This window comes from Cajanus cajan, chromosome 8 (assembly GCF_000230855.2).
Source record: "Cajanus cajan strain Asha chromosome 8, NIPB_CcT2T_4, whole genome shotgun sequence".
Lineage (NCBI taxonomy): Eukaryota > Viridiplantae > Streptophyta > Magnoliopsida > Fabales > Fabaceae > Cajanus > Cajanus cajan.
In genome coordinates, this window is record NC_138524.1 from 1,916,548 (window position 1) to 1,975,799 (window position 59,252).

Here is a 59,252-nt window from a genome sequence, read left to right on the forward strand (position 1 = left end):
TAAGTATTTAATATATACGAGACAGATTGTATGTTTCATCTGATTTACATCATCTCATAGACGATATGTATCTTAAACTTTGTTTGATAAATATTTTCAAAGACATTTATTGAAGAGGTTTTTGAAGACATTTTATATTATAAAAATATGTTATTTGTTAGCATTAAAACTCTAAACTCAAGGGATGCAATATCGCATTTTGACTTAACAATTTATCTCCTTTAACAAATTCAAATGTTACACTTTAACAACTTATCTTTTAATGCAAAAAAAAAAAAAGAGTTAATTTACATATTTAATTATTATTTTTTAAAATATTATGAATTTTATAAAATGATTTATATTTAAATAAATATTTTAATTATTAAAATAAACTCAAATTTATCAAAACCAAAATAATATTTATATATAATAAAATCAAACACATCCATTAAAATAGTATTTAATTGATGCAGTTGATATTATATTTTTTTAAAATATTTAAATAATTTAATATTTAAATATATAAATATTATATATATATATATATATAATTAAGATGATGGGTAAATTTTAAGATATTATTTAATTGATGTTATTAATAAAATAATTTAAGAAATATCTAAATGAACCGGTATTTTTTAACAAAATACTAATTAATAAATATAATAATAAATGTCTATATTAAACAATTTTTAATGAATATATTTATATTACAAATTTATTATTAAATAAAATACAACTATTACAAAATTTAATGCTTTAATACTTTAATATATATATATATATATATATATATCAATTTTATTGTACATATATAAAAGTTTATATATATAATTCATTTTGTAAATTTTATTTTATTTATTATTTTAATAATTTATTTTAAATTTAATTATATATTTTATAATGAACTAAAAAAATTTCACATATATTTCAATCAAAAGTATATTTTGAAATCTTATAATTAATTTTTTTCGGATGTTAAGTTTTTTTTAAAACTCAACCAACTTAACTCATTTTATTGATAATATTATAAACTATACAATGTAGAATGTATCTAAAATCATGAAGACTAACAAAAAACTCATAAACTGGATGTTAAGTTAAATGTTATAAATTATATATTTTGATATACTAGGAGGGTTATGATATAATACTTATCTCAAAGGTTTAAGAGTGTAATTTATTTTATATTTTAACAAAACTAATAATTTATTATAATACTTTAATATTTTAAAAGAGGGAGAGTAATTTACTTTATTTACATTAAATTAAATGAACTAAATTGTATATTTTAATATAAAAGGTGAAAACAATGTAATATATTTATCTTTGAAGATGACAAATATATCTATATCTATGGATAATGATAAATATACTCAATTTATTAAACTAGATATAAGGATGAGATAGATATATACTTATTCGCTCATATCCACTCCCGTCCTTGTTTATAATTTATTTGAGATTTATATAATTTTTACTATGTTATAAAATTATGTTAGATGAAACTTAATTAATATAATCTTATAATTATTACTCTATATTTTTTATTATAACTATTATAATTTATATTTTTCATTCAAAGAAATTACAATGATAATAATAGAATTCAAATACTTTTAACTCTAACCTGCTTTTAGTGTTCCTATTAATATATATATATATATATATATATATATATATATATATTAATATTATTGATGTTGTGCATAAAACATATTTATTTATTACAATTATAAAGTTAAAAAAAATTATATCTTTTTTCAATTACATTCATATCTTCTCTCTTCTTTTTCATTTCATGTTAAATCACGACTTCCAAATGTATGATAAATCATTTTGCTCAGGTCATACGTCATAAATCATAGTTAGTAAAACTGAATCACATTAATTTCACAGATAACCATAAGAAAAATAAATAGAAACCGAAAAGAATAAAACTCAAGGAAAATGAAAAAGATTATTTAAAAAATATATTTATAATTAGCATAGGTTGCATTTGTTGAGATGACGTGAATAACATCCATCCACTAAAATTTTGATAAAAATTAAAGGATTAGTAAATTACAAAAGAGTAATTTAATTTTACGACAATGCGTCAAATTAACAAAACATAGTTCAGATTTATAAATTACAAAAACATTAGTTCAACAAGTATGGTGCAATAAATTATTTATGATAATAATTTAGTTTTATAAAACTAAACTAGAATATAATTTAGTTTAGTCTTTAAAATAGTTGAATTTAATTAATTATTAATTTAGTTTAATATAATTATTTGAAATACCTTTACTTTTAAATAAATGGTTAAAAACATATTTTGGTCTCTTATAATAATTGTTTGTTTTAATTTAGTCTCACTTTTATTTTTTGTCTCAATTTGGTCCCTCAGAAGTTAATTGGTTTAAATTTGGGACTTCTGTCCAAATTATTTAAACGGAGTTAACTGTTGGCCACGCCACGTAGATGCATACGTGGCCAAATTTTGTGAAAACACCTGGAACCAGAACGGCCCGTTCTGAAACCAAAACGGGTCGTTCTGGATGCACTCTTGGTGTGTTAATTTTGCATCTGAAACGGGTCATTTTAGATGCAAAATAAACACACCACCAGTACACCAGAACGGTCCGTTCTGAAACCAGAACGGGCCGTTCTGGTTGTAGCACGGGTCATTCTAGTTGCAGAACGGACCGTTCTGGATTCATAACGGCCCGTTCCAAGACTGAGAATAGAATATTCTTTATTAATTTTATTAAAAAATATAATAATTTTGAAAAATATTTTTTATGGTTAAAATTTTAAAATTATTTATTTTTATAAAATACAATTGTCTTATAAATAGAGTAAATACTTTTTCTTTTTCTCTTTCTGTCTAAAAAAATATTTAAGTGTCACTTTATAATTTTTTGCAACTTATTTAAAATTAGAGGAATAAAATGATAAAAATTAATAGGATAAATATAATAAAATTATTAATTTATTTTCTTTTAGTGTCCTCTAAATTTTTACATTCATTTAAAACAAAAATATTTTATATGTTAATTTGAATTAATTTAACAAAGTATTATATGATTTTTAATTTTTAAATTTTTTTATAAATTTGACCTATACATGAAAAACTTTTTAATTTAACAATTAAATTCTTAAAAATTTGATATAGAACATTAATTATTAAATAGAATAAATCTATCAAGACTTACTCTTGAAGTAAGTAAATTTTTTCTTCATTAAAAATGAAGATAATTTTACCACAAAATAAAAAAAAATTAAACAATAAAATAAAATATAAAAAATATTAATATATTTATTATATTAGATATAACAACATAATTAAAATATAATTAATAATATATATTTTATAAAATTATTAATATTTTATATATAAAAAAATAATGAAAAAAAATTAGTGGGGGCAAGTGCCCTCACTATGATTAACTTAGATCTGTCCCAGCATATGGTTATGGAGAAATGTTAGTCTTGTGTATCCTCTTCATTTACTTCAGGTTCTACCTCTTTAAAAACAGGTTGTTGTTGTTGGAGTACATCGTTAATAACTTCAAGAAAAAATACTATATCATTTCATCCTTTACTGTATAGTGTTAATTTGGTAGTAAGTGGTTCACTTCAGTTTCAAATGAAATAAAATCTGTTACTATTGTCTTTAGTGATACATTGCATTGTCCTTAATAATACACGGTATAGTCTAACTGTTTAGCAATTGAAGTTATCAATTTCTATTGAAAATATTACCAAATTCAGTGTTTAAAATGCTTTGTACCTTAGTCTTTTTCCTTCAATGATTCACAACCATGAACTATAATTATTGATCGTTTATGCTTAGTTGTCCGGAACCAGAACGGCCCGTTCTGATTGCACTTTTAGTGTGTAAATTTTACACCTAGAACGGGCCGTTCCGGATGCAAAATTAATACACCAAAAGTGTAATCAGAACGGCCCGTTATGGTTTCAGAACGGGCCGTTCTGGTTCCAGGTGTTTTCAAAAAACTTGGCATCCACGTGGCATCCACCTATGCATCTACGTGGCATCCACGTGGCCGCACAGTTAACTCCGTTTAAATAATTTAGACGGAAGTCCCAAATTAAAACCAATTAATTTATTAGGGACCAAATTGAGACCAATTAATTTATTAGGTATCATATTGAGACAAAAATAAAAATAAGACTAAATTGAAACAAACAATTATTATAAGAGACCAAAATAGGTTTTTAGCTTAAATAAATTTATTTAATGGTGCCCTAAATATATGATTGGATGATGGTCGGGATGAATCAGGTGATCGTGTTTTGAAGAGCAGAGAAGAGAATCAGAGGCGATTCAAAACGCACGACACAACCTGTTTGTTTTATGCGTAACAGGTAACTAACGATAATCAACAACTCGATGTGCGGTTATTATACTTTTCCCTCTCTTCATTGGTTAATTGTAGTTTCAGTATCAATACTTGGTGACGGAAGATGAAGAATTGGTCGAAGGAGGGTTGGAGGTGGCTGTCAAAGATTGCTGTTGATTTTTCCGGAAACAATGAATGTAATCCCGTGATCGTAACTCGTGGATTCGGAAGTGCGGTTAGCGTCGATCCTCATTATCAGTTGACGAGGGATTTCCTCGCAAAGCTTTGGGTTGATGATAAAAAAATGAGAAACCTCAGAGGGAGGAAATTAGGTAAACACGGTGACCCGAGGTGGTTTTCCGCTTCGTCTGGTGTCGCCAGGAGCGGTAAACGACGTGCCGTTTTGAAGCAACCCCCTATCAGTCAATCTGTCACTGACTTTTTCGATCCACACTCTCCCCAAGAGGTACTTCTTCCAATCACTGTATCATAAAATTTTCAAACTTTTCAATTGTTTTGAAATTTATATAAGTCTTTTTGTTTACTGAATTGTTGTCTACTTTCCCTTTCTTAATCAGGCCAAGGTAGCACCGCTGCTTGCCAGGTCCAACTTGCTAATTACCAGAGATATCGAGTGGGCAAATCTTGTATTAGGATTTGAACAGGTGATCATCTTTAAGTGTGGTTTCTTTACCTATATTTAACCAGCTTTAGCTTCTTAAACAGTCACTGTCCATTTCACTTTATCCTTCTTATGTTATGTATAATGGAGACTTTGTATGTTGAGGCTGTGGCACATTATTACTCTTGCATCTTCTAAGAATTTTTTTGTTGCCTTTTTGCCCCTTTTATGTCTGATTTTGTGATTTTGTTTGGTTGGATTAAAGGAAAATCGTTATGCCATTGTAGATGCGTGCTACCCTCAGTCGGTCAGTGACAAATATTATCTCCTTTTTATTTCTCAGTTATCCCATCCGCATGTATTTTCGTTACATAGCTCATCATAATGATGGTTGAACTTTTTTGTTACTTGCTGCCATGATGCAGCCTGTAGGTTTTATTCGTGAACAGAGCAACGTCATTACCAGACAGGTATTCAATTTAACCATTTGATTTTGACTTCCCTTGATTGTTTTATTCTTCAGTGTTTCATGTATCATCCACAATACAGGGCGACAAGTCTAGTTTAATCATCATCATGAAGGGAAAAAAATGACATCAACGAGGATATAATTTTTTTTTTTTTGCCACATCTCCAGAGTCAGTCATTTCCTTCAAAACCTTAGTAGTGTGTCATATGGATTCCCAAAATACAATAGATATCCCAAAACATTCCCAAGGGAAATGGGCATTCCGTAAATCTATCTGAATGACTTGCCAAATTCACCTCCCAGTCTAGATCTCATTAAAAAATCTTCATTCCTAAATCAGATTTAACAACCATGGACTATTTATGAGGAAAGACACACCATATGTAAATATCAGTACACCAAATATCTTATTACTACTGATTGTTGTTAGCACTTATTCCATATTGTAACATGAATAGTTTGAATCATATCTTACAATTATTTAGAATGAAATATCCTTTTAACTTGTCTAATCTAGGTTTTGGATTATGAAAGGGCCATCTTATTTGCTAACTTTTACATGGGTGTCATTGACATGGTGTCTATTATTAAGTTATTTGTCTGTCTAAATAGGGGAATACATCTAAAATTGAGTAGTAGTTCAGATTTGGGCACGTTGTGCATTAGTCAAGGCCTGAAATGTGTAATTCATTGATTAATTCTACAAGGGATGCATATGTGACTTATGCTATGTTTCTTGATTTGATTTTTCAGCATTGTCTGTGCTTTTGATATATGTATTATGATTTAAAAAAAATATATTTAAATTTTGTTTGTGCTATGAATTTTGTTCAACCTTTCTTGTGGCAGTTACTCCGTCTAAGGCGGCCTTTTGTTGCATACATAACTGATGCCTTGGGGAATGAGCTCTTTAGGGTAAGGAAAATATATTTTCTGTTGGTTTTTTTTTTTATGCATGTTAAAATGTGATTTCTATTCAGCTTAGTGAAATAAATCCAATATCTATAATTGTTAGGTTCGCAGACCCTTTTGGTGGATAACAAGCTCAATTTTTGCAGAAATTGATGGTAAGGTATGCCATTTTGGATAAATTTTGTAGATTGTTTTACATTATTAAGCTGTTTATCATCACTTTGTTTGTTAATTGTGTCAAGTTCTCTCTTCAGGAAGTTGGAGTAGTTCACAGGCGATGGCATCTCTGGAGGAGAATCTACGATTTGTACCTGGGGTAATATCAATATACTATGTTTTGAGTTTATTTGTTATAACTAATTGTAAAAATCATAACATCCTTTGCTCTCTTCTGTTATCTTTTCACATCTGAATATTTCATTTGAAAAAAAAAATGTGTTTTTAGCCAAAATGTGTGTGCATTATTCAATTCTTTTATAAGCTGGAGTCTTATAATATAACATATTTTCCTAAATAATGAAATCATAGGCAAATAACAGAAGCATCCAACGGTGGGAGAGTTAATGTATACAATATCTGTGTGAATTAGTTGTTTATTGTATCAACTTCTTTCGAGTTTCGATCAATAAACTCCTTTACCACCAAAGTTTGACTTTTATTATCATTGTGTGTTACTTATATGCTCATTGGATTCAATAAGGAATTTCTGGCCAAGAAAAATGATAAGTTATTTAACTGTTGATAGAGGAAGTAATACATATGAGCTGTATTATTATTTAATTTATGTAGTTTTGATTTTTTTTTTTCTGTAGCAGCTTTCCATTGTATTTGATATGCTTTTTGACTTTTCTGTGGGTATTCAGGATGAATTTATATTCCAGTTTCTTCCAAGAGAACTTAATTTTTTGGTGCCAAAATGTACACTTACATAACTAATTATCTGTTATCTGTTTGTAATTTATTCACTTAAGTGAAGACAATAATCATGTTGTCTATTTGCCAATATTTTTGCAAATAGTTGGTCATTTGTTGTCCTTTTTATTTTCGGAAGGGGAAAAATAATTTCATTATAACAGAGTGCATGATAGGAATTGATTTGAAACAGTGGAAATACTAGAATAAAAAATGGAAGAAAATAAAGTTTGGGTGGAGAGAGCTCTCCAATCCCATTGGATGAACACCCCCTACCCCCCACAGAAGGAATCCATATTCCATATATAATCACATATAATCCACAAGGAAGTTTAAAAGATGATTCTATTCCAGAAAAGATGCAATAGTAATAATCTATGGTTGAATCCTGCCATTATGTATCCATCTTACCATCTCAATAACTAGAGAAATGCTAACAATACACTTTTTTTTAACACATTATTTATTATTGATCGAAATTTATTAGATATCACAAATTTTTATTCGTTCAACTTCTCATTGAATGAGTCTCCTGATTTTGTAGTTTTAAATAAATTTTAACTAATGGTAGAATGTGTGTCCCTAGCACTCCTCCTATTACTATAGTTAATTTCTCTGACACATAACCTGTCCAATGGTGTAGAAACTTTTAGCCATGGGGGCTGCATACTTAGAGTTTTCACTGGTCATATGGGTGCTTTTTCCATACGTCTTCTAATTAAGCAGGGGCAAGTGGGCAACCTTATAGCATTTTATTCTAGATCTAGTTGGTTTTTTTGCTCTTCATCCTCATCTAAGCCTTTTCTTTTTTGCTTTCATTTTACCCTTTGTTGCATCTATTTAATAAAGACAGAACACGTCTTTAGATTTGAGTTCATGCATCATCAAGTAATTATTATTATTTTTTTCTCTTTGGTTACATGGTCTAAGTTTCTCCCTGATACAAGTTTGATTCATTCTGCATCTTTATTGATGTGTGCAATGGGTTCATCAATAATAATGCTGTATATAAACATTTATTTGAACATGTGTTCATGTATTCTGCTGGCCTATTTTATTGGTTTTCATTGAATTCACTTTTGGTCAGAAGCTCAAATTTGAAAATGCATAGCATTTGTCTTTTGTACAAAATGCAAGTCTAAGAATAAGATTTGCAGGAATAAGCAATTTGCTGTGGTAGAGAATCCTGGCTTATGGAATTGGACATTCACATTGAAAGATATTAATGGTGAGGTGCTTGCTCAAATAGATCGTGATTGGAGGGGTTTTGGCTTTGAGGTTGGTGTTTGGCATTTACCTTTTTCTTTTTGTTACCTTTGTTAAACGTGCTAATAATTTATTGCTATTTTTCTCTTTTATCATTTCTTAGCCTGTTATTTTTAAACATTCTAAGTAAATTTTTCTTTTTCAAATATCTATTGCAAGGTTAGGATATTTATCGTAGTCAACCACATTGCTAAGTTATCTATGTCTATTTGCACTAGGCAACTGACAAATAATGATATCAAGCACATGTTTAAAGTTTCAATTGAAAGTTGAAACAATAGAATGATCAAAATTATATTTATTTATCTATATTATAATTAAGGGTTCTCCCTCCAATTTTTAACCAGTTGACCGGCCCTTTATTGACTGTGTACAGTTGTCCTTGCCTCTTGTTTTGTCTTCCTGACTCAAGTGCTAAGATTGAAACTTATGCCTCCTATCGAACGTCAAGTTGTCTAACTGTTATTATGGAGTCATTTATCAGAATTGAACCGAGGAATATCATTTTTAGTTCTTTAGATATTTTGGGCGTTGTTTTGGAATTCAAACCTGAACTGAATTATTCATTTACTGAAATGTGCAGATTTTGACTGATGCTGGTCAGTATGTGATTCGATTTGGGTGTTCTGATCCCAGCTCCAAGATTGGCCTTGCTTCTGCAGTAAAGTTCCCCTCGCCCCCCCTTTTCTCTAGAAACTTCACTCTTCTCCTCTTCTTTTTTGATATGATGTTCTTTCTGCAGATTGAAGACCTGGAAGTCAATCGCTCACTGACACTTGCGGAGAGAGCTGTAACCGTAGCTCTTGCTATATCACTAGATAACGACTACTTCTCAAGAGTCAAGACACGGAGGCTGGTAAGCTGTTTGGACTGTATTTTATGTAAATAAAGTTTTTAGAAAAGGATCACCTTATGAGTTATGACCTAGGAATATATGCACCTTCTTCCTTGCAATTTATTGTTAGTCCATTTCTCTTGTTCTGACTTGCCAAACAGTCAGAAAATTGTAATTGCCATTGATTTTTTTTTTTTTTTTTTTAATTTGGAATGTTAGGGGACTACCCTTCCTTGTTGCCGAAGAGTAAAATTGATTTGATCTGGTTATCTACTGCCAGCGTAGTCCCTGAAGGCATTCTCTACCAAGTAATTTTTAAAATTGAAGGTGTTCTAAGCTAATACCAATGTTGACTCCGTTCCCATACTCTTGATAGCTGGTAGTGGATCCATTTATTCATGTAATAATTAAAATTTTAACTGTTGATTCCTTTTTATCCTATGTTATTGCTTTTTTTATTTTTTTTATTTTTTTATGCTCTATGTTATTGCTTTATTGGGTAAAAGTAGATTAAGATGCTTTTTTAGTTCTTGCACTCTTTTCTTAGTGTGTGTTTGGAAAAACCTTGGATTCAAGTAGCTCACGTTTTTTTTTTAAATTCATAGGTAGTTACTCTGTCATTGGAACATTGGAATGGAATGTGTAAACACCCGTTTTGAAATATCTAAAAATGAAACCAATCATGCTCTTAGTTTTATTTTGAACTGGTTTGAATGCTGGTGAAGTGGTTAATGCCGTTGTTCACCAAGAAATGAACAATCATTATGAAAGTATTAATTGATGTCTTATTCACCATTGTGATGTGATGACGTGACAAATTGATTGACAGAGCTGTTACCATTTTCTCGCAAATAATGTTTTCAAGCAAGTAATCTGAGTTTAGGAGCTATCCAATGAAGAACTTTTCGTGATGCTGAAATTTCAGTTAACTCCGCCTCTATAAGAATAAACTTATAAAAGCATTAATGAATAGTTGTAACTAGTATTTTAACGTGTAGAAGATTTTTTTTATTATCTAATTAATATGTATAAAAATTAAGTATTTTTAAATATATGAATTATATTTTAGATTTATAATGAATAATTTATAGTGGTGTAAAATTATTTTTTTATTATTGATATTTTTTAAATTATTAAAATCTAATTTACAAATAAAAGTAAAAATAATAGATCAAAAGATATAAAATGTTAATAAAAAATTTAAAAACATTTTTATTAGAGAAAAATAGCCAAAATCATTATAGTTGAATAATGACCCCAAAAACAAAAACACTAGTTTAAGATAGTTATTTTAGTTTATATATAGAAGATTCTTACTTGGTACATAAATTCCGTCACAAAGAACTAGCTTTTTCACATTTGAAAACTGACTCGACATCCACATTCACTTATCTTGAGCTACTTGTTTTGTACTAATTTAGTTTTATAAGAAATACATACATAATTCATCAATGTGAACAAAAAATAGTTAATTTTAATTAATAATGTTATAATTTGAAGTTTTATTTACAAAATACTTATAGAATTAAATAGTGGTACTTATTTTTTTAACTCTATTATTGCTATGAATATCTATTAATCTTGTTGATGATTAATTTCTGTTGAAAAACTTAGGTAGTCTATCTTTAGTGAGATCTTTTTTTAAAATCATTTTTTTTTTCATACACTATACTTGAATTCGAGAGATCTAACTTAAGGAGTACCACACGTACCAATGACTTGTTGGTAGTGGTAATTATATTTGATGATACTTTTTATAAATCAAAAAGTATTTTTTTTTTTCAACTAATAAGTATGACTTATGTTATTAATAGTCTAATGAATTCCTTTGTTTAATTTTTTATTTTTAAAAAGTGTTTTTTAATAAAAATAAGAAATATTTTACTTTTTGATGTGTTTGTCTAAATTATTTCTTTATTATAATTTTTTTTATTTTAAAAAATATTATTTGTTTCTTAAAGAATTATTTTTATAAATGCACTTTTTTAGAAATGTATATATTTTTTTGATTCTAAACAAATTGATTTTATAATATATCCACTTTCATGAGAAATGAGTAGATGACTCATTAATAAACTTATAATAAATTGAGTATAAAAATATTAACTATTATATTTAAGTGACTGATGTATCTTATAATTGGAACTAAAATAATACTCTAACTTGTTTTTTATACACAAAATTAGAGGTAGTATATTAAATGTGTTATATTGATTTTGTAAGCCATTAATATTATTTATTCCCTCCTTTCTCTTTTTTAACTTGTCTGTCTTTTAATAAAATTTTGTTTCTATTTATGTCATTTTGAAAGTTCAAGACTATATCAATTATTATTTTTAATTATATATTTATATTTCACTTAATTTTTAATTAATTTAAATATTAACAACTAATATGTATTAAGTATAGAGAAAAATGGAAGAGTGTAATAAGAAACATCAAAATCATTGTATGAAAAATAAATAAAAAAAATTATTACAATTTTTTTATTTGTGTATATCAACCTTAAATGACTATTAAATAAACAAAGAATAGCATTTTAATCTTTGCACTGTACCTATCTCCAACCGCCCTTTAAGAATGATTCTACCAGCACAAAATACAATGAGATGGTGTTAAAATAATGTCTTTGAGGATGTCAATCGAGTTGGTCAAATTTTACGTTTGACAAATTTTACTAAATTTCCCTAATGTAAATTTGAATGGTTATAGTGGTTAAATATTACAATTATCTATAACGAGACACTTTGTACCTCTTAACTATTTTTAAAAAAATAAAAATTTAAAAAAGAAATAATTAAGTGAATAGTTAGTAATTATGAATCAGTGTGAAGAAGTTAATAATTTGTTGAAATTTTTAAAAAATGAAACAAGAGAAGAAATGGTGAAGTGGATAGTTATCGAAAATAATTGTGTGAAAAAACACATTAAAAACTCTTAATTTTATAATTTTTTCTAAACAATTGAAGAGATTTAATGATCAAATTAAAAGTATAAAAAAAAGTTATAAAAAGAAATATTCTATTTATATATTAGTATACATAAATGGTGTCTTTATTTTACCGCTGCACCATAAAACATGACCCATTGTTTATCTTTATGTTGACTTGTACCATGTGAACTCAGAACATTGATATGCTTTTCTAATCAAAATTTCTTAGTCTATCATTTAGTATTTGCATACCTTTGAAATACTTTTAGATAATATCCAAATCTAACTCCACATGCATCTTCTACCAGAGTCTAACATCTTAATATTCTATTGTCTGGAACAACCCAATTATAAACAAGGCAAAAGCCATAACTACCTCATAAAAAGTGACGCATATGCACAAACAAACACTGCTTCCTAAGAGTAAAATTCAAAACCAATCATGTGAATTGTCGCCTCATGTATGTGTCTTCATGCACAAAGACAGGTTCTTGACCAGACTCCGATGATGGTGGAATTTGTGGTTGTGCCATGGCTATGACCCCTTGATTAGGATATGGGTATTGGCCACCATTCTTTCCTTTGGTTAAGGAAATGTAATAAACAATTCCAAATGCAACACTTGCAATGGATAAAATTGCACCCCCTGCAAAAACTCCAGGTTTCACAACATAGCAGTAGTAGTAGCCGAAGTACACACTCTCTTCACCACGTTGATCATTCAGCGCAGCGCCGGTTAACAACAGCAGAAAAGCGATTACAAATGTGAACCTGTTTGAACAGAGATTCCAAACACATAAACAAGGAGTATAATTTTCAATCCAAGAACCGGTATTCAAGGTTTCCAATCCTAGTAAACATGAAAGCACATCCTTAAATATTTATATTACAAAAGCGTGTGGTTTTTACCTCAAGTGTACACGAGATCATTATCTCACTGTTCTGAAATAAACATAGAAGTACTCTATGATGCATCAGACACAAGTTAAGTTTCAAAGACTCAAATTTATTTCGTTTCACTTTAATATCCTCACTTGTAACATTCATTATTTAGACATCTTTTTTTTACTCACGAAATTAAAAATCTCTACCATATCAATACAAAATAGACACTGTTAAAAAAATTACAATAGGGACTAAAAAAGATTTTAAAAAAATGCAAGTACAAAGACTAAAATGATCTATCTAAAACTATAAGAATTAAAAAGGATCGAAAAAAATAAATATGAGAACTAAAAATAACTATTTTAAACTATAGGACTAAAAGGTAAAATAAATGAAACTATAAAGACTAAAAGTATTTTAACCATAAAATAATAACATGAACAATATAATGTTCCCATAACCAATATACATTCAAAGAATAATTTTTATTATCTTGTACCTCAAAATTCACTAATTTACTTGGCCTGATTACACCTTTTACTACTCATTTTACAATTTTATGAATTTTGTTACCTAATTTTTGAATTTGTACATTTTGTTACAACTTTCATAATTTCACACATTTTATTACTCCTTTAGATGACCATTTGACATTGTTAATTAACTATTGACATGATAGAATAATTGTTAATGTGACACATTATTTTATGTCATTATTCATATGACACATCATTGATTTATGTTAAACATGTCACATCGATAAATGTGTCACATTAACAATCAATTAATGACGTCAAACAATTAATTAATGAGATGAGAAAATATGTAAAATTTTCAAAATTAGGTGACAATGTGTAAATTAAAAAGTTTAGTGGCAAAATTCGCTGACAAAAAAAGTGCAATTAAACCAATTTACTTATGTTTTACTAGAATTATGTGATAGTTAGACCTTACTAATATCAACACTCACTCTACTAACTTGGTAGTTGGTTTTTATTCACAATTAAGTAACATATATTCATTACACCTCTTCTTGAAAGAAGAGATCTCAAAGTTCAAGTTGCTTCTCATCCAGTCCAATCTTTGATATCAAAACGTGTTATCCCACTCCCATGTGCCTTCCATAGTACATTGCAAATAAAATAAAATAAATGTCAAATCACAAAGGAATACAAGCAATAATGCATAAGAAATGCCAATGGCATGTACTCCACAATTTACTTCAAATATACTACCCTCCAAAATGAATAATCCAGATCCTTTTTTGCTGCCTATAAATTCAGGTCTGCTTTGTTTAAAGCCAATTCCTCTTTAGAAGAATGGCAGCACCAGTAATCTACAAGCTGATACCAGTTTTCAAGTCCACCCCATTAGGATAACTATCTGATTCTGATAGGCTACACTAGCATAGTCAAACAGAAATACGACAAACAAAAGCACAAAGCCAAAAATTACCAGGACAAAACAAAGCAGACCAGTGCCACCTTCCAATTGGAATCTGGAATTTGAGAACTTTTTCTGCAACAAACACACCCAGTTGCAACATTTATGACTATTTGAGATAGCATAAGAGCCAGTGCTGCAGTTAAACCAAGAGATAGAGCTGGACTTCGAGGATACGTGCACTGATTCGGTGTAACAAAATGAACTTGAGAACCCTGCACAAGTTATAGAGTGATACTTATCACAACAGCTTTAGGGGAACTAGTATTGTTGCATGTGAAAGCACACAAAAAATATTTGCTTTATATAACTAAAAGTCTAAAACTTATATAATAAACAAACACTTCTGAATATATAAATTATATTACGTGAATGAAATTGTTATTCATTTTCCTAGCCTGAATCTGACTTCATGTCCATTTTGCAGAACCTATCTGCTCCAAATTGGTAGAAAGAAATCAAAGGATTTCGGACTATCACGATAGACAACAAGTAAAAGGGAAAGGTTGATGAACATAAAGGATGGTAAAGCAAAATCTTGAAGACGAACAGTGGAATCATGAAAGAAAAAAGTAGGGGATCGATGTAATTTCTCAAACGTATATCATAAACGCTTAACCATGAGAAAAATTGAACACTTTTCATAGAATAAAGAGTACCCTCAACCATGCGAACCACAAGTACTAGACCCTATAAACATTAAACGATAAACAGAGCAAAAGATTGATCCTTTCGTTGGTGGGTATTCGAGGAAAGCAAAAAAAAAAAAAAAAAAAAAAAACAGAAACCTTAATCCTTGTGGCTTCAGCAGCGAAGCTAGTTGCAGCCGCCAACAGGCCCAAGAATGCAACAAGGCAACAGACGAGAAGCGTCTTTCTCTCCATTTTTGGTTTCTCTCTCTACGAACGTATGCGTGTTTTAGAGTGTGACTGTCTCTTTCAGTGTCAAAGTGAAAAGTTGGTAAGCAGTGGCCTGGAAACGTGATTCTGCTTCGAATAAATGCCAAGACCACCAAATTCCCCCAAATTAAATCATAATCAAAGAGTGGTTGATGCATAATTATACTCATTTAACCAAAATGGAAATTTCTTACTCCTTCCGTTTTTTTTTCATAGTCGTTTAAGGTTTTGTACGAGAATTAAGGAAATCATTGATATTTTAGTTTTTAAAAATATTTATTACTTACTTTCCTATTTTACCTTTCTTTTTTTTTTACATTTTTTAGACTGTTGAACTACTCCATTAAATAGTTGTCACTTTTTTTGTTTTTTTATAGTATTTTGTTGGGAACATATTGCTCTTATAAATGCACATTAACTTTATATGAGTAGTTAGAGAAAAATTAGGTAGATATTAAAAATAAATACACACATTTTTCAGGAAACATGTATTAATTATCAAGGGTAAAAATGGAAGAAGAAAATTAATAACTTATTAATTTTAGTAATATGACAATGAAAAAAAAAATAACAAACTCTGACAAAACGACTATGAAAAAAAAACGGAGGGAGTAAGTACTTCTTCTAAACTCCTGTATAACAAAAAACAATATTTTTTTTTTCAATTTAACTCTATTTAATGTTATCATTCAAAAAATAATACCTTTAAATTACATATAATAATTATTTTTAATAAACATTTTTAAAAGTAATTTAAAAATTAAACTTTAATTTTCACATAAAATCATAAAAATAAATAAACTTAATTAATTTTTTTAATATATGCAATTTGAAATATTTTTACTTATATATATATATATATATATATATATATATATATCGAGGAGGGTTCAAACGACACCGGTGTAACTTTTACTAAGTGTTACACCGCTCAATAACTTTATATTAATTGTGAATTTTGTAAATCCAACCGTTAGATTGAAAGTTCATATCTCTTAGATCATATATGTCAAATTTTATATTAATCTAAGATGATTTGATACTTCATTCTCATAAAACAAAATTGACGTAATATATATATTTCAAAATATACTAAAATATGAACACTTTGATTACCTTCAAGTTATTGTTCAATTTTAACAAAATTTGACATATATGATCTAAAAGATATGAACTTTCAATCTAACGGTTGGATTAATTAATATAAAATTATTGAACGGTGTAACACTTAGTAAAAGTTATACCGGTGTCGTTTGAACCTTCCTAGTATATATTCACAGAGAGAGAGAGAGAGTTCTTGCTAATTAATTATTTCAGTAACCCCAAAACGTTTTTCTATAAAAGCTTCTTTTTTTTTTATGATATATTGATAAATATAAAAAAATAATGACGCGGTCGTCTTGAATTCCAAGATGAGTCAAGATGTTGAAAGAAAAAAAAAAAAAACAAATGTGCTCATCATACTTTCGGTCAGAGTCCCTTTTTAATGTTTTTTTTTTAATTATATACTTTGAGCTACCTCAATTTCTTTAAACTAAATTACGAAAACAAAACACTTAATTCATACTCACTTTATTTACTCTATATTTTTTGGTCAATTATACTCTAATTTCATACCTAATTTTTATTTAACTTACACATTTAAAGTTAATATACATTTATTATCGAGAAAAAAGAAAAGAAAATAAAAGAAAAGAAAAGAAAAGAGGTATAATAGAAAGTTTGAAAACTATTTCATAGAAAATAAAAAAAAAATCATTGCATTTTTTTGTTTGAGTGTAAGAACTTTAAATGATTATTAAAAATGAACAGTTATAATTCAACAAAAGAAAAACAGTTATAAAATCCACAAATTTGATGTCAATCAGTAAAAAATAAATAAATAAAAATTTGTTATAAAACCTTCATAAATGTAATATTTTTACAATTACACTAAATGTTTTAAATATAAATATTTATAAGTTTTAAGAAATTCGCACTTTTTTAATTAAATATTTATTTTATATATCCTAATATAACTTTTTTATAACAAGAATTCTGGTGAGACAAGTTCATAACTCAACTTAAGACAAAAAAAAAAAATCTCTAAATTCAAAAAACTTGTAAAAAACATATTTATTTTATCTATACTATTAACAAAGATGATATACCTTATTGCACTTTTTATTAACCTTCTTATTCTTATAATTTTCCAAGCATTTTTTTATTTAATTTTTATTACACTTTTTCATTAATCACATAAAATCATTCGTACTTATTACTAAGGTTTTTATATTTAACTTCAATTATTTTAAAATGAGATTTACAGAAATATGCTTCTTGTACACTTAGCCTTAGTAAGATAAAAAAAGAACTCAAACTTATAATCTATCAAATTTGAAATTTTGTGTTTCACATTAGAAATTTAACTTGACATATCCTCTCATTATTAAATAGCATGATATGGTTATGTTGAATAATTATTTTATCATATATAATTAACAATTCTTATGACTAATTATGATGTTCCCTTGATTAAAAAGGTCTCTCTCTTTTGAATATATCCATAACATGTTATTCAATAATTTGAAAGGGGTCCAATTTTTTTATACCATGTTTCTATATCGATGCATTATTGCTATCATACGGGGAATATGAGTGGTCTTGGACCACCAATTGTCCGCCAATAATGACCATTAGGTGTGATATTATAGAATTTTAAAAACATTAAACAAATATCAAAATAAATATTTTAGTAACCAATAAAAATAAATGGATTCTGGGTTGTCTAACGCTCTACCTCTAGTATATCCCCCCTTATAACCCTTTCAGAATATGTAATAATTATTTGTGATTACCACATGTTTGCAAACATAAATAGGTAGATGGCACTGGCAGTGCTCGAGAGATTGAAGAGAGTTAAGATACAGATGTTAGTACGTCTAACCTTCAGCGAGAAATATAAAACTCAAGTGTATTTGTTTAAGGTATTTTTGGGGTTATTTTTTAATTAAAATAAACTTTTATTGTGATTAACCGTCTTAAAAAAGATTGAAATTTAGAGTGAATACTGATTACCGAAATTGAAGTTCAATTTTGATTTAAAAGTAACACTTAACACTCCCAAGAAATTGTACACAAATTTTATCCAAAGATAAAATGCGAACATCTTTCCACATCTAACCATTGAAACATTCTATCAGCGAATTGGACTACTTGCTGATATAGAAGACCTGCATTGAATACATGGCAGCTCCATAGACTTCTCTCTAGAGAAGATTTTGCAAGAAACTACCAATTGAAGATAAGTTGGCCATAAAGAGAAATATAAACAATGCCTCGAGACATTATCCAAATTTTTGAAAGGCATTTTAAAAATCTTGAGAAAATGAAGGTATGGGTCTAGATGAGAGTTAGTTATTGTGGAATGTTAGATGACTAATTAGTGCGCGAAGAGAAGCATGCTTGGCAGATTGCAAGCTCAGCCTGGAGGTTATCATATATGAGGTTTTAAAACCGAGGTATGAATTGGTGTAATGGACAGGAACCGTGGAAGTAGTTGCTTATGTTGAACTAAAACGTATTAACGTATAGACTTGAGATACAATGCTAACTTTGTTCTCTATTTTTGGATTTGTAGCTTGGTCTTTTAGAACTAACCCCTAATGATGCGGGAAATTTGCACAAAATGAGCAGAGATCCGATGCAAGAAAACTACAAGGATATAGCAATCTACATTAGGCATGTATCACTGTCTAACTTGAGACTTCGTACTTGCATACAGAGTGACATATATATCATATTCGTCAACCATACCATGCAAACTAAATTAACTGCCTTCATATCGATTACTGATTATTGAAAGGGGCGAACATAACAATCGTAGACAGTATCGTAGAGTTAAAAATAATGGGAGATTTGCTACGCGTGACAACAGATGCTCACCTCAAATATGCATCATGCATAAATTCTGCTGTTTATATGGACCATAACATTTCTAGCATCCGAAGCATACGAAAACACAAGTTCACAATTAAATATGCAAGTTCCTTGGACTCTTTCTTTTTAATGAAAAACAATAAGCTTCGTACTGTATTTTGGTACTAAAATAACAATCAAATTTAATTATATAATACTTGGGTACACTGGTCCCTTAGATAGACCAAGGCGAACTTCCATCCCATGATGCATATCCAATGGCCGGAATGTCTCTGATTCACGGGGGTCTGCAAACAACATCAATGGCATTGAGATAGATAAAAAGTACGAACAAAAATGTGCCATAATGCCAATCAACCACAAAAATAAGTAATAGCTAAGATTGCATTCCTCAATTATCATGGATACCAAATTCACTATCATAACATCACTTCAATAGAAGAAAGCTTTAACAAGAAACACAAGTTTGAGTAGGCTATGTCTATTTTGCTGATTAAAATCATAAAATGATGTGGCTTATAATATTATAACTAGTGGATAGAAACTACACATCTATCTTCCAGTACCTATGTTTCAAGTATTACGCTCATCAAATCTTAAAACATGGCTCAGATTAAGCAGCAGATTCTCAACAAGTCTGAATCAGCTTTGAAAAATTAAGTATAGATTACTCCTGTCACCCTTGAACCATGAATGATGGTTCAATGTCTGATTAAAGTATAAATCTTAACACATACCACAAAGTTTCAATGACAACACAGATTCTCAATATGTCTGAATAAGCTTCGAAGATTTTTATAGTATATATTCCTCTTCAGATCCCCAAACCATGCAAGTCTCAGAAACAGTTATAATCATCTCAAAACAAAAGGAATACAGGTACCCATTAATCAATATCATAACAAAAGCTTTTCACATTGATCTACAAGGCTACAATCAACACTAAACGGAAAAAGGTACTAGATTGTATATGCCACCCCAAAACAACTTATTCAGTTATAGTGATGGATAAACAGTTGAACATATCATTTCAAGGTGTGGAACACAAGTTCATTTCATATCCTAGAGAAAAGAAAAGGTCCAAGATGTCTAAAAGTTTACTTGATTGGAAAAACAATTGAAAACATAGACAGAATCCAGTCATACCATTTCATGGATTTCTTTCCCAATGTTAATGTAGCATAGTTATAATATTTCATTTCAATTCAGAAATTGAAGCATAAAAACTGTAAAACTTAACAATAATAATTTTAAGATTCAATGTTAATGAAGATCAATTTCAATATATCATGCAGGAACCACTACTTAAGCAGAAACCAAATGTTTCAATAAACACTTCCAAAAGCACAATAAAGAAAGGCAAATCATATTACCATTCAGACAATCCTCAAAACCGAAGTGATCAAGACTTCCCGTGACAGTCTCCAAACCCAGCATCGAAGATGGAATTGGCCCAGGAGGCCGCTGGAATCTACAAGAAACAGTGGCATTACATCAAATTCAAATGCCTTTCACCCTTCCTAAAAAAAACATATTTAAACAATTTCTTTTTCATTTTTATATTAAAAAAAAAAAAAGGATCTGCCATCAGTTCCAAGTTCTGCCCACCTAACCATAGGGACTAATCAACATGGCAATGTTAATTAATCACTAATCAAAATGTCATTCACATTTTCATAGTTGTTTTTAATATTCATGGAACATACAATTTTATAGATCATATTCCTGGGTCATTTTCTCATGCCCCGTATAAGTGGTGAATAGGATTTGAGCCTTCAAATCCAGCTATAGAGAATTAAATTTAACAACTAACACAGACAAAGTCTAATGTCATTTTATCACCAAAATAGATTTAGCTTCCGAAACACATAAAGAAAGTAGAGTACAATAGATAATTGGAATCCAAATTCTCGTACCGTGACAATATTTGCCTGTCAAGTTCCTCCTTGAGAGGAAAAGCAGTTCCATACAAGTTGACTTTGCATTGCCTCTTCATCGCTTCTTCCATTCTCCTTGTCTACACATGAGAAACACAAGAAAAACAAATGCAGAGTATAATTAAATAGACCGAAGCTATAAACCTGCTAGAGTGGATAAGAATTTAAATTATTTTCATTTAGAGGGTTTTCTTTTCAAAATGAACCCTAATTTAAAAGGGGAAATGGTGACGGGTGAATGGGATAAAGCGGTTCCAGAAGCAAAGAGTAGTAAAAAAAAACGCAGAGAAGATTAAAAGCGAGAGATAGGGTTTAGAGAGATTACAGATTGGAGGGAAGATTGGAGAGGGTGAGAACCAACGATGTCGCTCTTGACTCCATGGAGACCGAATCGAAGCGCGTCGTTTTGGACACCTCCGATTTGGTGCGGGATGAACTTCGAAGCCGATGCATCCTCCATCTTCTTCTTCTTCTTCTTCTTCTTCTTCGATCTTCTCTTCTCTTCTCTTCTCTCTTTCTTTACCAACAAGACAATGCACAACCCACTCAGTTGCTTTATATAAGGGATTTCTTCACCTAGTACTATTTCGCAATTTATACCTCTAATTTTTTATTTTTATTTTTATTTTTATAGTATATAAATTATATTATAAGAAATAAGATAAGATGATAAGAATAAATTAAAATAGATAAGAAATTAAAAAATATATTTAAAAATAATAAGAATTAAAGAGATCTGATTATCAAACTCAAAGGCCCATTTTGTGATATTCGATGTTCCTTGCATAGGTCTAAAACTAAAATAAACAAACTATGCAAGGCCTAATTGTGAAAATCAAGAAAAGTCTAGACGATGTTGCATCAAAGGACAAAAGTGGATGGAAATTTGAGTCCAACTTAAAGGACAAAAAGATAAGGCCCAAATTCATATAATCAAAGACAAATATTGGATTGAGTTTAATTAGCTTTTTGGGCTTAAATGTTAACAAAGCCCATTTTATCATTTTAAATGTAATTTTTGCATTTATTTTTATTTAAACAAGATTCGGTGTCTTTTTCATTTTTTTAAAGTAAAATTTTAGTATTTTTAAGCTTTCAAAACCGTTGTGATGAATAGTGAAGTATTTTTTAGTTGAGTGTTAATGCTAGGGGAAATTTAATGTTTAGTGTAAATGTTAGTGAGAATTCATATATACTGAGGGATTGCATCTTGGCGTATAAATAAAAAACTTTTTATAAACAAATAAGCACAATTGACAACATAATAATAAGTTAATTGTTTTTTCATCGTAGAAGTTCCCTCTTTTTCTTGAACAAAAGAACTAAATGTGACTTTGCCGATGTACAAAATTAGGAACGAATTACATTTATAATGACTAAATTAAAATTGTTTAAGGAAATTAACGAACTACATATGATGTATGATGATAAGACCAAATTAATAGTAATTGTAAGTATAAGAACCAAATTATTTAACCAAATTAAGAATTAATGCTACATAGTTATTATATGTTTTAATTTTAATTTAATTATGGTCAACAAACAGAAAGAATTAAATATTAATTACATAACACTTAATATTTATTATATAATTAAATATTGATTATATGACACTTATAAACATTTAAAAAAAAACACCAACACTTATTACTCTAAACAACAACACTAATGTTTTATTTGGAGAAAGGAGAAAGATAGAAGAAAATGAGAGAGGATAAATGAGAATTGATTTAATAAAAAAATAGTTGAGAAATATAGTGAAATAGAATAGAATCTATGATTGTTTGATAGAGTACAATTATATGTGAAATAAAGTGAAATTGATATTTATAAATACTATTTAACCTTTTTTTTATAATGTACTTTGAATTATTATTTTTTAAATTATTATAATTTTACATGTTTTATAAATTACACAAGAATCCCTTCGGTGGTGGGAGTATTAAAAATAGTGTGAAACTCATTTTTAATTTTTCATAATTTTTCTAAATATCATTTCATCAAATACAATTTTTTTTTCAAATTCACTTTATTCCATTTCCCTTCTTATTAAATCATCTCCACGCTAACAATATTATTTATAATTATGCATTTGAGTTTATTGAGTAAATAAAAGAAAATTAAGTGACACTTTAACATATATTATATTTTTTATCTATAGTGTTAGTAGTTGTATTTTAAATTTGAATTTCATATAAAAAAATGTTGGATTTCCACATTTTATCACAATACATATAAGGTAAAAATGGTATTTCAGTAACAAAGTTTAACTCCTTATGGGCCTTATCACTTGCAAAGTTTATCAGTAATAAGAAGTTAAACATATTAAAGGAAGGGGAAAAAAAAGTCTCGTGTGAATTTTATTTTATTTTGTCCGTCATGTACATAATTGAGATGATATTTCAATGTAAATCCTTTTAATTTTATTGTAAAACAATTTTTAATTGCAAAAGGTTGTGATTTTAATATATAAAAATAGTAAATATTGTTTTCTTATGAAACAGAAATGTGAAGTTACCTATTTTCAGGGAAAAAAATATTACTAGAACCCTGTGTGACAAAAGAAAAGTCATCTATCTGTATACTTTTTCAAACACCTTAATGAAATATTTTAACGAAACTTTAGGGAACTTATTTATAACGAACATTTTATGGTTTTTATAAATATTTTAAAATATATTTTAATAGATTTTATCATGAAATTCATGACATATTTTTTTACATAATAAAAAATATTAAAAAAAACTATTTAATTAACTTATTTTTAAAAATACAACATTAATCTCACAAAACATAATTTGGGGAAGATCATATTTTCATTTTTAGTCTGCATCTTTCGTATTTATTATTACTATTAATGATAATTTAATTAGGAGTATAACTCGTAATCTAATTCAGCTTCTTTAAGAATAAAGTGAGACTTTATATCTAAATTGGTATCGAAACCCGTTGTGTGAATAGGAAAATTAATGCTTTTGATTTGGACTTTGCAGTCAAAGCCAAAATTGTATTAGGACTTAGTGGGACTCTTGTATTTGAGCACTAATTATTTGACAAATGTTTATAAGCTTTTTGCTTGTAAAGTATTCTATAATATTAGTGGGACATCATTAAAGGCCACAAATGCATTAAGACTTTAATTCACCATTACTATATATTTTGTCCACTACCCTAATTATGTATATAATACTTCCCTAAATCCTAATCTCCTATAGATTCACAACTTGGATTTGATTAGCGCAACTTTATTTTAATAGGTATTTTATTTAAATTTAAACATTATTTAAGTGATCAAATTCAATAATATTCTAGTGAAGAATTATTTATTATTTTTATTAAGTTTTTTTTTATTCGTTAATGATAAGTTGAGACTTAGATTCCGTCCAGGTTCACGCGTGCGTGACACCTGCAACACAAAACCCTTTTCGATTCTTCATGTTTGTCAAATTATTTATATATATATTTACTTTTATTGAAAGATATTTACGCTTCACGCGCTTTATCAATGTCTAGCAGCGCGTGCTTTGCTATTTGTGTTTGAAGATTTTTGTATAACACTGAAGTATCTATCGTTTTAATAATATACCGTATTTGTCATTATAGTTTTTTTTTCTTTCCTTTTTTAGTGATATTATCACTGGTTGGATGAATTTTTGCATATAAGAGAAATTAAACACAGGATTTTTTTTTTGTTGAATTAGATTGTCTTTACATTATGTTTAACTACTATATTAATTCATCGATTTTTTTAAGATTATTTAATTGATCATTTTTAATAGAGTTTATCTTTTATAACATTTTTTTCTTCACATTAATACCTTTTAAAAAAAATTAATTTCAATACTACACAAACTAATAATTTTAGTTTAAATGAAAAATCAAAATATTAGTTTTAATATACATATTTTCATTGATATTTTTAAAATAAAAATAAATTAACATCGTTTTAATAATAAACTCATTATTTTTATGTCAAGGGGTGATGTAAATATATTTATTATTATTAATTAAAAAATATTAAATTAGAGATAAAATTCATAAATTCTACTCTCTTGTTCCAAATGTTTAATTCTTTTAGTTATTTTTTTAAAACAATCGTCCTTTTAGAAGTCCAAATTTCAATTAATATTTTTTTAATTATATCTATTTAAAATGTAGTTTTCATTAATTATTTACAAAAATCAAGTAATGAAGTTAATATAATTATTCCGGCCAAAGGGTGGACTAGGGTTTCCTCTTAAGTCAAGCCTCAAAGCCAGAGCATTCAAAGTGTAATATGCCGTCTTAACCTTAGGGTTTTAGGTTTTATAGTTCCTAGTTCGTGGGCCTCCTGGGCCCCGAGAATGTGGGGATTTCATTAACTGTTCTTACTCAGAGGATATTTGGTGATTAAAGGTGGGGTCTTGCCCTTGCCGTTGGACGGCTCGTATATGGAGAGGTCAAATTGGCCCGACCGAGTAATGTAAAGAAGACCGGTCGAGTATTGGCTGAGCATGTTCTCATAGGAGAGTGGAGTCGGACCAGTCGGGCATTGGCCAAGTGTGTTCTTATAGAAGAGTGGCATCGGTCTACGACCGACCAGGCTTATCCGGGGAACCTACTCGGATTTTAGTCGAGTGAACCCCTAACGAGGAGAGGTAAGCCCGGATCATAGGCGATCTTCCGCTAACAAGAAGTACAGTCGGAATCCGACCAGGATGGTACAATAATAAAATATTATTGTCCTTCTTCCGTTATAAGCTTCATCCTAGTTTTTATTTAGAAAAAATCAATAAATAGATTAAAAATAATAAATTTTAAAATTAAACTTATCATTAACCTTGTTGATTAGAAATGATGTAACATAACAAATTATTAAAGAACATTATTATTAATGTATCAAAAAAATATGTAAGTAACCTCTATGACTGATTCAGTGGTGAACGAGTTAAGAGTAAAATACACATAATCTTATGTTTGAATTATGGTATCATCATTATAATTTTGATGGATAAATAAGTAATTAACATAATAATAAAAAACTAACATCACATTTATTTTAATACTTACTTTATTTTCTTATATTATGAAATAAAAGAAGTACTCCCTCCATGTATAATAAGTATCATGTTAGAAGAAAAAATAAGTTATAAAATTTTATGATAGTTTTTTAATATTATATTATTTACCTTTTTTTCATCTATTATATTATATTATTTATAAAGTAATTGTTGTATTACATTGTTTATAGTAAAAATAATTATAATAAAGTTAATTTTGTAAAATTATTATTAGAGAATGCGCGTGGGACATTGATAGGATAGAGATTAGAGAATATATCTTTGAAAGCATTCTCGTGGGCGGCACGTGACAAGAGAAACAAAACCCACTTTGTCTTTCAGCTTCGCTTCACACTGCTTCACAATCACAACTCACAACCCACAACCACTGCCACCCAATCGCACTCTCTGTTTCACCTCATGACGACGCCGTTTCGACCACCCACCACCTCAGCGCCGCCCAAGCTTCAGATCCCCACCTTCCACGGCTTGAGCTCTGCATCCGCCTCTTCCTCTTCCATCTCTCGCAATGCCCTCACGCTTCCGCCATCCACTCGCTCTCTCTCCCTCTCCCTCATACGCGCCGTTTCCACGGTTTCATCACTTTCTTCATTTCAATTCTATTTTTCATTTCCTGCTTTCTCATTTTTCTCCGATTATTATTTTTTTCAACACTCTACTTTAATTTTGGAATCCCTATATGATAACTTACTGTGCTTCCGGTTCCATTGTAGCCTGCGAAGGCTGAAACTGCCACTGAGAAGCGCAGCAAAGTCGAAATATTCAAAGAGCAAAGCAATTTCATAAGGTATCCTCTGAATGAGGACATGTTGACGGATGCGCCTAACATAAGTGAAGCTGCCACTCAGTTGATTAAGTTTCACGGTAGCTACCAGCAGTACAATAGAGAAGATCGTGGTTCCAGAAACTACTCCTTCATGATACGGACCAAGAACCCTTGTGGCAAGGTTTCAAACCAGCTTTACCTCACCATGGATGACCTTGCTGACCAGTTTGGGATTGGGACGCTTCGCTTGACCACCAGACAGACGTTTCAGCTCCATGGTGTTCTCAAGAAGGACCTTAAGACTGTCATGGCTACTATTATTAGAAACATGGGCTCAACTCTTGGTGCTTGTGGTGACCTCAACAGGAATGTGCTTGCTCCTGCTGCTCCCCTTGTGAGGAAAGATTACCTCTTTGCTCAACAGACTGCGGAGAACATTGCGGCGCTGCTCACTCCGCAGTCTGGTTTCTACTACGATATTTGGGTAGATGGGGAGAAGTTTTTGACATCAGAACCACCTGAAGTGGTTCGCGCACGAAATGACAATTCTCATGGGACAAACTTCCCGGATTCCCCCGAGCCCATCTATGGAACTCAGTTCTTGCCAAGGAAATTCAAGATTGCTGTCACTGTGCCAACTGATAACTCGGTGGATATTCTCACAAATGATATTGGTGTTGTTGTTGTTACTGATGATGATGGGGAGCCTAAAGGGTTCAACATATATGTAAGATGGATTTACATAACAGTTGATGAGTTTTTCTTCTTTTTTTCTTTTTTTGTCTGTCATTGTTCTAACCAGGACCTTTCGATTATTTTTGCAGGTTGGTGGTGGGATGGGAAGAACTCATAGGTTGGAAACCACTTTTCCTCGCTTGGCTGAACCCTTAGGTTATGTACCAAAGGAGGATATTCTATATGCAGTGAAAGCAATTGTTGTTACACAACGAGAAAATGGGAGAAGAGATGACCGCAAGTATAGTAGATTGAAATATTTGATCAGCTCTTGGGGAATTGAAAAGTTTAGAAGTGTGGTTGAGCAATATTATGGCAAGAAATTTGAACCTTTCCGTGAGTTGCCAGAATGGGAATTCAAAAGTTATCTTGGGTGGCATGAGCAGGTTGGTTCTCTAGATGAATGAATAATATCAATGTCTTTATGCTTGCTTTTATAGTCCATAATATTGTTTATTCATTGATGCACAGCTGCACACCATTCACATTGATGTATATTTTGCATGATGAAAGTTGGTGGATTACATTTTTGATGTCTATTTATGGATTTAATTGCTGACATGGTGACAGTGTGTCTTTATACATTCTGTGTTATATGTAATGTGTACAGTTGTTTCAGTTCTGTTGTACCTTGAAAGTTGTGCTAAGCATAACATAGAAACCTATTAAATATCTGGCGGATTAGGTGATTGAAGATTATCTAGTTAGTTCTGGTATTTTTGTAGATTTTACTTGCCTTGTTTAGCTGTAGATATGTATATAAATTCTTTCTATGTGACTGTGTGAGAGAGCTGCAGCCATATCTCCTTTATATGTGGTTAAGCAATCTGTAATTGGATCATTCTTTGGTGTTATTGTCTTTTTTCTAAATTATAGTTCACACCCATATGCTATATGGGCTCATTTGTTGGATTTCATCTTCCAGGGTGATGGCAAATTGTTTTATGGGCTTCATGTTGATAATGGTCGTATTGGTGGAAATATGAAAAAGACATTGAGGGAGGTCATTGAGAAGTATAATTTGAATGTAAGAATCACACCTAATCAGAATATTATCTTGACTGATGTTCGTGCTGCATGGAAGCGTCCCATTACTACCACTCTTGCTCAGGCTGGTCTGCTGGTGAGATGTTTACTAATTATATGCAATTGTTGATTACAGCTTGATGTTTACTGATTGTACTTTGTTTTGTGTTAATAATGTTTATTGATAAAGTATTTAATTAACTTGTCTCTCAACACTTGACATTGTTCAGCAACCTTATATTGTGAGTTTCATTTAAAAATCATAATTTACCAATTTAGTAATTTCGTTGTGTTGCATTTAGAAACACACTAAATATTCATACAAGCCCAACATTTTAGACGATATCCTTACCACAAAGATAATAATTGTTATGTAGGTGTGTGTAGATCTTATTAGCTGCTGCTCTTGTGATGGATCTATTTTTTCATAAGCAACACTTAGGAAAGTTCTTAAACTTTTCTTTCCAATTCACCTCTGATTGATGCTTGACATGTATGAATGATGAATTGGTGATTGAAATTTCCCTTATTGTATCTGTTGGAACATTGGTTAGTTTCTTCCATGCTACTCTTGCTTGACATCATACTCAAATGTTAGTTTGGTCCTTGCTTTTCCCTCTCTATTATTTACTATTTTTAATCTCACCTCTTTCTTTCTTTATTTATTTATTTTAGATTTTCAGTGTATAGAAATTTTCATTAGTAAACCTTCAATGATCTGTTTTGCTGTGAACAGCAACCTAGATTTGTAGATCCCCTCAACATAACTGCTATGGCATGCCCTGCTTTCCCATTATGTCCACTGGCAATTACTGAAGCTGAACGGGGGATACCTAACATTCTTAAGCGGATTCGTGCTGTTTTTGATAAGGTATTGCATTATATATATATATATATATATATATATGGAAGTATTTGTTTGATGGATATCACTAATCAGGATACATAAAATTATCTATCTGCAATTCAGGTTGGTCTGAAGTATAATGAGTCGGTAGTTGTAAGGATAACTGGCTGCCCTAATGGTTGTGCTAGACCATACATGGCAGAACTTGGACTAGTTGGTGATGGCCCAAATAGCTATCAGGTTTGTTAATCAGTGGCTCAACCCACTTACAGTTGTTAGGAAAGCTCAAAAGACTATCATGTTCACTTTTCCCCCCCTTCTGATGCAGCTTTGGCTTGGAGGAAACAAGAAACAAACATCATTAGCTCGAACTTTCATGGACAAGGTGAAGCTTCATGACCTTGAAAAAGTTTTGGAGCCTTTGTTTTATTATTGGAAGCAACGGCGTCAATCTAAAGAATCATTTGGCGACTTCACAAATAGAATGGTGAATTTTGACTGTATACTTTCTATTTGCTTTCGAACCATATTTACTAACACTTGTTTTAATCTTTAAGATGATTATTATGGTCGTTAAAGAGATTGGTATGTTTGGCTAAAATGACTCCATTTTCTGTTTCTAGGGATTTGAGAAGCTTAAAGAACTTGTTGAGAAATGGGAGGGTCCAGTGGTAGCACCAGCACGCCACAACCTCAAACTTTTTGCTGACAAGGAGACATACGAAGCAATGGATGAATTAGCAAAGCTTCAAAACAAGAGTGCTCATCAGTTGGCCATGGAAGTTATCCGCAGCTATGTTGCTTCCAACCAAAATGGAAAAGGTGAATGATTTCAGTTACTTAGCCAAGGAAGATGTATGTGATGTTGCTTTGTGGTTGACAGCAATGGTGGATAGGCAACTGAAACTCTCTGTTGTTACTGTGTGGTAACTGTGGGGATAGACTAAACTAATATTTGGGCTATTTATAAATGTTTATCTGAAACGGCTTTCAGCTAGAATCTTTTGGTTCATCATTTTGATCGAGTTTCTGAACACAAAATAAGCCTTTCTATCATTTCTGCACCAAATTTTGGGTGTTAGACAGCTTGGTTTTTCTTCACAATAATCTTGTTAGGTTAGATCTTTTTTCGATTTTGTGCTTGCTCCAATAAAGTTCATCAATCAGGATTTGTAAATTGCAATCATGTGGTTAGTGTTTAATTACAGAATTCGGTGTGGAACCATATGTATGTGTCACCTGTTCAGCTATTATTATGATTATAGCGAAGTTATTCTAGATAGAATATTTTGCATGAAAAAAAAGTTTTAAGACTACATATAATTTTTCATTTTTTCCCTCTTATATTTTCTTGCTGTAACTAACTTTTTTTCTTCCGACTCCAAACTAATTGTAGGCTTTTTATTTCATGATTCTTTTTTTTTAGTACGTAAGGGATTGGAGTAGAGGGGAATTAGTAACGTTGGTTCCATTGCGCTTACAAAAGCCCGCACTGTTAAATTTGTTTGTCTTTGGGAATCATGTAGGCTTTCGATGAGAATGTAGAAGTGATGTGATTGGGAACGTTGAGCAATTTGAGATGAGAGTTGCTATGGTACCGTGATGGGAATAATATATAGTGGCGTGTTTTTAAAGCTGTTGTATTAAATATTTGAAAATTTATTAAATGTTTGATGGTACTGAAAGAAGAATTTGTTGTTGGGCCCCTGGAAAATGTTTATGTCGAATCAACATTGATTAGTACTCCCTCCGTTTTTTTTTCATAGTCGTTTAAGGTTTTGCACGGGATTTAAGAAAATAATTAATATTTTAGTTTTCAAAAATATTTATTACTTACTTTCCTATTTTACTCTTTTTTTTGTTGTATTTTTTTAGACTGTTGAATTACTCCATTAAATAGTTGTCTCTTTTTTTTGTTTTTTTTTTATAGTTTTTATTGGGAACATATTGCTCTTATAAATGCATATTAACTTTATATGAGTAGTTAGAGAAAAATTAGATAGACATTAAAAATAAATACACACATTATTTAGGAAACATGTATTAATTATTAAGGGTAAAAATGGAAGAAAAAAATTAATAACTCATTGATTTTAGTAATATGACAATGAAAAAAAAATAACAAACTCTGACAAAACGACTATAAAAAAAAACGGAGAGAGTACCATTTTAGTTGATGTTTTTGAATTCCGACTTTTTTGGAATATAAAATAGATTGTGTCGGAAAGAGAATATTTATTTTGTATGTACTCATGATTCTTAATAGAGATTAGTCACTAGGGTATTTTGTATTAATACCATCCACAGAAAAAAAAGAAAAAAAAGTTTATGCCAATCCAAATGTCGCCCATACTTGGTTTTGAAGCCATTAGAATACCCAAGTGAAAGTATTTTTTTTTTTCAACTTATCATGTTCCTCGTGAGCCATTGTTTATGAATTTAGATCTTCCGATTTTCATCTCCTTTCTTGTCCATTTATTTCATTTTCTAAACTTTTAACAAAATAAATAAAATAAAGATAATACATATTTTAGGGATAATAACACTTATGTTCTCAAAAGTTTAGTAATGAAAAAAGTTAAAAGAAAAATAAATGTAGAGGGTCTTTGCTCGAGTTAATAGGCATGCAAAAGTATAATAATAAGATTAATTTCTTATTTTTGAAGAAAATAGAATTATACATAAATTTCTTGTTCGTGCAGGTCTATCCCCTACTCCAAGATGATTTTGTGGTATGGGTTCGGCCAGTGGCTTCAAAAATTGAAAAAGCACACTTTTTTACACTTACTTTATATCTTTACTTTTGTTTCTTTCTTTCATCGTATTTAGTACCTTTTTCTAATATGGACCAAACCCATTAGTGGGGCTGAGGTGGATCTCTTGGCCCGACATGGGAGCATAAGGCCCAGATAATCTAATTACAAGAATAATATATGAGAATTGGATGGATTGATTGGACTGTGTCATCAAATCCCATAACTTGTTCTCCTTGTTCTTATTCTGCTGAATATTGTTCTCTTATAGGAACCCCACCATCTCCTGCGACTCCACTACCACACCATTTTCTCATCCTTACTTCATTTCAAATCACCTCTTATATTCTATTCACAAATCACCCCCATGAGTGTTACAAAGGAATCCTTTTTAGATTTTAGCCTTATATATAATTTGGGTTTCTATAAATATTTTAGGCTTTTTTATTTCACTTGATTCTTTATTTTAAATATCTTATTTTTATTTGTTCATATACTCCTTCCTATTACTTATTTTTAATCTATAAGTATTTATGTGTATCTTAAAAGGAGAACCCAAATAAAAATAAAAAAAATTATATATAAGAAGTTGCTCTATATACCAACAATATAAACATTCAATCAAAAATTGTCATGTACATTAAATTTATTTACTTTTACAAAATTATTTAAAAATTATTTAATATTATGGAGACAATTCAAAACAATTTTACTATATGGATGGATAGTCATCAATTTTTTTTACATATATTTAGAAATTATATTAAATTTTAAAAATAAACTAATTAAAAGTTATAATAATTAATTATCAGAATAATTTAAGACATATTTTTTACTAATAAATTGTGACATAGTTATTAGATAGTCTTATTTCTTAGACATATGATAAGGATTTCATCTATAATCAATATATATGACGTATTTAAAATTATTTATATTATTTTTTAAAATAATAAAAAATATATATATATATATAAAGATCATCACAACAAAAATGGGACTAAAATCTTAATATGTTGATTACTCTAACTCCTTTTTCCTTTCCTTTCCCTTCCCAAATTACTACACTAGTTCTAATGATTCTAACTTTTTATATTATAAAACTGTTGTTTAAATTAATAATTAAAGAATTTAATGATTAATTTTGACTTTACATAAAATTATGTATTGTGTTAAACTAAAATTTTCATTTAAAAAAATCAGTATTTTAAGCTTGATTATGTAGAGAGAGAAGATAACCGTACAAAACAAGAAAGTGCTTTTGGTGGTATTGAAAAACATTTTATAATCATATTGCTTTGCATAAAATATATTTGACTTGTCTCGGATACTTCCATCCGCAACATGTCAGGCAACAAGGCAAATTTGCAGTGAGTGACACTAAAATTCTTTATTTTCAAAAGCTGCGATAAATAATTAATTAAATTTTGAAATGTATTGCAAATTCAAATCTCTTAAACAATTAGGCATCTTACAACTTGTTCCTAAGATAAAGACAAATTTATAATAGTACAATTTGTAACGGTAAAATTATGAATCTCTTCAAGATAGAATTAATAAATTAATAAAATGTAGAATCCTCTTTCTTCCCATTTTCCACCCAAAAAGAAAATTCTTGTGTATTATAAAAACAAAGAAGCATTGCAAAGCACCACCATATAAATTAAATAAATGTAAACTCGTTAAAAAAATATAAATTATAAAAACTCGGTTTATGCGCATTATCGTCCAGTGCTGCAAGCATCTTACAAACCTTATTTTTAATTAATATATTATTTATAACTATTAATAAAGAAATGTGTTTTTAAATAATCGCTTTCGTCTCTATTTTTTCTTTTAATTTTTTTTTCATTGGATTATGTAGTAACTTCTTAGAATTAAAAGATAAAATAGAGAGAAAAAAAAAAAAATATATATATATATATATATATATATATATATATAAAATGTAACTGTCTATGTAATTATTAGATATAAAAAATGTCTTGTCTCGTTTAATTATTATAAAATATTTATTAAATTTATTAATAATTAATCTTCGTAAAATAATATAAAACTTTTTTTGCACTATTTTTAAAAAATGTTTTGGTAAAATGTTTTCTAACAATTTTTTACCAGCTTGATTATATAGTTTAAATATTTGATTTTATGTTAATTATTTAAACTCGTCGCTAGGAATCCAATCTTAAAATTTTTGACTTCTTAATTATTCAAACACTTTAGCACTAAACCAATCCTAGAGGAGTTTGGTGATAATAAACCAATCTTTGATTTGAAAAACATGTTTTCTATGTTTACTTTTATTTTCAGTTTTAATTACATAAATATTGTCCTTTTCAAATTAGTAAAAATAATTTTTTTTATTATTTTATCATTTTTCTATTTTTATAATTTTCTATATGTACTTTTGAAGGGAAAAAAGTAAAGGAAAAACAACAAACACATGAAGAAAAAAATTCTAAAGTAACTATTGCTTAACTTTTTTTACAACTTATTTACAACCGATACTTAATGTCTATAAAGTTATTGATTTATATGAGTATTAGTATAAAAACTCATCAAGTTATTGTACCTAATGGTCCAATAATTAGCAATGAAGGAATTATAAATGCAATTATCTAAAATTCACACATATATATATAGGAGGGTTCAAACGACACCGGTGTAACTTTTACTAAGTGTTACACCGCTTAATAACTTTATATTAAATGTAAATTTTGAAAATCCAACCGTTGGATTGAAATTTCATATCTATTAGATCATATATGTCAAATTTTATATTAATCTAAGATGATTTGATACTTCATTCTCATAAAACAAAATTAACGTAATATATACATTTCAAAATATACTAAAATATGAACACTTTGATTACCTTCAAGTTGTTGTTTAATTTTAACAAAATTTGACATATATGATCTAAGAGATATGAACTTTCAATCCAACGGTTAGATTTTCAAAATTCACATTTAATATAAAGTTATTGAGCGGTGTAACACTTAGTTAAAATTACATCGGTGTCGTTTGAACCCTCCTCATATATATATATATATATATACACACGCATACATAATAATCATGTGCTAGAATATGAAAATGAATCTTAGTTATCAATCAAGCAACACTACTAATATTTAACTGCACTAGAGTAACGCAAATCACTGTCATTGCTAGCATGGCCTCAAACAAGCTCCACCTTCCATCAATCCTTATCTTGTTCTTATACTAAGTATGATCTTTATAGTCTAACCATAAAGATATGCAAGGGTAATATAGTATTCAAAAGAATCAACAATAAAAAATATAGAAGTATAAATTTCTACATTAGTAGTATAAACAATTCAATAACATATTTCATACATTATCGGCTATACTAACTCTTCAACATACAACACTACCAACACGTCACATAATAACATAATACATCAATCAGCTTGAGCAACATACGACATATCATATGCACAACATATAACATACAACATATAATAAGATCTAATACATATATACAAATATACATTTAGTATAAATACTGAAAACACAAAGACCTTAACGACAATCAAACATCTACAAAATACAACTTCAAATTTTCAAAATGTGTAACCCGACTCAACCCACCATGAGTTGGACAATAAGTGTACCGACCCAATTTGGCTCACCTTTTGGTGAGTAAAAAAAACCAACTAGCTCGATCCACCATGGAAAAATGATTAAAATTAAAATTAATTTAATGAGTGTACTTAAACATGGATATTTTCTGGTAATTTCCCTGAATTCAATGTGTGGTCGAACAACATAGAATGGTGAATTAAAGTCCGTGATAAACAGGCAGTGATAGGGACAAAAAAGAGAGAGGAAATGGGTAAATAAAAGAGTTGTGATTTCGATATATGTCCCGTCCCCATGCTGGATTTAAACCTATTGGTGCATATCTTACTTACTCCAACTCTTTCTTACACTTACTGCATATTTTTTCATGAAAGTATATGCAATTTTTGGTTTCTTTGAAAGTGATAACCAATCAATCATCATAATGGGTACGAGAAGCCCGAGACTAGAGAATCTGAGTCAGTGATGTGCATGAGAGAAACAAACGAGACTAGAGAAAAAGGATAGTTAACCTTATACAATTACAAATTATTTACTTCTACATCTAACTTTACTTTAAATATATAGCAATACATGCATACACGTATTGCAGTGTAATGATTCTAAATGTAACAACATGACTGCACACGAGTAACCTATAATTTAAAAGCTCACAATTCCATTTCACGCAGTTTAATTTAGACAAAATGAATATTATCATGCAGGGACACTTTTCAATTTTTATTAATCATATTATTAGTATAGAATTTTTATCCTCCACTCAATAATTAATTTCTCTTAAAAAAATTATTTATTTATTTTTTAAAGTCATATCTCGTCTTTTAATACATATTTTTTCATCACAAACATATACGTTAATATATATTAGTTATTATTATTAAAAAGGAAATGAAATTTAAATAATTTCTTAAATTATAATTAATTATAAAAGGTGTGTTTAATTTCAATTGTTTTTCTTTTGATACTTTAATGACTGAAAAAATATATCATTATTAATGTGATATATATGTTTTATTTTTTATATTTGTGATGGGTATGTATATAAATATTAATGCATATTACGAAGGTAAAACGTTAATTTTAATTAAAAAATAGTATTAATTATATTTAAAAAATTTAAAACAAGTTTTATTCTTTTCAAACTCGCATTTAATTTTGAGGGTAATGCCAAAATATCAAGTGTTGGACCACCTATTTGATAAACTATAGGTAAATATAGTATATTTTTTTTTCATGTTTTGTCATCTTGTGTTAACATAGTTTTCATCCAAAAAAAAATATAAAGTAAAAGAACTGTCATGATATAAATATTAATTTATATGAATAAAATCAAATCAGCATATAAAATTATTAAAGTTGTATAAAGTATTGTTTTTTTTTTTTTAAATTTTATTATGTTAGAATGTAACTTATAATGAAGAGAATCAAAAGGTACAATTTGTCAAACTTCAATAAATGTAAGAATGCTTTATCTTTCTCTTTCCATTGCAACATTCAATTTCCACCATAAGTTTTTTTCTATATATAAATATTTTGTTTATAATTATACAATCTTGTTAAATATTGTATACTTAATAAAAAAAACTTGATTTGCCATATTACAGTCTTGTTACATGTCTTTCATGTATATTATCCAATTGATAAGGAGTGAATTTATATATATCTCACATAGATATTTTCAGTATAGATAAGTATGAGAATATAGTTGGTTGATAATTTGTAAATAAATATTGAGCCTTGAAACCTGATGACACCAAACGAAATTTTTACTTAAATAATATTTTTTTTTTAAAAATTACAAAAATATCAACTGTGCAGGTTTATTTACCAATGTAGAACTGTTTACTATTCATGCTCAGAATTCGGTTCCCCGGAAACCGAATTCTGAGCTTCAAAATCTTATTTTTTTTGTTTTTTCAACTCAGAATTCGGTTCCCGGGGAACCGAATTATGAGTTACTTTAAATTTTTTTTTTTTTTCGTGTTTCTGGTCCATTTTGGGCAAATTTTGGAAGTGGAACGGCCCGTTCCGAAAGCAGAACGGGCCGTTCTGCTTAAAGACACAGAGGCCTTTTTACGGCCATGCAACGGCCCGTTCCGGAGGACGTTTTCAGGAAGTAGACCTTGGTTTGGAACTGGCCGTTCTGGTTTTGGAACGGCCCGTTCTGGGCAAACAGTAAAAAAAAATTAAATTTTTTATTTTTTATTTTAAAATAAAAATAATAAAAATAACATAAAAATTATAATAATATCAATTAATCAGGATTCATGAAATAATATTTAATATTAATGTTTAGAAGTTAAGAAACATTTAATATCAGCTATAAATAATATATTTAGACAATCACTTAAGATAATATCTGGCGTTTAAAACGTACAATTATCCCTGAACTATAGGGAATATATTCTCTCCGACTATAATTATCGGATAAAATTTTAACTATTCAATCAATTTTATTAAAATAATATATTTAGACAATCACTTAAGATAATATCTTGCGTTTAAAACGTACAATTATCCCTAAATTATAGGGAATATATTCTCTCCGACTATAATTATCGGATAAAATTTTAACTATTCAATCAATTTTATTAAAATAATATATTTAGACAATCACTTAAGATAATATCTTGCGTTTAAAACGTACAATTATCCCTAAATTATAGGGAATATATTCTCTCCGACTATAATTATCGGATAAAATTTTAACTATTCAATCAATTTTATTAAAATAATATATTTAGACAATCACTTAAGATAATATCTTGCGTTTAAAACGTACAATTATCCCTAAATTATAGGGAATATATTCTCTCCGACTATAATTATCGGATAAAATTTTAACTATTCAATCAATTTTATTAAAATAATATATTTAGACAATCACTTAAGATAATATCTTGCGTTTAAAACGTACAATTATCCCTAAATTATAGGGAATATATTCTCTCCGACTATAATTATCGGATAAAATTTTAACTATTCAACCAATTTTATTAAAATAATATATTTAGACAATCACTTAAGATAATATCTTGCGTTTAAAACGTACAATTATCCCTAAATTATAGGGAATATATTCTCTCCGACTATAATCATCGGATAAAATTTTAACTATTCAATCAATTTTATTAAAATAATATATTTAAACAATCACTTAAGATAATATCTTGCGTTTAAAACGTACAATTATCCCTGAACTATAGGGAATATATTCTTTTCAACAATATAATTATCGGATAAAATTTTAACTATTCGATCAATTTTATTAAAATAATATATTTAAACAATCACTTAAGATAATATCTTACGCTTAAAACGTACAATTATCCTTGAACTATAGGGAATATATTCTCTCAAACAATATAATTATCGGATAAAATTTTAACTATTCAATCAATTTTATTAAAATAATATATTTTGTTATAAATTAAATTTAAAAAATTAAGGGTCAAATTATCACATTTCACTATCAAATTGAATCCTGATTAATTGATATTATTATAATTTTTGTTTTTATTATTTTTTTTTTAAATAAAAAATAAAAAATTTAATCTTTTTTTACTGTTTGCTCAGAACGGGCCGTTCCAAAACCAGAACGTCCCGTTCCAAACCAAGGTTTACTTCCTGAAAACGTCCTCCGGAACGGGACGTTTCAATGCCGTTCCAGATTCAAAAACATGTTAAAATACAGGCCGTTCTGGGCCCGTTTTAATTTAAAAAAAAAGGCCTCTGTGTCTTTAAGCAGAACGGCCCGTTCTGATTTCGGCCAAAATTTGCCCAAAATGGGCCAGAAACACGAAAAAAAAAAGAAAAAAATTTAAAGTAAGGGAACCGAATTCTGAGTTGAAAAAACAAAAAAAAAAAAGATTTTGAAGCTCAGAATTCGGTTCCCGGGGAACCGAATTCTGAGCATGAACAGTAAACAGTTCTACATTGGTAAATAAACCTGCACAGTTGATACTTTTGTAATTTTTTTTTAAATAAATATTATTTAAGTAAAAATTTCGACACCAAACACCTAAATTTAAAAATAAAATAAAAAAATATTTGGTATGTCTCCCTAGAATCAGTGACTGTGTCAGTCAGTCCAGCCAAACAACACTTGAGAGTTAAAGTAAAAAAGCAGTAGACTAGCAGGAGGGAATGGGTAAACAATAATAAATTAAATTAATCATTTATATATTATTAGTATAAATTTTTTTATATTAATAAATAATTAAATTTGTTAATAATGTTATGTTATTTGTTTATTTAATTAAATTAAAATAAAAAAATACTATTAACAAATCTAATTAATTGTTAGTATAAAAAATATTATACTAATAATTTATAGACGATTAACTCATCGATTTATACCAATAATTTCAAATCGGAACTTCCACGTTAACGTCACCTTTTTTTTTTAATAGAATCCATTCATCTTTGTTAAACTAACCTTTTTCAGAATGATATTTGACAACTCTTACATCTTTTTAAGTTAAGCATTAATTGTTATTTCTGATTTAAAATTTATGAATTAAATTTTGATTTAGGAAAAAGATAGTAGTAAGATATGGGTGACAGCGTGATGGCATTAATGGTAAGTGTATTGTCGGGGGAAGGGGAGTTGAATTTAATAGAAGAGGCCACTCTCTCACACTATAATGAATAATAATAAATTTTTTGTTTATTTGTAATGTCCCCTAGAAAATAATGTTAATAGATAGAGTAATTAAGAGGTAGTTTAATTTAGCATTGAGTAATTGAAAATTGAAATGGATTGAGGAAGAGCAACGGCTAGTATGAAAAAGAGTTAATGTTAAGATAAAGAATCGAAAATGAGCTTTGACGGCACGGAGCAGCTATACACTATTTATGAGTGATTGATTAATGAGTGACTCAAAAACAGTACTATGTTATGACAAAACCATTGATATCTGTGATTTCCATCAAAACATGCACTCACTATCTTCATTTTTTTTTTTAATACACGTTTTCATGCGCCCAACATTATTTTAAAATTATAAATATTCATCTTCATAAACCACAACCACTTTCCCTAACTATACCACTACTATGTTCCTTCTTTTTAATAATAAACAAATAGGTTTTTTTTGTTTGTTTTTAGAGTATCCACTGCCGACAGCAGTGACTAATTTCCTCGCTACGTTGGAAGCATCTCAAAGGGTGGAATAGCTAGACCCAAGATTTAACGTGGCTGCATACATAAGGCAGAATTCGAACCCCTAACCTTACTTAAGCGTAAACAAATAGATTTAATTACATATTTTCAATTTCTACATTTTATTTTTATCATCTAATTGAATTTTTTACTTTTTTTTAACTCGCCGCTTTAGTTGACCGTTAACATCACAGTATCATACTTATGTGATGTCAATAATAAATATACTACATCAATAATTAATTAATCTAAAGTTAATACTAATATTTAAATAAAAAATACATTAAAAAATATATAATTTGGATAACAATACAATTAAGCCTAAAAATTATATTATGATTTTGTTTAGTTTATATATATATATAAAAAAAATGAATTTGAAATGTATCTTGCATTAATTATTTTTATATAATAAATATAAATAGTAAACATTATTTATAACAATAGATACAGAAGATATTATCTCTCATAACTATTCGTAGTCTTCATTTTTATTAAGACTGTTTTATCCTTTAAAACTTTCATAAAAAATAATTTTTTTTTATTTTATCTAAATTTTTATTTTTAAGTTTTAGTCTTTTAACTCCTTAAAATAATTGTAATTATATTTTTATTACAAATTATTTTTTTTATTACTCATAATTTTTCTCTTTTTTCATCTCTTACTTTCATCTCAACATAAGACCTTTATTTTTCTTTACATTGTTAATATACAATTGTTCTCATTTTTTTCTTTCAAAAATTAATAGAGATATAAAATGTCTCAACCTTACTAATAAAAATATAATAATATTGAAGTTGTTAGATTAGTTAGATTGATAGTTGAACAAAAAATACATTAAGTTGAGTTAATTAAGTATGATTCTTAATGAGTAACTAATTTATTGGGAAGGGGAGTTGATTTAAATTGATCAATATTTATTTATTTTATTTTTATTTAATTTAAAAAAAAAATGATACCAGACCTCTGAAACATGTTGTTTTTAGGCCATTTTTTTTAATAAAAAATTTTTGACCCATAGGGTTGAACCATTTTTATACTATGAATAAGTCTTGCTTAATAATGAATAATTATTATGTTCTAATAATGTTCATGTGCCCGATTAAAGTTCATAGATTTCCATTCTCATAATTTTGTTTTAATTTAATATTTAGCACATATTTTATACATACAGATGATTACAACTCGAAGAAAGTACTGTTTCTGGTTATTATTTTTCTTTAATAAAGTATTTTTTTTCATTGGGAGACTCGTTGAATAAATTTATTTAACGAGAAATATTTAAGCATGCACCACTCTTTGAAATAGTGTGTTTAAATTTAATTGTTATAAAATATGAGTTATTTTTTATTTATTATATATTATATTTTGGTCTTATATCTAATTAATATAAGTTTTTTCTGATACATGTTATTGTTTTAAAATAAGAGTTAATCACTTATATACTGTCAGTGTAAAAGTTTTTTATACTGGCAACCAATCATATATTTGAATAGTGTCATGTTATTTACTTATTTAATCAAATAAAAATAAAATAAAATAAATTGAAAGATATAATTAGTTACTAATATAAAAAAGTATAATGATTAACTCTTAAAATAATTAAGTATGATAGTTCTTCCATCTTTGATTTATAAAGAAAATCATGTAATTTTGAGAAGTAATCAACTTGCAATAAAAAGGGTGCTAACCACGTAACATAAACGACTACGATAATATAACTTGTCTTTACAAGTTGCATTATATTGTAAGGGAAATTTTTTGAAAAAATAATACCCTTTTAAAAGGTATTATTTGAAATAACACGTGCACCTACCTTTAATTTTTTCAAGTTTAAGATTTTGAATTTGACTTCTAATTCAACAATAAGATTGAGATTTACCATATGCTCATTCGATTAGTTTGAATATGACTTATTTAAAATAAAAAAGATGCATTTAAAAGAAGAGAAAAAGAAAATATGTATTAACAATTTTTATACTATTATCTAATTATTAACCCTCATATTGGATATCCATCAAACACTAAAAAAAAACTTGTAAAATTATAATAGTTTGTAATGAAAGTTATTAATTCAAACACTAAAAAAACTTTTGCGAACGATTAGGGTTTGTTTGTTTAATTTTTTAAACAAAATAAATAATTTTATATTTTTATGTATTGTTTAAACTATTTTTTAAAATATAGTTTTTCCCTCATTTTTCTTAAATACATTCTATCTTATTATCCAAAAAAGAAATACTTTCTATCTATTTCTTCGTTTTTTTTAGAAAAATTACTTTTTAAAAATTGTTTCTTATTTTATTTAAAAAAAAACTTAAATATATTATACAAATTAATTTATCACGGATTTTTTCAACAAACACTATGATTATTATCAAGTGCAATAGTTCGTTATTGTCACTATACTTAATAAAATCACCAACTTATCAACGAAACAACTAAAAATACTTAAGGTTTTATACTTGTAATACTTGAATATATACATTATAATATATATATATATATATATATATATATATATATATATATATATATATGTATATACATATATAAAATGATTATAATAATATCGGTGTAATTTTTATTAAGTATTAATTTTATATTAAATGTCAATTTTGTATATCTAACCGTTAGGTTGAAAATTATTTACTCTTATATCATATATACAAAATTTTATATTAATCCAATATGATTTGATACTTCATTCTTATAAAATAAATTTGACGTAATATATTCATTTTAAAATATACTAAAATATGAACACTTTGATTACCTTCAAGTTACTATTTAATTTTAACAAAATTTAATATAAACATAAAGTGATATGAACTTTCATTCTAATGGTTAGATTTACAAAATTCACATTTAATATTAAGTTATTAAGTGATGTAATACTAAATAAAAGTTATACCGATATTATTATAATCTTCAGCATATATATGACAATATATTTACAGTAATCCAATAAATAAGAAAAAAATAGTAATCCAATAACATACTATTGTATAAATTGAAATATTCATACAAATATATAATAATATATTTACAGTAATTTAATAAATAAATAAAAATAGTCCAATATCACTATGACCAAATATTATATCTTATATGACCAACTTTTTAGGATTATACTTGTAATAATAAAATTTTAAATTTTAAAATACTACTTTTTTTTATAAATATTTTACTTAATTATTATCTTAGATCACATTGTTTTGTTTATACTGAGACCTGATTAAATGGGAAAAAACTGAGAAAGTATCATTTTCTAATTATAATTATACAGATGACGAATAAATGAATTTAAGACGAAAAAAGAAAAAAGAAACTATAAAAATATTACTATTAATTTAATTTAGTTTTTCAATAAATTTAAAGCAAGTTTTTTTTATGCCTGACTAAATATCGGCACGAAAGATTTCATTTTCAGACCAAAGAAGAACAAAACTTACCCACATGCAGGTACGAATTCCCTTTTATCAACTGTATTATATTATCATTGTTTTTAATTCTACAATTTATTAGAAATAATAAATTTATAAATTTTGCCGTGATTTTTTTAATATAAATCTTGCATCTTATTTAATATTTTTTTTTTAATAATTTAGTGATAGGATTACAAAAATTTGTTATTTTTAATTAATGGTAGAAAGTATGAGTGTAAAAATGTTCACATATTTACTTTATAAGTAATTATAAACTGAAATATACTTTTAGTCTATCAAATTTAAGATAAATTTATTTTTAATCTTTTAAATTAAAAATTATTTTTTTAATCTTGTATTTTTTTTTAAAAATATTATTTTAATATCTCATATTGTAAGTAACATAATTAATAGATAATTATATATAATCAACAAAATTTAATGTGATACTTTTAACAATAAGAACATTGGTAAGTAGATTTTGTTAACAATATCTAAAATATTTATTAATGGTATTTCATCAAAGAAAATAATATATATATATATTTTTAATTATAAAAGACTAAAAGATATTTTTTAAAAATTTGAGAGAAAAAAATAGATTTACCTTTTAGTTAAGGGATTAAAAAATATATTTAAGACATAATTTTAAAAGTTTGTGTAACTAAAACACTCTTCAATTTTAGCCTATATTTTAATTTTTTTAACTATAATATTAATTAAAAAAAATATTCATCACATTCATAAAAGATCATAAACACACGTAAAATAAATATTTTTATCTTGAGATAATATATTCCATGAACCAAAATTTGAACCACATAAGTATATCATTTTCTCAGTCAGTAAAAAATGTATATTATTTTGATTTATATTCAATAAATTTTATACAAATAGAATATATATATTTTTGGTTAAACATCAATAGTTTGTAAGGAAATTACAAACCAAAAATAACAATTGAGGACTGAGATTCATATAATTGATTGACACATTGAATTATCACTTTTTTGTATCCATATGAAACATTAAAAACAGGAATTAGCGTCTATGCACATAAAAGGCCTATTGCATCAGCTAGGATAACCGAGTTGTATAATTATAGATAGGATATATACAATAATAGGATGGGTGCATGATGTTTAAATTTGAAAATGTCCAATTTACAAGTTATTTATTTAAAAATAATTATTGTAAAATTTTCAATTCTAATGCATCGCCGAAAGAGTAAACCTTAGTACTTTAGTTTCTAAATTAAACCAAATTAAAAATAATTTAAAGCCTTAAAATTTTATTTATTTATTTATTTTAGTGAAGTGATTTAAGTAATATAACATGAAAATACAATTTAAATTATGAAATGAGTGATTTACTCTTTTAAATTTTGAAAAATGGATCCTCTGACTTTACATAGAGAAAGTTATGGTAACTTAATATATTTAAACTGTTGGATTTATAATAATATATCAGATTATGACACGTGTACATTTAAGTCAAAGTATATATTGTACACGTGTCACAATCTGATTTATTTTTATAAATCTAACAGTTTAAATGCATTAAGTTACCACAACTTTAATGTTTAAAAATTAGAGACTTTGAATCCTAAATTTTGATCCTCTTGCACACACCAAAAAGAATTATGGATCTAAATATAAAAAGAGTTAATCACCTATATATTATCAGTATAAAATATTTTTACACCGATAATTAATTATATTTTTTGATTACATCATATTATTATAAATATATTTATTTTTAACAGTGATATAATACAATTAAAAAATATAATTAATTATCAATATAATTTTTTTTTAAACTGATATATAGGTAATTAACTCACGTAAAAATAGGAGAAATAACCGTGTAAAAAAATTGAACGTATAGTGTTGTTGTTGTATGATAGTGTGCATTTGAAAGAAGAAAGAAAGGTTCAGTTCTCGAAATTCCCGTAAACAAGAAGAAGCGAACATAAACCTTGTCATTAACAACACAACACACATTTTGATTTCAAATCTCTGTTCATTCCACTTCACGAGGTTGCACGCCAACCACCTCTTTATCACTCACTCTCCAGGCTCCACATAACACACTGTCACTGTCACACACCCCTTTCCTTTGCATGGCATCAAGAAGACCCAAGTGGCGCCACCACCCTCCTCCTCCTCCCACCCCCAGGATCCTCCACTTCCCTCGCCGGAGACCCTCTTTCCGGAGAGACCCCAAGACCAATAATAACAATGTTAATAGGCTGGGGACTCTGATTGACCGAGAAAGACGCGCACGTGTTCCGATAGTGCTGTTGAACAACGGTGGCGAGGGTGAGGGGAGGAGGGAGAGAGTTGAAAGCATGAGCGAGACTGACCATGGCTGGGCCTTCGAGGAAGAGAAGTGGAAGTTTCAAGCCGAAATGTTGAGAGCTGAATGTAACTTGTTGAGAATGGAGAAGGAGATTGCCGTTAAGAAGTTGCAGAGGACTCGCGTTAAGATGGAGAAGACTCTAAGATCTGCACTTCACACTCTTGTTTCTGTTAGTCTCCCTCTTCTCTCTTCATTACTCCACTTTTCTTTATTATCTTCATTTTAACGTTCACTACTCCATTCAAATAAAAATACTAAATCTCCAAGATCCCACATGAATGATCAGAATAGAGTATATAAGCTGGGAGGACACTTATCTGATCACGCTTAACATATTTAGTCTTAGGCATGAAGGGTGTGTTACAAATCTCCCAAGGACTAGCCCATTGTATTGTATAGGGCTAAGTTAGATCAAACCCACTTTTCTAAGAATATGATCAAGGCCATTTGAGAGGTGTTTCTAAATTTGGCTCCAAGGAATCTCTTGTTTCAATTTTGTTGTAATATTTAAGGTTTATTGTCCAAACTTTTGAAAGTATGATGGATGCTTTGTTTTTATGGGAACATCTTTTTTCTCTGATTTTGTGAACAAATTGAATTATTTTATGAATTTGGTGGGCAAATTGCACTAGTCTTTTGTGATTTCATTTCTTATGATTTGCACGTTCTGCTGTTTTTAACTGGCAAAGTGGAATGCAGGGAAGAATCAAGATTTGTGAAGGAAAGAAAGTGGATATGGTTTTGGATGAAGAGATTCATGAGTTGACTGAGAAGCTTCAGAGATTGTATAAGAGGTCGAAAGTTAAAGATTCAGGGGCAAAGAATAACAGAAATTTTGACAAGCAAGTTTCTGTTCTGCAGAGGCGACTGGAGAAGATTGGAGGATCATCGGATGAGATATATTTGAAGGAGTTTCAAGAGATGGAAAACATAAGTTTGTCAATTAAAAGGAGTGGCAGAATTGAAGATAACGTTGTGGCAAGTGGAAAACTAAATGTGAGTAAGAAAGTACCTTTTCGTTTCGCTCTCAACCCATGTTTTGAGTTTTGATTACTCTTTTATCTTCGGATTTTCTTGGGCTCCATTTATATATATTTTAGTAAAATTGCATTTCAAAGAGTTGATGTTAAAAGAATTCATTTCTGTTTGAGAATGATATTTTGGTGTTTTCTTCTCAAGGATATTATTATTAAAACTTTCAGGTGGAGATTCTGAGGAGGAAAATGGAGGGATTGTCAAAGGGGATATTATTACAGAGAATGGAGGAAGAGTATAATTCTCTGCTGTCCACTGCTAGTAGTTCTCTTACCAGTTCTGGTTCAAATGCTAAGAGAGTCGAGTTTCAAGATCCATCTTCCGTACGAGTACCTCATCAGGTATATCCTTGATTTCTTTGCTCATACATAACTAGTTGATAGTAGGCTGTTGTCAACAATTAGTGTATTATGTTACATACACAATGTTGGCTACGGTGAAGCTAAAAAAAATATGATATAATTACCGAATGATCAACCTTTTTTCATGTAAAACACTATATTTTGAGTGTTGACTAACTGAATTAAGCAAATGGTTTTTTACCAAACTGCAGGAAAAATTGTCTTGTGAAGGGAATGCTTGTTCGGGACATTGCAAGACAGTTGTACGAAGAATTGTAGAGCAAGTTAGAGCAGAGACTGAGCAGTGGTCCCAAATGCAGGAGATGCTAGGTAAGGTCAGGGAAGAGATGGAGGAATTGCAGGCTTCTCGAGATTTTTGGGAAGATCGTGCCCGCCATTCTGATTTTCAAATTCAATCCCTGCACAATACAGTAAGATACACTTCATTGTTTCCAATTGTTCTATATTTTTCCGGTTTCAGATTACCTTTATTTATTATTGTTTCTCACAACATGTTTAGATACAAGTTTAAAAAAGCTTTTGTGACACTTTCTTCTAATTATTGTTTCTCACTGACCACCATATTTTTGTTTATTAACTTCTTTTCTAAAGTATAGGCGTGGCTAGTTGTCTTATTTGACAACTATAAATGTTTGGACTTTATAATCAATGTTTCCATGTTTTTCATCTGATGATCCCTATCTTTCTCTTAGAATCCAAATTTGAAAGAGAAAATCTGGTGGAAACCATAAACTACCATAAATAGCCATTAAAATATTATATTTTTTTTGGTGAGAAAGAAATTGGTAGTTATTATTACGCCTATATTAAGTTATTGTTTGGATACAAACATGAATGAGCTTCTGAGAGATTCTCTGTTGGAAAATAATTTTTTATTTTTAGTAGAAAAATCTTGAAAAAGTCTTTTAAGTTTGTATCTAACCAGACTTTACTCAACTTGACTCGTTAATTCATGTGATTTTGTAAGGTCAGCATTAGTGCTCTTGACAATGTTTAAAATGTGATTGATGGCATTTCTAGTGAATCACTTTGGCCTTGTGTAAGGATCTCAATCTTGGCACTAAACTTGCGTTTTCTTTCACAGGTGCATGAATGGAAAGAAAAAGCTCTTTCATCTGAAAGTAAAACAAACGAACTTGAAGCAGAACTCTCCATACTCCGAGGTGATCTTGAAAAATTGAAGAAGGAACAGAATGCAGTTAAGGGGACCAAATGTTCAGCCGTTCCAATAGACACACACAATGAGTTGGAGAAGCGAATAGTGGTTTGTTGCTCAAAGGAAAACAATAACATCACAGAAAATAGCAAGAAGCATGATGATGTTTTAAAGAACGGGGAAAGAAAAGCACATGGGGGTAGAGGTGGATTCTTAGCCCCAAAACGATCACCACTTGGAGAAATTGGGAATGGCAAAGCAGTTTTCCCTTTGCGGTGCCATCTTTCTTCTGAGAAAATTCACTAACTCATCATCATCACTTGAATGTAGTGGGCCGATTGGTTCAAACATTAAATTACATATCCTAACATCAAATGAACCAATCATGGGGTTTCATGTTTTAAGCTTTGAAGTTTGAGATCTTTCATGTAATATGTACTATATGCCAAGAGAGAATAAGCCCAGCATTTTCAACGTCCCAGATTCATGTAACTGGGGATTTCTTTTTTTCTTATCAAATTTACAATTTTTCTTGAGTAATCTAATTTGACATTTAAAACAAACTTTTAATATACAGATTATTAATGTAAAACTCTGATTTTAATTAAAAAATAATACTAAAATTGTGCTTTTTATAAATCCTCATAGGTTTGTTACCCGGGTACCAAACCCGAAGAGGCAGTGGTACCTACTTGCTCCAACATCATGGACGATCAGTTTGCAACCATTGCACCAATGCACCATTTAATAATATAAGTGTTTTTTTTATGAATATATTTATCAATTCAATATATAAAGAAATGTCTCGGTGTCCTTTTTTTTTTTTTTTTTTTTTTTTTTTTTTAAATCCTATGTTACTTTAGCAACTATCCAAAATTGCCTATTATTAATTAATACCATCTTTTAAACAAAATATATCGATACTAAGTATCTCTTTTAAAAATAACAACTACTCTTTTTTTCTTAAAGTATTTTTTTACTTGTTATCGAATAATGTGTATAAATTAATAACAAGGGCGACAAATATATCCAATTAACCTAATATGATTTATTTATTTAAAATCCAATCTTGTTAATCTAGATATTAAAATATAAATGACTTGGGCCATGAAGAATGAATTGTATATAATTAAATGGATGGAAAAAATTTATCATCTTTTATTTAAAAAATTAAATGACGATCAAAATTAATTTAAGAAATAGAATGAGAGTTATTATTATTTTTTTGGTTCAATTTAATTTAACTTTATTAATAGAGGTGAAATAATTCTAGTCAAGGTTGATGTAAATATGTTTTTGACTAAAATCAATTTCAAGATACTTAGAAAGATGTCATGTTGAATACATTAAAACTAAAGTGAAGGTACAACCAAGTTCGAGATGTTCTAACCAAGGCCAAATAAAACATGTTTTGGCTGACTGAAAAATGCTCTAACCAAGGACAAGTTGGAGATTTTTTAATTAAAGTTGAGCAAAAGATGCTTTAGTTGAGACCAAGAATTACCTTGATCAAGATCAATTTGAAGATGCTTTAGCAAAGGTTAAGTGAAGATTCTTTGATTGAAGTCAAGGTGAAGATATTCTAGTCGAAGTTGAGTTAAAGATACTTTGATTGAAACTGAAGTGAAGATACTTTAATCAAACTTGAGTGAAAGATACTTAATTTGATTGTGCTAAATAAAAGATGTCTAATCTAGGTCAAGATAAATATACTTTGACTGAAGTCAAGGTAAATAAACTCTGGCAAAAATTGCGATGAAGCTACCTTGGTAAAAGTCGAGATGAAGATACACTCACTAAGGTTGAAAGACACTTTAATTGATTGAGTATAAAATAATTTTGTGGACAATTGACAAACTATTTTTGAAATAATAATACTCTTTAAAAACAAGTTTATATATGAATGAGTATTCATCCATAAAAAAGTTAATCAATAAATAAGATGAATTTTATTAAACAGATAGTGGACTAATTAGATTTTTTTTTACATGGCATGTCACGTTAGTCTTTTTTAATGAACTAATGAGCTCAAACGTGACAGAATAGATGAAATGTTTGTTCAATTAAAAAATAAAATAAAATAAAATAAAATTGTTGACATGAAACAAATATTATTAGATTGATTAGTGAGTTAATTGGTCAAAATAATCCACTTTAATAATATATTTCAAAACACTTGTAAAAATTTTTTTTTGTTAACATGTAACATATCATGCTCCTTTATTTTGTGAGTTGGCTCATTCACACATCAAAACAATCTACTTTGATAATATATTTCAAAGCATTCAATTTTTTAAGAATATAATTATTGCAATAAAAATGAAATAGATCACCATAATTTAATTGTGAGTTGACTTAATGAGTGATCAAAACAATCATTTTTTTCTTTTCTTTTTAAGAATCCAATTTGATAATATATTTTAAAATATTCATTTTCTCTTAAAAAGAATTAAAACCATTTACTTAAAGTAAATCATGTTAATTTAGTTGACAAGTTGATTGATAATACAATATACTTTATTAATAATTTAGTTAACATTATTTAATAATATATTTTTAAAAATTTTATTCCAAAAATACTCTTTAAATTATATTCTTTAAATAGTAATTTATTTATGATAATGTATCTAATTCAAGGAATTTTTTTTCTTGCATTAATGAGTGACTTATTAGGAGATAAAACAAATGCATAAGGAATATAAATCTCTCGTTAATAAATTTTATAATAAATAAATGATAAAAAAATTAGTCATTAACATATGTTAAAGTGAGTTATGATTCTTATCATTAAATAAAAATATCTAGTTATTTATTTTTATATAAACGAGAGAAGGGAATAGTTTGTATATGTAAATGTCGCATAGAATTTTGAAATTGTTATCGCGAGACACAGAAGAGAAAATAAGGGCATGTTTGGCTTCAACTAGTTAATAAATCATTTTAACTACCACTCAACACAAAACCTTCCGATTTCCGTTTTCTTCTTCTTGGTTGTTCAACTCGTCACGACGTCGTTCTCTAGGTAAGACCAATTCTAATTGAGTTGTGATGTAAAATTTTACTCTCTGTTTTGTATGGTTTCATGTTCTATTTGAATGGAATTTCTGATTGTTGAGTTTTACTTTGTTTAATTCAATTGCACTTTATGATGTTTATGACGTTCGCTCGTTCTCGTTACTTTAGCTTACTCTTTCTCTAGTTTTTTTTTTTTTTTTTTTTTTTTTTTTTTTTTTTTTTTCTCTATCATCACTAAATTTCTAACTGATGCATATGTTTTTTGGTCTCCTTAGGGTTTCAATCTACATTGGTCAAAATCTTGGTATTTTCTCTTATTCTGTTTGTCTTTTCATTCCTTGGAAAAAATATTCTTAATGTGTGTTCGGAAGGAATTATCATGATCTTAACTGAACCAATCTTGAGGCTGAGTCCTCCACCATTACTCTTATCCCTTCTTTCGGTGTGGGTGTTGGTGTTCCTTTTGGATTTTAGTTGTTCTTCACTGTTGAGTTCGAAATTGGGATTTAGATCTACAAATGTGTGATTATATGATTTTTGCTAATTTTGATAAGTTTATAGGCATTATGATCTTCACAGAACTGAGGATCGGGTAAAAATAGAAGGCACAGAAACTATATTGCACTCCATATTAACCATTTTTCACAGAACCAGTTAATTGGACAACTGGTTTATTTTGGTCCATTTTGTTTCTTACATAATTTAAACAGTTCAGTTCAGATTATTAAGCCACATGTCCATTGCATTACAGTTCATTTCGGTTTTCCAAACCAAACCATTTACGATCCTTATTTATTGTTATATTTGTTCTAGAATTTTTTCTTAGAAATGCTCAATGCAGAACAAGATTTTTCTCCCTGTTCTTTAATTCAGTCAAGGGGTAAACCCTAAAAATGGTCCTTGCTATCGTTGCATTTATATGCAGAATTTCTAATCGGTAGTGATTAGTGTGGCTAGCCTTCTTTATTAAAGTTAGTGAATTGAATTGTAACTCAGATGGTTTTTGGTATTTTGTTCTTCTGATAATGGGAAGAACTGTGTCCATTGAAATGCTGAAGCAGTGGTTTTATTTCAACTAGACATTATCATTTGGTTCAGCCTTGGCTTTTATTAAGTTTGCTTCCTGCAGTACTCTTTGACTATACAACAAAAAAGTAGCACTTTGTACATAAGTGAGTGCAATTTGTAATATTCTTGATAAGGTTCCATTAATATTCAAACCCTTTACAATAAATACTGCTTTAGGTTCCACTAATCTGAACATTCTTGGCTTGTGGAATTTTGTCTAGCTCAATGATGTGGTTGGTGATAAGTGATAACTGTAATGTCGAACATTTTTAACTGCAAGTGAATATCATTGTATATATGCCATCTCAAATAACTATATTCTATGTTCTTTGCTTGATCTTTACATAATACTCCCTCTTGTTCTTTTTACAAGAAACAAGTTATAGTGTATTTAAAGGACCCAAGGTAGATTTAAAGTTATAGTGTAAAATACACTATAACTTGTTTCTTACAAAAAAGACCGGAGGTAATACTATTTAAAGTTTGAAGCTTTTAATCTTGACTTATGATAATCATCTATTGCTGGTGTTACCTATTTTTCTTCTTTGTAGTAATTTCATCATCTTCTATTCTTCTGAATATGGAGATGATTTTCATAATTGCTGTGTGGAGTTACCTATTTTTCTCCTTTGTATGTAATTTCATCATCTTTTATTCTTCAGAATACGGAGATGACTTTCATACGTGCAAGCTTGGAAGACAAGAGAGTGAAACTGAAATTTGATATGCTCTACCACTGATTGCAGCCAAAAGATGGCACAACTGTGGAGCAAGATTTATTTTGTAAAGGACAATTAGATCTTTCCCTACAATAGACTTTGACCCTGCAGGCGTGTCTGAAATTAAATAACTTACTGCAATGGATCTTAATTTGGCTAAGAATTCTTCTCCACCTCGTCCCAGATGGAGAAAAGTAGCATATGGTGGTATGCAACCTGGTTATGATGACAATCATACTGATGAATCTTTCCTGGAAGGAATGGTCATGAATGCTAGTGTTGTAAAAAGGGACATGCTAAAGGTGATGTTGGACTCGGTTTCCATTTCTGAATATTTATGCATTGTTGCTCTTGTTGTCTTGGTCTGGACTCGTACACTTACGTCAACTATTGATGAAAATTCTCTCCTATTTATTGATGTAAGTCTTCTTATTTCAGGTTTTTTAGTTCTCCTTTTTACTCAAGAAATGCTTTCCCTTAGCCTTCTCCTCCATTATTTCCTTAACATCTCCTTTTTCATAACCGTATTATACATTTTGGCTCCCATCTATCAAACTCTTACAAGGTCCATTAGTTCGGATTCCATTTGGGCAGTGGCTGCATCACTTCTTGTACTTCACCTTTTTCTGCATGACTATTCAGAATCCACGGTCAAAGCACCGGGGGCTCTGAAGAATCCTGCATTGACCAGTTGTATCTCTGTAAATGCTTCTGTAGTCGCCTCTGTTTTTGTTGCTTCTCGTCTTCCATCAAGACTGCATGTGTTCGGTATCATGTTATTCTCATTGCAGGTTTTCCTTTTTGCTCCTCTGGTTACTTACTGTATTAAAAAATATTCCTTCCGCTTGCACCTATGCTTTTCTTTCAGTTTGATGGCCATGACCTTAAGTTTTGTGTACATGCTGCATCCCCTACTTTTTGTGCTGCTGCTTAGTTTGTTGGTTTTTGTCAACGTGGTCTGCCCTTATTGGCTTATAAGGATTCAGGAGTACAAGTTTGAGATCAATGGACCTTGGGATGAGGCTAAACTTTGTTTTGATATTACAGACTGAAAGCTGAGCATGGTGGGTGTTACATTGTAGTACCTAGTGAGAGAGAGTTGTTTAGCTAGGAGTATAATTTGCTGACTACTTGATCTAGTTTATGGGAACGTCCTTACAGTTCATGTCAGGGAAGGGTTTCAATATGACAATTGTATTCGTGCTTTAGAATTTGACTAACGATGGTTTAAAATTTCTTTGGGTACGATGGAAGTATATTCACAATTTGTTGTGCATTCATTTTTTGAGACATTCAAACAGATTAGTTTGATTATATACAAACCTTCTTTCACAGCATTCTTTCGAAGGAAAAATTAATTCCTAAGCTCTTTACTTCTTGACAAGTAAGGCGTATATTGGCTACATTCTTGATAAGTTTAAAGAATATCTACAAAATGGTGTGTCATGTAGGCTTGATGTTACAATTAGTGGTGGTATATGGGAGTAGGTCTGCGGGTTGGCCTGCAAGCCTGCGGCATGTGTGAATCCCACAGGCTAGTCTTTTTAAGAGAATTTTTTTTATTGCTAACTTTATTAGAGATTTTAAAATATAAATGATTTTAATACTTTATTAATAAATAAGTATAAGTAGTAAGTATTTGTACCGTCCAGGTCGCCTTCCGACCTGGTTTCTCATTCGGAAATAAGGCGAGTAAAACCACCTTCTCGGCATTAACCCGACTGGGGTCCAGTACAGACCTAGTCGGTCATAGCCCGACTTGACTCGTTAGACTCGGTTTCCCTTGCCTACAAGGGAGCTACTCGGCACTTATCCTGCTGGACCCTTAGTATGGGCCCAGTCGGTCGGATTCCGATTACGCTTGTTCCCGCTAATCCCGCATCATCGTGATAAGAACGGTTAGGGAAATCTCTCGATCCTCGGGGCCCAAGAGGCCCATGAACGACGTACTATAAAACCCAAAACCCTAGGATTAAGAAGACAGATTACACTATTGAATGCTCTGGCTGTGAGGCACGATCTAGGAAAAAACCCTAGTCTACCCTTTGGCCGGAACATTTTGGCGCCCACCGTGGGGCTACGGTGAAACTTTCCCTACGTCCCAAGAAATACAAAAAAAAAACCTACACCCTACTATGGCAAGAGGCGGCGCACTCAACCAATCTTCAAATCTCTCCGATCACAGACAGTTCACTTCCAATCTCCGAATCCAAGCGCCACTGCGACAACGTCGACCACATCGACGGGGTTGTCGTTTCGAGAATTCCCCGCATTCCCCACCCATATTCTCCGATCAAGGCGCCGTTTTGATGCCTCCGCCGCGCCCGAAACGAATCGCGGGGTCTCGAATGGTTGTAGAAACGTGATGCGAAATTCGAACGAGTGGATTTGAATTTGAAGAGATTAAGGAAGCTATGGGTCGCTGCAGCTGCAAAACGGCAGCGTTTCGCCCTTGCTCGTGCGTAGACCTTCAAAGGCACTCCTTTTCAACCCCAGAGAGAAAGAGAGGGGTTTCCCTTTTATTTGCAAGCTCCTTGGCCGAGGGAAGGTCGCAAGGCTCCTCATGCTTGGCCTCGCCCTTTGTCCTTTCATTTTTGGTTGCTTTACTGTTTACAGAGCCAAATGTCACATCTCTTTTAAGGTATAATAATAATGTTGCTTTGCGCCCATAGTTGATCCTATCGCGGCAACAGAACAGGATTATCTTCCGCGGAGGAAGGATACTTCAGCGGAAGATACTTGTAGTCTATACAAAAAAAAAAGTAAAACAACTGCTCTCCAGGGGAATATTCTTTATGATTCATAATGGTTATAATAAAAACTAAAAATTATGAGTAGAAATGTCGGTTATAATTGGGTTAGATGCTAATTTTCCATATCTCTCAATGGAAATAAAAATTAAAGTGAACTAACACATTATTACTTTCTTGAACATGAAAAATACTCGAGGGAGTACGAGGAACTGTTGGAGGACATGCGCGAGCAGAAGCTTGCGCTGAATTTGCCCTACATGAAGTCGTTGTTCCTGCGGAGATGATGGTTGTGGTCGTCATGCACAAGTTGATGGCCTTGTTGATGACCAATTCCAATGGGGTCGGCACTGCTCGAGTCATTCAAGCCGCTTGTCATATAGGTGAAACCATTGAGCACGAGGCTAGGATACACCAATTTATGAGGAGGGAGAAGAGAACAACCACAGACAAATCATCTGATCTTGCGTGTGTTGTACAAGGAGGACAACAGACTGAAGAAAACGAGGAAATGGATAAAAAAAAAAGAACATACTTCGGAAGAGAGTTGCGGGTTTGATCAAAAAACAGAAGAAGCAACAAGCAATGCGAGTAGTTCGGGGACAAGATAATTGGAAACCCTGGGGTCAAGGAGCTCAAGTAAAGGTTGGTCCTCGATTGATGCAATTGTTAATAGAAACGGCCTACATTCAGCCACCCTCCAATCAGTTTGGAGATGGTCCGCCAGATATATCACCCTACCATGGAGGAGATGATGGCATTGATCAACGGCCTGAAAGAGGAGAATGCGCGGTCAAGGTTTTTAATGAGGTACTATCAAATAATAAAAGTCATTATTTTTAAAATTGATTCTGACTCGCAGGCAAACTCGTGATTGATCGATTAAATTCCGACTGGGCGAGTATAAATAACTCGAAGAACTCGTGATTGATCGGTTAAATTCCGACTGGGCGAGTATAAATAACTCAAAGAACTCGTGATTGTCGGCAAAAGTCCGGCTGGGCGAGTATAAATAACTCGAAGAACTCGTGATTGTCGGCAAAAGTTCGGCTGGGCGAACATAAATAACTCGAAGACCAAACTCGTGATTGTCGGCAAAAGTCCGGCTAGACGAGTATAAATAACTCGAAGACCAAACTCGTGATTGTCATATAAATAACTCGAAGACAAAACTCGTGATTGTCGGCAAAAGTCCGGCTGGGCGAGTATAAATAACTCGAAGACCAAACTCGTGATTGTCGGCAAAAGTCCGGCTGGGCAAGTATAAATAACTCGAAGACCAAACTCGTGATTGTCGGCAAAAGTCCGGCTGGACGAGTATAAATAACTCGAAGACCAAACTCGTGATTGTCGGCAAAAGTCCGGCTGGGCAAGTATAAATAACTCAAAGACCAAACTCGTGATTGATCGGTTAAATCCGACTGGGCGAGTATAAATAACTCATTCAAATCGGTATTTGGGCGACTAAATATGAAGCTTGTTGCTTAATTCAGTCGGATTTTGACGACTTCATTTAATTAATTTTAAGCTTAAATTTTTTCTCTTATCTTGTTTAAGTCGGAATTTGGATAATCAAAGATGAATTTCCTCACCAAAACGGAATCGGGATTCGGGCGACTGTAAGTACGGGACTCGACATTTGGCCGAGTTTACTTGGAAAACTAATAGAATTTTGAGTACGGAACTCGGTGTTTGACTGATCGTCTTTGGCAACGAGTCGGAATTTATACGACCCCCTAATTCAACATAGAATCTTCCGTGCATTGTTTCCTATTTTGTTTCCAGTGTACCGTCCAGGTAAAAATTCGATCTGATTTCTACTCGGCAAAAACCCGACTAGGTTTCCAGGCCACAAGCCCTTTCGCCTTATCGGCTCAGGGCTGGAAGGCAAGTGTACCGTCCAGGTCGTAGCCCGACCTGATCTCTTTCTCGGTGATAGGACGTATAGGACGTTAACAACCCTCCCCTCGGTAAATAACCGACCAAATGGCCAGACCTTAAGCCCTATCGCCTTATAGGCTCAAGGCTGGAAGGCA

General features: G+C 29.6%; 6 protein-coding genes across 8 annotated transcripts; 4 read left to right on the forward strand and 2 right to left on the reverse strand.

Moving 5' to 3' along the window:
- The first annotated feature begins 4,220 nt into the window (after positions 1 to 4,220).
- On the forward strand, positions 4,221 to 9,876 carry LOC109798258 (scramblase-like protein). The gene is given in 13 exon segments (XM_083061925.1): positions 4,221 to 4,359; positions 4,437 to 4,800; positions 4,913 to 4,999; positions 5,222 to 5,263; positions 5,382 to 5,426; positions 6,275 to 6,340; positions 6,441 to 6,497; positions 6,592 to 6,653; positions 8,407 to 8,527; positions 9,099 to 9,176; positions 9,258 to 9,347; positions 9,349 to 9,371; positions 9,570 to 9,876. Coding segments are annotated over 12 exon segments (1,044 nt in total). The 5' UTR covers positions 4,221 to 4,359; positions 4,437 to 4,458; the 3' UTR covers positions 9,601 to 9,876.
- A 2,613-nt stretch (positions 9,877 to 12,489) lies between these two features.
- LOC109798275 (transmembrane protein, putative (DUF1218)) lies at positions 12,490 to 15,615 on the reverse strand. Of its 2 annotated transcripts, none has more exons than XM_020358482.3 (3): positions 15,399 to 15,615; positions 14,623 to 14,825; positions 12,490 to 13,053 (listed from the first exon to the last, which is right to left on the reverse strand). In XM_020358482.3, the coding sequence occupies exons 1-3, from the start codon at positions 15,492 to 15,494 to the stop codon at positions 12,723 to 12,725; spliced, it is 630 nt and encodes a 209-aa protein (XP_020214071.1). In that variant the 5' UTR covers positions 15,495 to 15,615; the 3' UTR covers positions 12,490 to 12,722. The 2 variants fall into 2 exon arrangements, with proteins under 2 accessions (XP_020214071.1, XP_082918052.1); XM_083061926.1 differs by lacking the exon at positions 15,399 to 15,615 and adding an exon at positions 14,979 to 15,341.
- A 3,814-nt stretch (positions 15,616 to 19,429) lies between these two features.
- LOC109798729 (Proteasome maturation factor UMP1) lies at positions 19,430 to 21,922 on the reverse strand. The gene is made up of 4 exons (XM_020359105.3): positions 21,690 to 21,922; positions 21,344 to 21,444; positions 20,801 to 20,898; positions 19,430 to 19,714 (listed from the first exon to the last, which is right to left on the reverse strand). The coding sequence occupies exons 1-4, from the start codon at positions 21,822 to 21,824 to the stop codon at positions 19,614 to 19,616; spliced, it is 435 nt and encodes a 144-aa protein (XP_020214694.1). The 5' UTR covers positions 21,825 to 21,922; the 3' UTR covers positions 19,430 to 19,613.
- A 4,824-nt stretch (positions 21,923 to 26,746) lies between these two features.
- On the forward strand, positions 26,747 to 31,023 carry SIR (sulfite reductase). Its single transcript, XM_020358966.3, has 8 exons — positions 26,747 to 26,997; positions 27,138 to 27,917; positions 28,015 to 28,311; positions 28,851 to 29,048; positions 29,688 to 29,822; positions 29,922 to 30,038; positions 30,127 to 30,285; positions 30,422 to 31,023. Exons 1-8 carry the CDS (start codon positions 26,824 to 26,826, stop codon positions 30,626 to 30,628), a joined length of 2,067 nt encoding a protein of 688 aa, XP_020214555.1. The 5' UTR covers positions 26,747 to 26,823; the 3' UTR covers positions 30,629 to 31,023.
- Positions 31,024 to 46,673: 15,650 nt separating this feature from the next.
- On the forward strand, positions 46,674 to 50,511 carry LOC109799000 (myosin-like protein). The gene is made up of 5 exons (XM_020359467.3): positions 46,674 to 47,280; positions 47,811 to 48,107; positions 48,314 to 48,487; positions 48,700 to 48,918; positions 49,593 to 50,511. Exons 1-5 carry the CDS (start codon positions 46,873 to 46,875, stop codon positions 49,968 to 49,970), a joined length of 1,476 nt encoding a protein of 491 aa, XP_020215056.1. The 5' UTR covers positions 46,674 to 46,872; the 3' UTR covers positions 49,971 to 50,511.
- A 1,997-nt stretch (positions 50,512 to 52,508) lies between these two features.
- On the forward strand, positions 52,509 to 55,731 carry SETH1 (phosphatidylinositolglycan synthase family protein). Of its 2 annotated transcripts, XM_029271257.2 has the most exons (3): positions 52,509 to 52,686; positions 52,955 to 52,983; positions 54,410 to 55,731. In XM_029271257.2, the coding sequence occupies exon 3, from the start codon at positions 54,607 to 54,609 to the stop codon at positions 55,516 to 55,518; it is 912 nt and encodes a 303-aa protein (XP_029127090.1). In that variant the 5' UTR covers positions 52,509 to 52,686; positions 52,955 to 52,983; positions 54,410 to 54,606; the 3' UTR covers positions 55,519 to 55,731. The 2 variants fall into 2 exon arrangements, with proteins under 2 accessions (XP_029127090.1, XP_020214676.1); XM_020359087.3 differs by lacking the exon at positions 52,955 to 52,983.
- The last annotated feature ends 3,521 nt before the right edge of the window (positions 55,732 to 59,252 follow it).

Excerpts from the sequence above, each read along its gene's own strand:
- LOC109798275 (XM_020358482.3), bottom strand. The coding sequence starts at position 15,494 with ATGGAGAGAAAGACGCTTCTCGTCTGTTGCCTTGTTGCATTCTTGGGC. Across the intron at positions 14,826-15,398 it reads CTGAAGCCACAAGGATTAAG|GGTTCTCAAGTTCATTTTGT; the intron begins GTTTCTGTTTTT and ends TAACTTGTGCAG. Across the intron at positions 13,054-14,622 it reads GTCTGCTTTGTTTTGTCCTG|GTTCACATTTGTAATCGCTT; the intron begins GTAATTTTTGGC and ends CTGTTCAAACAG.
- LOC109798729 (XM_020359105.3), bottom strand. The coding sequence starts at position 21,824 with ATGGAGGATGCATCGGCTTCGAAGTTCATCCCGCACCAAATCGGAGGT. Across the intron at positions 21,445-21,689 it reads TCCAATCTTCCCTCCAATCT|ACAAGGAGAATGGAAGAAGC; the intron begins GTAATCTCTCTA and ends TCTCATGTGTAG. Across the intron at positions 20,899-21,343 it reads GACAGGCAAATATTGTCACG|ATTCCAGCGGCCTCCTGGGC; the intron begins GTACGAGAATTT and ends TGTTTCTTGTAG.
- SIR (XM_020358966.3), top strand. The coding sequence starts at position 26,824 with ATGACGACGCCGTTTCGACCACCCACCACCTCAGCGCCGCCCAAGCTT. Across the intron at positions 27,918-28,014 it reads CTAAAGGGTTCAACATATAT|GTTGGTGGTGGGATGGGAAG; the intron begins GTAAGATGGATT and ends TTATTTTTGCAG. Across the intron at positions 30,039-30,126 it reads ATGGCCCAAATAGCTATCAG|CTTTGGCTTGGAGGAAACAA; the intron begins GTTTGTTAATCA and ends CTTCTGATGCAG.
- LOC109799000 (XM_020359467.3), top strand. The coding sequence starts at position 46,873 with ATGGCATCAAGAAGACCCAAGTGGCGCCACCACCCTCCTCCTCCTCCC. Across the intron at positions 48,488-48,699 it reads CCGTACGAGTACCTCATCAG|GAAAAATTGTCTTGTGAAGG; the intron begins GTATATCCTTGA and ends ACCAAACTGCAG. Across the intron at positions 48,919-49,592 it reads TTCAATCCCTGCACAATACA|GTGCATGAATGGAAAGAAAA; the intron begins GTAAGATACACT and ends TTTCTTTCACAG.
- SETH1 (XM_029271257.2), top strand. The coding sequence starts at position 54,607 with ATGGATCTTAATTTGGCTAAGAATTCTTCTCCACCTCGTCCCAGATGG.